Below are 72,089 nucleotides of genomic sequence, written 5' to 3'. Positions count from 1 at the left end.
ACTGTACACTTTTGGGGTAAAGGTTTCACCAAAAAAGGAGGCTTCATAGCTGCTTGTGTATGAATGAGTACCACAGCATTCAGGTAAATGATAAATATAAAAAAGTTTGCGGGGTATTTAATTTCGTGCAACCTTTAACAGCCGCAAATAGAGCGAAATTATATCCTCTGTGAATATTACCAACTACACTATATATCAAAACCTCTTCCATCTAAACACAACAAAATTGTAATAAGTCATCTGTCTCAATCCCTCTGGTCTTTATTTCTAGGGTGCTAAACATTAGATAACCAATCTGTTTACAATGTTCAGTAATTAATAATACTATTTTCCATGTACATGTAAAGCAATGAGACACAAAGAGAAAAACCAGAACTTACAAAGATCTTGTATCACTAGATTCTGGACATACTAATATCGTCTATCGACTTGGGGAAGTCAAAACATCTTATGGCTAGCGTAAAGTGCGCGGTTTTTCAGCTTCTTCCTCGCACAAACGCTTTAAAAGCTTCTGAGTGACCCGGTTTTTGCATCTTAAGCACTGTTCATTAAGCGGTCAGAACGATTCGTTCAAACATGCATCTATGTACTGAAAACATATGGCTTAACTAATCATGGTGACTATAGCAAATACAGATTTTGTATTTTATTGTAATTGTCCATTATATTCGACAACAAACCATTAGGCATGTCCACATTTCATAAACCCAGGTTTAACAGGCAAAATCAAATGGCATTCAACGTTAAGGCTACGTATACTGTACCCAAAAGGGAACGCTACCCAATATTTTATCTTGCGATAAGGAAGGCCACACCGTTGTCCGACGGAAATAGGCCTACATTAAAAGTTAACTGCAGTTTGCTCTTGGTGTGGGAATAACTAACATGTTTAAGTGAGGATTTGATTTTGTGTCCGAGTGTCCCTCACTGTGTTAAGTTACACCAGAGACATCTTTGCTTACGCTTTCATTGAATATGGTGTTAAGTAATCACTCCTTACGGTGTTAGGTAACACATCTAAATATGATTGGTTGTACAGGCTTAACATGTTAAGTAACACTTCTCAGAGAAGATTTGGTGAAAAGACAGTCCCGCGCGGCTGAAAGGTAACACCTCTCAGTGACGATTTGGTGTAACGTCGCCCCGTACGGTGTAAGATAACACCTCTCTGTGACGATTTGGTGTAACGTCGCCCAGTGCGGTGTTAGATAACACTTCTCGGTGACGATTTGGTGTAACGTCGACCAGTGCGGTGTAAGATAACACTTCTCGGTGACGATTTGGTGTAACGTCGCCCCGTACGGTGTAATATAACACCTCTCTGTGACGATTTGGTGTAACGTCGCCCAGTGCGGTGTTAGATAACACTTCTCGGTGACGATTTGGTGTAACGTCGCCCAGTGCTGTGTAAGATAACACTTCTCGGTGACGATTTGGTGTAACGTCGACCAGTGCTGTGTAAGACAACACTTCTCGGTGACGATTTGGTGTAACGTCGCCCCGTACGGTGTAAGATAACACCTCTCTATGACGATTTGGTGTAACGTCGCCCAGTGCGGTGTTAGATAACACTTCTCGGTGACGATTTGGTGTAACGTCGCCCAGTGCTGTGTAAGATAACACCTCTCGGTGACGATTTGGTGTAACGTCGCCCAGTGCTGTGTAAGATAACACTTCTCGGTGACGATTTGGTGTAACGTCGCCCCGTCCGGTGTAAGATAACACTTCTCGGTGACGATTTGGTGTAACGTCGCCCAGTGCTGTGTAAGATAACACTTCTCAGTGACGATTTGGTGTAACGTCGCCCAGTGCGGTGTAAAATAACACTTCTCGGTGACGATTTGGTGTAACGTCGACCAGTGCTGTGTAAGACAACACTTCTCGGTGACGATTTGGTGTAACGTCGCCCCGTACGGTGTAAGATAACACCTCTCTATGACGATTTGGTGTAACGTCGCCCAGTGCGGTGTTAGATAACACTTCTCGGTGACGATTTGGTGTAACGTCGCCCAGTGCTGTGTAAGATAACACCTCTCGGTGACGATTTGGTGTAACGTCGCCCAGTGCTGTGTAAGATAACACTTCTCGGTGACGATTTGATGTAACGTCGCCCAGTGCTGTGTAAGATAACACTTCTCGGTGACGATTTGGTGTAACGTCGCCCAGTGCGGTGTAAGATAACACCTCTCGGTGACGATTTGGTGTAACGTCGCCCAGTGCTGTGTAAGATAACACTTCTCAGTGACGATTTGGTGTAACGTCGCCCAGTGCGGTGTAAGATAACACCTCTCGGTGACGATTTGGTGTAACGTCTCCCAGTGCTGTGTAAGATAACACTTCTCAGTGACGATTTGGTGTAACGTCTCCCAGTGCTGTGTAAGATAACACTTCTCAGTGACGATTTGGTGTAACGTCGCCCAGTGCGGTGTAAGATAACACCTCTTGGTGACGATTTGGTGTAACGTCGCCCAGTGCTGTGTAAGATAACACTTCTCGGTGACGATTTGATGTAACGTCGCCCAGTGCTGTGTAAGATAACACTTCTCAGTGACGATTTGGTGTAACGTCGCCCAGTGCGGTGTAAAATAACACTTCTCGGTGACGATTTGGTGTAACGTCGACCAGTGCTGTGTAAGACAACACTTCTCGGTGACGATTTGGTGTAACGTCGCCCCGTACGGTGTAAGATAACACCTCTCTATGACGATTTGGTGTAACGTCGCCCAGTGCGGTGTTAGATAACACTTCTCGGTGACGATTTGGTGTAACGTCGCCCAGTGCGGTGTAAGATAACACCTCTCGGTGACGATTTGGTGTAACGTCGCCCAGTGCTGTGTAAGATAACACTTCTCGGTGACGATTTGATGTAACGTCGCCCAGTGCTGTGTAAGATAACACTTCTCGGTGACGATTTGGTGTAACGTCGCCCAGTGCGGTGTAAGATAACACCTCTCGGTGACGATTTGGTGTAACGTCGCCCAGTGCTGTGTAAGATAACACTTCTCAGTGACGATTTGGTGTAACGTCGCCCAGTGCGGTGTAAGATAACACCTCTCGGTGACGATTTGGTGTAACGTCTCCCAGTGCTGTGTAAGATAACACTTCTCAGTGACGATTTGGTGTAACGTCTCCCAGTGCTGTGTAAGATAACACTTCTCAGTGACGATTTGGTGTAACGTCGCCCAGTGCGGTGTAAGATAACACCTCTCGGTGACGATTTGGTGTAACGTCGCCCAGTGCTGTGTAAGATAACACTTCTCAGTGACGATTTGGTGTAACGTCGCCCAGTGCGGTGTAAGATAACACCTCTCGGTGACGATTTGGTGTAACGTCTCCCAGTGCTGTGTAAGATAACACTTCTCAGTGACGATTTGGTGTAACGTCGCTTCACACGATGTAAGGTGACAGGTTTCAGTACTGATTTTGTGTAAAGTTATTCCCTTACTGTGTAAAGTAACACTTTTAACTGAAAATTTGGTGTAATGCAGCACCCGTGCGGTTTAAGGTAACATTAAAGGTATCGATTTAGTGAAAAGTCATTCAATTACAATGTAAAGTAACACTCTTAGGTGAGATTCTGGGGTAAAGTCACCCCTTACGATGTAAAGTAACACTCTTAGGTGAGATTCTTGGGTAAAGTCACCCCTTACGGTGTAAAGTAACACTCTTAGGTGAGATTCTTGGGTAAAGTCACTCTCTTACGGTGTAAAATAACACTTTTAGGTGAGAATCTGGTGTAAAGTCACTCTCTTACGGTGTAAAGTAACACTTTTAGGTGAGAATCTGGTGTAAAGTCACTCTCTTACGATGTAAAGTAACACTTTTAGGTGAGAATCTGGTGTAAAGTCACTCTCTTACGGTGTAAAGTAACACTTTTAGGTGAGAATCTGGTGTAAAGTCACTCTCTTACGGTGTAAAGTAACACTTTTAGGTGAGATTCTGGTGTAAAGTCACCCCCTAATGGTGTAAGATTTAGGATTGAAGTAACACCAAATGTCGGTATACTATACACTTTTCTTTGTTGTGATTAACTTTACATCAGAAATGGTGTAAACAAAATAGGAGTGAATTTAAACGTTAAAAACACCATATATGGATGAACGTAACACTAAAGGTTTACAGTGTAGACGTCCTCTATCATAGCACATTTAGTATAAACAACAACAGTAACACTCTTTTCCATGAAATACATCCGAATGTATTCACTCGACCGACGATGAATTATTAATGAAGCGATACATTTGCAATGTTTCCAAATCAGTCGAAACTCGTTATGTCGAAGTTGGAGGAAAAGTCGAAAATATTTCGACTTATCCGAATTTCGACTCAAACAAAGTGTCCCAATTAGGTTGACGAGATTAGTTTCCTGGCTACTATAGGACGGTACACCATGATACAAACAGTGTAATTTAATCTGTTAATTGAAATGACAGTAAATAAACAGAAACAAACAATTTTCTGCTATCTTCTTTTATTGTTTATTCATCCACACCACAAACTATGTAATAACAGCATCAATTAAATACATTTGTATTCACGTCGTGCCAAGCTCATATAGATGATATATTTTACGGAATGGCAATCAAACGAAAATAAAATTTGCTTTCGCTACGCTACTAGAAACGATGTATAAAGCTACAGATCATATTAATATGTATTGACTATAAATGAACGAAGATATGAAAAATGTGGAACTAGAAAGTTTTTACCTGTTATAGAAAACACTATACAAGTACTAGACTAAACAAATGGAAAAAAAGGATTCATTGTCTAAACACTGAATCTAGCAAAGTTTCAGATCACAGTGCTAAACAAGAAAACAATTAGTAAACAAGAAAATTGCTCTACCACTTCCAAAATTGCAGGCCTTATCCAGTGTTTTGGTCTCTGACCTCGTTCCTTTTCTTTTCAAAATGCTGCCGATTTTGAACTTCACCTCGGAAGAAGGAAGATACTGTTTTGTGTCTTTTTTTCGGGGAAGGGGGGGAGGGGGGAGGCAGTCGACTTATCTACTTCAAATAACTTCTTAGGTATTTTTGTTCATTTGACTTGTGATCGTTTTCGTTCTAACTATTCATACGGTAATTTAATTCTTTAAATTTTAATATCTTATTTCAATCATCAATTCTTTATTTAGAGTTGACAAGAGGGTTTGATACTGCGATATTCTGCTGTACAGTCACACATACACGCTCAGGGACTATCGCTCACACGCATTGCTGAGACTCAAGGTTAGTTCACCATCATTCAAGAACCACCTAAACACTGCAAACATTAGTTATACTTCATATCATTAGACTGTGTTCCGTTTACTTGATCAATATTCAGACGTCTAGAAGTCATCGTCCCTCATCACCCACGGACAGGTTAACTCCACACGATACCAATAACCCGGAAAACCTTTGTAAAACTAACTAATGAATTTGAATGTAGGGATAGCAATATCCTGTCTGGTTACCGAGACAGACTTTTAAAAAGTTGCACGTGCCAAACGCGGAAAAAGTATTCAGGTTGCTGTCGTTGACGATGTCCACGAGACTTCGATTGTAACAAGGCGACTATGTCCAGTGTACCAATTATATACCACAAAAGTGTCAGCACGCCAGCGAGGGTAAGACAAGTGATGCTGTTATGTCATGCTTTCGTATACAGCAATCGTTGTCACCAAAGTGTGACGCGCGGCACCCCAGATGTTACCCGGATCTACAGGACTACAATATGGCGACTCCCGTGGATTTCCTCTAGAATACGCTTGCAATGCAACAACAAATGTTGCAAGTTATTGCAAATCTTTTGCCTTCGAGTAATCAGACTTCTAACACTACAGGACATACCGTGGCCACAGCCATGTCTTGTTTGAAAAACCACAACATAAACCAGCGCGACCATCACTGTAGCAACGCGAACAGCATTAGTCATTTTGAGACGGGCTTGTACCGAGTGCCACCGGATCTTGTTTCCGATTTAGACATCGTGTCCCCTTCCGTCCGGAAAGCTATTATGGAAGGCAAGAACGTGAGGTTGGTTATTATGTTAATCACGGGCTTTGAAATGAATGATTCAGACGCCTTACCAATAGTCAGGCTATATCAGAGTTTCTGAAAGCGGTTGGAAGGCACAAACGGATTATGATTGAAGTATATCCAGTATCGCGACTTATACGAGGGATAATGATAGGCATTCACAGTAGTCATGGTAACACAAGCTCTGCTGAGTGGTACTTAAACACACAGACCACAGAACGCTAAAGTTGACCAGTCAATGCTGGATATTTATGGGGTAGAATTTTTGGATTGGTTACAACAGGCACGAAAGTGTGAACTTTGTCAGGGTGTTTCTCGCGTGATAGCACAATGTGACGGGCAAAACACTCTTCCCAACAAAGACAAACTGAAAAATGCCAAAACGAACAAAAATTAACAAGCACGATCACATATGATAGCTGCAAGGACGGAAATTTGAAATAATTTCAAAAAGAAAAATAATGATCAAGGTCGCAATGTCCATTAGGTAATGTTTGTGTAAATCGCAAATCTATTAAGGCGGCATACATTGCCTACGCGTGTAAAACATGAAAGGACTAACTAGCTCCACCTTCTCCTGTCAACATTTCTAGGCTTCAACATTTGTGTAACGGTTTTACTGTCGTTTTTTTGACACATTAACAAGTACATACAATCTGCATCCCAACCTGAGAATGCCGTGGAAGTTTGATTGCTTCCAGAATGTGAGGAAGGTTTTAAGATGGGTCCGTCCTGCAGTCCACGTTTTGATGAGTGAGCCCTATTGGAAAAGCTGTTTGGAAATATTCTGGTAAAAGAAGACCGATTTAGAATTTCGGACTAGGGTTAGATTAAAGGATTAGGGTTCCACGTGGTACATGTTAGTTACTTGTCACTGACATAAATCTGTGCTCCCTGAGCCATGCCATTAATGTTATGTCTTGTGAAGACTTTAGGCTGTGTAAAGCTGATTTAAATGAGATTTATAAATGGGGATGATTGTATAGAATAGAATTGTGTGACTTTATTGTACGATTATCATCTCACACTATAGACATGGAACTGTGTGTGAATGTCATCTCACGCTATAGACATGGAACTGTGTGTCCGTGAATGTCATCTCACGCTATAGACATGGAAGTGTGTGTGAATGTCATCTCACGCTATAGACATGGAACTGTGTGTGAATGTCATCTCACGCTATAGACATGTACCTGTCTGTGAATGTCATCTCACACTATAGACATGGAACTGTGTGTCTGTGAATGTCATCTCACGCTATAGACATGGAACTGTGTGTCTGTGAATGTCATATCACGCTATAGATATGGAACTGTGTGTCTGTGAATGTCATCTCACGCTATAGACATGGAACTGTGTGTCTGTGAATGTCATCTCACGCTATAGACATGTACCTGTCTGTGAATGTCATCTCACACTATAGACATGGAACTGTGTGTCTGTGAATGTCATCTCACGCTATAGACATGGAACTGTGTGTCTGTGAATGTCATCTCACACTATAGACATGTAACTGTGTGTGAATATCATCTCACGCTATAGACATGAAACTTTGTGTCTGTAAATGTCTTCTGACGCTATAGACATGGAACTGGGTGTCTGTGAATGTCATATCACGCTATAGACATTGAACTGTGTGTCTGTGAATGTCATATCACGCTATAGACATTGAACTGTGTGTCTGTGAATGTCATCTCACGCTATAGACATTGAACTGTGTGTCTGTGAATGTCATCTCACGCTATAGACATGGAACTGTGTGTCTGTGAATGTCATATCACGCTATAGACATGGAACTGTGTGTCTGTGAATGTCATATTACGCTATAGACATGGAACTGTGTGTCTGTGAATGTCATATCACGCTATAGACATGGAACTGTGTGTCTGTGAATGTCTTCTGACGCTATAGACATGGAACTGTGTGTCTGTGAATGTCATATCACGCTATAGACATTGAACTGTGTGTCTGTGAATGTCATATCACGCTATAGACATGGAACTGTGTGTCTGTGAATGTCATATCACGCTATAGACATTGAACTATGTGTCTGTGAATGTCATCTCACGCTATAGACATGGAACTGTGTGTCTGTGAATGTCATATCACGCTATAGACATTGAACTGTGTGTCTGTGAATGTCTTCTGACGCTATAGACATGGAACTGTTTCTCTGTGAATGTCATATCACGCTATAGACATTGAACTGTGTGTCTGTGAATGTTATCTCACACTATAAACATTGAACTCTCCGTGAATGTCATCCCACGCTCTGGACATGTAACAGTGTTTCTGTGAATGTTATCTCACGCTATCAACATGAAACTGTCTGTGAATGTCATCTCACGCTATAGATATGGAACTGTGTGTCTGTGAATGTCTTCTGACGCTATAGACATGGAACTGTGTGTCTGTGAATGTCATATCCCGCTATAGACATAGAACTGTGTGTCCGTGAATGTCATCTCACACTATAGACATTGAACTCTCCGTGAATGTCATATCACGCTATAGACATGTAACAGTGTTTCTGTGAATGTCATCTCACGCTATAGACATGGAACTGTGTGTCTGTGAATGTCTTCTGACGCTATAGACATGGAACTGTGTGTCTGTGAATGTCATATCACGCTATAGACATGAAACTGTGTGTCTGTGAATTTCATCTCACGCTGTAGACATGGAACTGTGTGTCTGTGAATGTCATGTCACGCTATAGACATGGAACTGTGTGTCTGTGAATGTCATCCCACGCTATAGACATGTAACAGTGTTTCTGTGAATGTTATCTCACGCTATCAACATGAAACTGTCTGTGAATGTCATGTCACGCTATAGACATGGAACTGTGTGTCTGTGAATGTCTTCTGACGCTATAGACATAGAACTGTGTGTCTGTGAATGTCATATCACGCTATAGACATCTAACTGTGTGTCTGTGAATGTCATCTCACGCTGTAGACATGTAACTGTCTGTGAATGTCATATCACGCTATAGACATTGAACTCTCCGTGAATGTCATCTCACGCTATAGACATGGAAATTTGTGTCTGTGAATGTCATCTCACGCTATAGACATGGAACTGTGTGTCTGTGAATGTCATCTCACGCTATAGACATGGAACTGTGTGTCTGTGAATGTCATCCCACGCTATAGACATGTAACTGTGTTTCTGTGAATGTTATCTCACGCTATCAACATGAAACTGTCTGTGAATATCATCTCACGCTATAGACATGGAACTGTGTGTCTATGAATGTCTTCTGACGCTATAGACATGGAACTGTGTGTCTGTGAATGTCATCTCACGCTGTAGACATGGAACTGTGTGTCTGTGAATGTCACCTCACACTATAGACATGGAACTGTGTGTCTGTGAATGTCATATCACGCTATAGGCATTGAACTGTGTGTCTGTGAATGTCTTCTGACACTATAGACATGTAACAGTGTTTCTCTGTGAATGTCATATTACGCTATAGACATTGAACTGTGTGTCTGTGAATGTCATCTCACACTATAGACATTGAACTCTCCGTGAATGTCATCCCACGCTATGGACATGTAATAGTGTTTCTGTGAATGTTATCTCACGCTATCAACATGAAACTGTCTGTGAATGTCATCTCACGCTATAGATATGGAACTGTGTGTCTGTGAATGTCTTCTGACGCTATAGACATAGAACTGTGTGTCCGTGAATGTCATCTCACGCTATAGACATTGAACTCTCCGTGAATGTCATCTCACGCTATAGACATGGAACTGTGTGTCTGAATATCATCTCACGCTATAGACATGAAACTGTGTGTCTGTGAATTTCATCTCACGCTGTAAACATGGAACTGTGTGTCTGTGAATGTCATCTCACGCTATAGACATGGAACTGTGTGTCTGTGAATGTCATCCCACGCTATAGACATGTAACAGTGTTTCTGTGAATGTTATCTCACGCTATCAACATGAAACTGTCTGTGAATGTCATGTCACGCTATAGACATGGAACTGTGTGTCTGTGAATATCTTCTGACGCTATAGACATGGAACTGTGTGTCTGTGAATGTCTTCTGACGCTATAGACATCTAACTGTGTGTCTGTGAATGTCATATCACGCTATAGACATGAAACTGTGTGTCTGTGAATTTCATCTCACGCTGTAGACATGGAACTGTGTGTCTGTGAATGTCATCTCACGCTATAGACATGGAACTGTGTGTCTGTGAATGTCATCTCACGCTATAGACATGGAACTGTGTGTGAATGTTATCTCACGCTATAGACATGTAACTGTCTGTGAATGTTATCTCACACTATAGACAAGGAACTGTCTGTGAATGTCATCTTACGCTATAGACATGGCAGTGTGTGTCTGTGAATGTCATCCTTGCTATAGACATGTACCTGTCTATGAATATCATCTCACGCTATAGACATGGAACTGTGTGTCTGTGAATGCATCTCACACTATAGACATGTAACTGTGTTGTCCGTGAATGTCTAAAGCATGCTATAGACATGGAACTGTGTGTCTGTGAATGTCATCTCACGCGACAGACATGTAATTGTCTGTGAATGTCATCTCACGCTATAGACATATAACTGTGTGTCCGTGAATGTCTAACGCATGCTATAGACATGGAACTGTGTGTCTGTGAATGTCATCTCAGGCTATAGACATGTAACTTTGTGTCTGTGAATGTCTAACGGATGCTATAGATATTGAGCTAAATAAAAACATGTCATATACTATCGATTTGTGTTTCAATGCACGTTGTATACTGCCGTCTGAGATGTTTAACAACTTGGCTAGAAAACGTCTTGTTCCTTATGCCTTTATTGTACCCTGTCGTCGTCACAACCTTGTTGTTGTTTATGGATTAGAATAGAAAGTACTGTTCTACTGTGATAATCTGGGTACCGTTCTACTGTGATAATCTGGTTACTGTTCTACTGTGATAATCTGGGTACTGTTCTACTGTGATAATCTGGGTACTGTTCTACTGTGATAGTCTGGGTACTGTTCTACTGTGATAATCTGGGTACTGTTCTACTGTGATAGTCTGGGTACTGTTCTACTGTGATAATCTGGGTACTGTTGATTGTGATAGTCAGGGTACCGTTCTACTGTGATAATCTGGGTACTGTTGATTGTGATAGTCAGGGTACCGTTCTACTGTGATAATCTGGGTACTGTTCTACTGTGATAATCTGGTTACTGTTCTACTGTGATAATCTGGGTACTGTTCTACTGTGATAATCTGGTTACTGTTCTACTGTGATAGTCTGGGTACTGTTCTACTGTGATAATCTGGTTACTGTTCTACTGTGATAGTCTGGTTACTGTTCTACTGTGATAGTCTGGTTACTGTTCTACTGTGATAGTCTGGTTACTGTTCTACTGTGATAGTCTGGTTACTGTTCTACTGTGATAGTCTGGGTACTGTTCTACTGTGATAATCTGGGTACTGTTCTACTGTGATAGTCAGGGCACTGTTCTACTGTGATAATCTGGGTACTGTTCTACTGTGATAGTCAGGGTACTGTTCTACTGTGATAATCTGGGTACTGTTCTACTGTGATAGTCTGGGTACTGTTCTACTGTGATAGTCAGAGTACTGTTCTACTGTGATAATCTGGGTACTGTTCTACTGTGATAGTCTGGGTACTGTTCTACTGTGATAGTCAGAGTACTGTTCTACTGTGATAATCTGGGTACTGTTCTACTGTGATAATCTGGGTACTGTTCTACTGTGATAGTCAGAGTACTGTTCTGCTGTGATAATCTGGGTACTGTTCTACTGTGATAATCGGGGTACTGTTCTACTGTGATAATCTGGGAACTGTTCTACTGTGATAGTCAGGGTACCGTTCTACTGTGATAATCTGGGAACTGTTCTACTGTGATAATCTGGGTACTGTTCTACTGAGATAATCTGGGTACTGTTCTACTGTGATAATCTGGTTACTGTTCTACTGTGATAATCTGGGAACTGTTCTACTGTGATAGTCAGGGTACCGTTCTACTGTGATAATCTGGGTACTGTTCTACTGAGATAATCTGGGTACTGTTCTACTGTGATAATCTGGTTACTGTTCTACTGTGATAGTCTGGGTACTGTTCTACTGTGATAGTTTGGGAACTGTTCTACTGTGATAATCTGGTTACTTTTCTACTGTGATAATCTGGGAACTGTTCTACTGTGATAGTCTGGTTACTGTTCTACTGTGATAGTCTGGGTACTGTTCTACTGTGATAATCGGGGTACTGTTCTACTGTGATAATCTGGGTACTGTTCTACTGTGATAGTCTGGGTACTGTTCTACTGTGATAGTCAGGGTACTGTTCTAATGTGATAATCTGGGTACTGTTCTACTGTGATAATCTGGGTACTGTTCTACTGTGATAGTCTGGGTACTGTTCTACTGTGATAGTCAGAGTACTGTTCTACTGTGATAATCTGGGTACTGTTCTACTGTGATAATCTGGGTACTTTTCTACTGTGATAATCTGGGAACTGTTCTACTGTGATAGTCAGGGTACCGTTCTACTGTGATAATCTGGGAACTGTTCTACTGAGATAATCTGGGAACTGTTCTACTGTGATAATCTGGGTACTGTTCTACTGTGATAATCTGGTTACTGTTCTACTGTGATAGTCTGGGTACTGTTCTACTGTGATAGTCTGGGTACTGTTCTACTGTGATAGTTTGGGAACTGTTCTACTGTGATAATCTGGGTACTGTTCTACTGTGATAGTCTGGGTACTGTTCTACTGTGATAATCTGGGTACTGTTCTACTGTGATAGTCTGGGTACTGTTCTACTGTGATAGTCTGGGTACTGTTCTACTGTGATAGTTTGGGAACTGTTCTACTGTGATAATCTGGGTACTGTTCTACTGTGATAGTCTGGGTATTGTTGATACCATTCCCAAAGTCCGGTCGAAGTTCCCACTCACCATGCGCACTATGGGCACTTTTACGACTCCTACTAGCATGAAAATAACTTCCGTGTATACGCGAAATATGTTCCTAGTAGATCTAATGGACTTTTGTTTATCTCATTCACTGTGACAGAAGTTCGGGGAAACAGCTCCTTTAACAGAGGACTTGCCTCATTAGTGCACCGCCTTCACAAGTAATGATGGATTGATTTAAACTGTTTTTGGAAGCCTAAACACCTTAGCATTATACAATGAAAGTTTGAAATCGTTTTAGCGGTGCTGCTCAAAAATGTTCAGAGGAACCCAAATGTCTTCTATTTTAGAGGTTAATCCTGTCCAGATTATGTAGTTTCATCATGATATTGTCTCTGTGCTAGGGAACTTTTTTTCTAAATTTCTAAAACGGATCCATTCAGAAAGGGCGTGCAGATACATCTATTAGAAAAATTATTCCATCACCTGCCCATACACGGCTGTTGCGCAATACTGTCAGCCACTACCGGTGCTAATATCATCCCTGGAGATGATATATTGATCAGGTCACGTGACTCTTACCACTGGTACCTACATACCCCATACAAGCTGTTAAGGACACTCAGAGTGCAATGTCGAATGTTGCCATTTAAATTTGAACTGCTTTCTAATGGTAAATGTCGAGTCACTAGCAACATCTCTAGAATTTGACTTTTCCACGTATTATAAATTTTCTCAACTTTCTTTTACTTGTAACTTTGGGAATTTCAGTATTTAATTTGTCTATATATAACTACGTTTGGGTACTTTTTTATCACATTTACCTTAAAAGTCTTCATTATTATTTAAGGTACTGGTTATTTTGTACATGCTCTCGATATAAGGACTGAAGACTGTCAAGTCGAAGTCATTATTACACATCTGCAAGGTTTCCGGCAATATAGGTGTGCTGAGGTGCACCACAGGAAAATCCCGCCAATATATGTTTTACGAGGTGCACCACAGGAAGGTCCCACCAATATAGGTGTTCTGAGGTGTACCACAGGAAACTCCTGCCAATATATGTGTTCCGAGGTGCACCACAGGAAGGTCCCACCAATATAGGTGTTCTGAGGTGTACCACAGGAAACTCCCGCCAATATATGTGTTCCGAGGTGCACCACAGGAAGGTCCCACCAATATAGGTGTTCCGAGGTGCACCACAGGAAGGTCCCACCAATATAGGTATTCTGAGGTGTACCACAGGAAACTCCCGCCAATATATGTGTTCCGATGTGCACCACAGGAAGGTCCCACCAATATAGGTGTTCCGAGGTGTACCACAGGAAACTCCCGCCAATATATGTGTTCCGAGGTGCACCACAGGAAGGTCCCACCAATATAGGTGTTCAGAGGTGCACCACAGGAAGGTCCCACCAATATAGGTGTTCCGAGGAGCACCACAGGAAACTTCCGCCAATATATGTGTTCCGAGGTGCACCACAGGAAAATCCCGCCAATATAGGTGTTTCGAGGTGCACCAAAGGACAATCCCGCCAATATAGGTGTTCCGAGGTGCACCACAGGAAAATCCCGCCAATGTAGGTGTTCCGAAATGCACCACAGGAAGCTCCCGCCAATATAGGTGTTCCGAGGTGCACCACAGGAAGCTCCTGTCAATATAGGTGTTCCTAGGTGCACCACAGGAAGCTCCCGTCAATATAGGTGTTTCGAGGTGCACCAGAGGAAAATCCCGTCAATATAGGTGTTCCGAGGTGCACCACAGGAAAATTCCGCCAATATAGGTGTTCCTAGGTGTACCCCAGTAAAATCCCGCCAATATAGGTGTTCCTAGGTGTACCACAGGAAAATCCCGCCAATATAGGTGTTCCGAGATGCACCACAGGAAACTCCCGCCAATGTAGGTGTTCCGAGGTGTACCACAGGACAATCCCGCCAATATAGGTGTTCCGAGGTGCACCATAGGAAAATCCCGCCAATATAGGTGTTCCGAGGTGCACCACAGGAAATTCCCGCCAATATAGGTGTTCCGAGGTGCACCACAGGATGTTCCCCCATAACGCAAAACAGTAGAATAACCAAATAACAGGAACTGAGAGTAGTGTAATAGGTAATAGGGGTCCCTATTTAACCTATAGTGGATTTTGATAGGAGTCAAACTTTTGACTTTACAATCAAATAATAATCAAAATATTAAAAATATTAAAAGAATTCTGGCTTTGTCAAGATGCTGGGGATGTATTTCTATCTGTAAATACAAGGTCATTCTCTAGTACAATGATAGATTTGACAGATGTTGCTATACAACGGGACTTCAATACCCATAAATGCCAACTGATATGGATAGGTGTAAAAGACATTTACGACCATGGAATAATTTTAATTGTCAGATATCCTCGAATCAAATTACAAGGAAAAGTTATCACAGATTAAGAAGCGACTTGGAATGTTTTATGAAAGAAATCTTATTCTCATGTGAAAAATCACTGTTACACAAACACTTATTATGCCTCTGGTTAAACATGTGTTATATTCCCAGCCTATCATTAACACTGAAAATTTTGACACTTTTTTCTGAATTTAGACTGAAGCTACTTCTAACATGGAAAAGCCATCCGAAATTTGATGAAAGCACCATTCCCGTTTAATTATTTAAATTAATCCAGTTTTTAATACTCAACATTGAAATAAATCTTTAAATACAGATAATCCTCATACATTTCGGATATTTGGCATGGAGATGTATCATAATTATTCAGGTCATTATTGGTTATTTATGTCCAATATCGACAACGTTTCATCATTCTTTCTTTTCCTTGTCGCCTTCCTAAGACTGGATGTGGTGACAGTATATTCTTTATTTCGTTAATGGCGGATATGATTTTTATAGCACAATTCTTCTCACGTATCAATTAAGGAACCTACATCATTTTGTTCCGGGTTTCCATTGGAGCAGGGAGCTTCGCAAAGTCGCAAAATATTCCCATAGCTTCCGTAACGAGATTTGGCCATTTTCAGAGACAGTAGGTCAGTGTACAATGTAGCTGTGGTGCTGTGACACAATGAATAGATTTTGAAGAAATCCAAAGTTCTGTTTGTCACAAATAAATAACCGTCTCTCGAAAAGTCTGTTTGATACCATACCTGTTTCGTCGACACAGAGCCATGCTGAAAACACCCCCCAGTTGTACTTCGTTAGATTCTTAAAAGTATTAAGTATTTTTTGTATAGTAATTATTTAGCATTGTGACGTATCTCAACAGGGGCCAGCTGATAAACTGAGGAACCTGGTAGAGGTCATTGTCCAATGGACCTGACTAGAAAACTGACCAGTGCCATCAATGGGGTTATCAGTTTTACATGGCTACCATATTCCACTTTCGACGTTATGATGAAGTTGACTAAATAAAATCTTTGAAATACCAAAGATGTTGCAATAGCTATGCTATCAATATGAGGATTTAGACAAATCGAGCGGACTTTATACCTACTTCTTTATTTTGAATGTATTGCAAAGTAATAGTCCTTACTTATTATAATTATATTTGTAGTTGAGGAAAGTAGATAAGGTGTACACAGCATTTCAGATAGATAAAAGTGTAAGTAATTACATTAAATGTATTTACACGCCTATCTTCCTTGAAGTATCATGGTTAGACTTTTCTTCCAGTAATTAAGTCTATAAAGACGTAGTTCTACGAGATTAAACCAGACTTCCATATATATACAAAATTTACGATATTTTCACTATAGCTACTACTATTTCTGATCTCCAATGCATTAGATAATGTCACCATGACACGCTAAATGAATAAATATGTTATGGAAATATTTCGTTCTAGTTAATTGATAATTATAAACGTGAATATTTTGTTTTTTTTAATAAGCGCTTTGTTTGAAGGAATATTTTCATTTCAAGGAACTTTGATACACATTAACAAACCTTGAGAAATCAGCACAATCAACCTTCATCGAACAAAACTAAAAGACAAAAAATATAAGTTATACCAAAGTCAACATCATGATCAGTACAGTATTAAAAATATATCATTCATAAATCATGAGCACCAAATGAACCTTGCCTACGAAGCGCAAACTTTTTATCTTCAAAAACCTGAAAAAGTGTCATATCGGCGGGTGTGCGCGTGAGACGAACAGTCCAATTTTGTGACGTCTAATGAGGTAAAGTGATGTTATATATTAAGACGATCTTGCCACAACGACAATGATTAAAGCAAAATTGATGTTCTGTTTGTAATTTTTGTTTGTTTATAAGTGCTATTAGTTGATAATTCAAACCAAGCCCCCAGGCTAGCTTCTTATCATGGCGCCTTACGCTTACGTCATGACAAGAATTCCGTAAAATATATTGTTCAAAATTTATCAATAGTTCAACCACACTGTGCTTCTTTTTTTGAAATATATAGTAATCGTATTGTTATAAAAAAATAAACTAATTTTGGATGCTTTTAAAATAGCGATTTGAAAGATCGCGGCATTAAATTGCCGCTAGAGGGTTCTAACTCTTTTCGACATTTCAGCCAATGAGAAGGCCAGGATCGGTAAATTTTGTCTGAAAGGCCGTCGCAATAGGCTATGCGTACTGAGTACGTTTAGCTTAAAAAGACATTTTCCTGTACTGTGGCAATGCTTCTTTCCGTTTCAAATACATAGTACAGAGCAAATCTCAAATTCATTGGACTCGTGCATTTTCCCCCCGTGATTGAGATTTACTACTTACATTTATAGATAGCAGTCAAGTCAATTCGATAGTAGCACACCAATATAATTAAATCTTCTTTAAACAATATCTTGAATGTCAATGATGTCAAGTGAAATCAGAAACGTACAATAGAAGGATTTGAGGCTGTTTTTCTACCTTTTCATAGTTGTTTCAAATGTTAGAAAATGCGTGTTTAAATCTATTTTGATGTCTAATTATTACGATTGTCTCGAAACGTGCTGATCATAACGTATAAATTGATATTTTCTGTACGATGCTTGTGTTATGGAGTATATTGAATTAAGATACTGTATCAATTCGAGTTAATTAGCTTTGCTGTGTTTGATACTATTTTTCTCCAAAACTTCCTAATTCATTTTTTTCAAAACAAACGGTATAGCAGAAATCTCAATATTCGAACTGATGTCGCTTACATTTGTGACCAAAAATTTCTGTTTACTTTAGATTTTTAAAAACAAAAAGCGTGTTTGATCTATTTACAACTGAGATATACCATATGCCGAAGAAAGTAATTTGTAAATGTTCCGCCCGACCAATGTAATGTTTATGATCCGTTATTTTGATTTATTAGTATTGTCTTTGTTACGAAAATAAATTCCTTTTTCACTGTTCGACAAATTGGCTCTGGTCTGGACGGTCACTACAAAGACAGCATTTATTTTGTAGTGAACACAGGTAGCTAACAAATTGAAGGCTTTTACGGCTCAATGGACCAACATAACAGCTTACATAAAAAATGCCTGTTTATAATTTTGAATCTGAGACCTTAATGTCTCTGATCATGTTGTCCGGGTTGGGAAGGAAAAGGTAACGTTTGATAATTCGTGATTTACTTTAATGATTGAAACAATGTAGCAATAATGAAATTGGGAAATCACCACATGTAACACCCCATTTAATAGTAAATTTATAATTGGCCATTCATTATCATATATAAAAAAAAGGCCTGCCGCCGAAGTGTGAAAGTCAACTGCCCTGAGGCTTACATAGCATTAAGTATGTATGTCCAGGACACGGAGCCATTTTGGGGTGGTGTAGACAAACGTCTGAAATGTGAGCTGTGCACGCGTCGAGAATTACGTGCGTTTTCAGTGGTAACTATCGATATGCTCTTTTGTGTACCGGTGTTTTGACAAGTCGCCGTTCAGAGCTGTCACAGACCAACCTGTTGTGACCTGTTGCCGAGGTTACATTGTTTTGATTACAATTATGTGCTCTAATACAGTCGGATGATCGATTTATTTAGAGTAGACTTTATATGACTACTGTCCAGGTGTAAGTGTGTTGTCACATGTCAACATCATGGCCGTTATTCACGAACTTGGTCATACGGTTTTCATTTATCCTTGTTGTCAGACGTGGTCATTAGTACAGCATATCTTTCTGACTATTGGCGTATTTAAATTATCATTATCATGTCCGACTATAGCCATCTCTTTTTCTTAAACCATGATTTATCTTTAATGTCAAAATCGGACTTTCTTTCGTGGGACGACGACATAGATTTAGATACACTACCAGGTGAATACACAGAGAACGATCATGGTGTAACAGACAGTGAAAGTGACGATTTTTCTGCTAGTGTTGGGCACAAACCAAAGGTTAGAAAGCTAGGAAAGGACAGATACGTTTATATTTGCCCTATCTGTGATAAATCTTTAAAGACAATTTCAGGTTTTAGAGGTCACACTTCAAAACATCATCATAAAGACTTCAAAACTTCAGAGCATAATAATATTTACTCATCAAGTGACAGAGGAAAAAAGTTTTCGATTGCTTCACGAGAGCCGAACAGACGTTGTAATTATTGAAAAACTAGTTCAAACTTTCCCCAGAGTTTGATACTGTAGCAGTGCGTACTTTTATTCAGCTTATATTCGAAGACACCGAAAGTAAAGATAACTAATTGATAAATATCACTAAAAGTAAAGATAACTAATTGATATATATATCACTAAAAGTAAAGATAACTAATTGATATATGTCACTAAAAGTAAAGATAACTAATTGATATATATATCACTAAAAGTAAAGATAACTAATTGATATATGTCACTAAAAGTAAAGATAACTAATTGATATATATGTCACTAAAAGTAAAGATAACTAATTGATATATATATCACTAAAAGTAAAGATAACTAATTGATATATGTCACTAAAAGTAAAGATAACTAATTGATATATATGTCACTAAAAGTAAAGATAACTAATTGATATATATATCACTAACAGTAAAGATAACTAATTGATATATATATCACTAACAGTAAAGATAACTTATTGATATATATCACTAACAGTAAAGATAACTAATTGATATATGTCACTAAAAGTAAAGATAACTAATTGATATATATATCACTAAAAGTAAAGATAACTAATTGATATATATCACTAAAAGTAAAGATAACTAATTGATATATATGTCACTAAAAGTAAAGATAACTAATTGATATATATTTCACTAACAGTAAAGATAACTAATTGATATATATATCACTAACAGTAAAGATAACTAATTGATATATATCACTAAAAGTAAAGATAACTAATTGATATATATCACTAAAAGTAAAGATAACTAATTGATATATATCACTAACAGTAAAGATAACTAATTGATATATATCACTAACAGTAAAGATAACTAATTGATATATATATCACTAACAGTAAAGATAACTAATTGATATATATCACTAACAGTAAAGATAACTAATTGATATATGTCACTAAAAGTAAAGATAACTAATTGATATATATATCACTAAAAGTAAAGATAACTAATTGATATATGTCACTAAAAGTAAAGATAACTAATTGATATATATGTCACTAAAAGTAAAGATAACTAATTGATATATATATCACTAACAGTAAAGATAACTAATTGATATATATATCACTAACAGTAAAGATAACTAATTGATATATATATCACTAACAGTAAAGATAACTAATTGATATATATCACTAAAAGTAAAGATAACTAATTGATATATATCACTAACAGTAAAGATAACTAATTGATATATATCACTAACAGTAAAGATAACTAATTGATATATATCACTAACAGTAAAGATAACTAATTGATATATATATCACTAACAGTAAAGATAACTAATTGATATATATCACTAACAGTAAAGATAACTAATTGATATATATCACTAAAAGTAAAGATAACTAATTGATATATATCACTAACAGTAAAGATAACTAATTGATATATATATATATCACTAACAGTAAAGATAACTAATTGATATATATATCACTAACAGTAAAGATAACTAATTGATATATATCACTAACAGTAAAGATAACTAATTGATATATATCACTAACAGTAAAGATAACTAATTGATATATATATCACTAACAGTAAAGATAACTAATTGATATATATCACTAACAGTAAAGATAACTAATTGATATATATCACTAACAGTAAAGATAACTAATTGATATATATATCACTAACAGTAAAGATAACTAATTGATATATATATCACTAACAGTAAAGATAACTAATTGATATATATCACTAACAGTAAAGATAACTAATTGATATATATATCACTAACAGTAAAGATAACTAATTGATATATATCACTAACAGTAAAGATAACTAATTGATATATATCACTAACAGTAAAGATAACTAATTGATATATATATCACTAAAAGTAAAGATAACTAATTGATATATGTCACTAAAAGTAAAGATAACTAATTGATATATATCACTAAAAGTAAAGATAACTAATTGATATATGTCATGATATAACTCTCACTGTGAATAAAAATAGTTAAAACCCTTCGTGTAGTTTATTACTACCACTGTGAATCTAGTTTCTGGTTGACAACATCTCCGGTAGAGTTTGGTGGAAAGGTCTAACTACTAACATACCTATGTATCCCTCTTTTAGCTGACTTGTTTGTCTCTCATACCAGACTGAATTTTTCAAAGAGCTTATTAAACCAGGTCACAAACAATCTTGCAGGATTAACTTTCAGTTTCAGACCCACTGATGGCACCTTGAAAATTCAAACAACAGATGTATTGACCCTGTCAATCGTTCTTGTATGTACTCAGCAGAATTAGAAACCAAGGACACAACAGACTCTTCTACATCGTTATATACCCATCAGAATTGGAAACCAAGGACACGAGGCACTCTTCATCATTATATACCCATCAGAATTGGACACCAAGGACACGACAGAATGGTCTACATCATCATATACCCATCAGAATTGGACATCAAGGACACGACAGAATGGTCTACATCATTATATACCCACCAGAATTGGATACCAAGGACACGACAGAATGGTCTACATCATTATATACCCATCAGAATTGGACACCAAGGACACGACAGAATGGTCTACATAATTATATACCCATCAGAATTGGACACCAAGGACACGACAGAATGGTCTACATCATTATATACCCATCAGAATTGGACACCAAGGACACGACAGAATGGTCTACATCATTATATACCCATCAGAATTGGACACCAAGGACACGACAGAATGGTCTACATCATTATATACCCATCAGAATTGGAAACCAAGGACACGACAGAATGGTCTACATCAATATATACCCATCAGAATTAGAAACAAAGGACACGACAGAATGGTCTACATAATTATATACCCATCAGAATTGGACACCAAGGACACGACAGACTCGTCTACAGTAAGATTTCGTCAACTGACGGACAAACTCGTAACACAGTGTTTCAAAAGATACATGTTGATGAAAATTATGGGGAAGTTTTATGGTCGTCAGAGTGATCTCATTAAAATGATTATATTATATCTTCATGCGATATGAAGCTAGCCGTGATTGGTGCTCGTTAGTTTGTTCTCGTTTGAGAACCTGATATTACATACTTGGATTGACCAAGATTTACATGACGGGTGTCGACGATGAAGCAGAAGACATTTACTCTTCTGGAACACCTGGTCTTATTCTCCCGGTACTTTTTCAGGATTCCCTGTACAAATATTTCTTTTGTTTATATTTTGCCATAATTTTATTGAAAATTAATCTTGGTTATGACTATGTTGAGATGTTGGTATATTTTTTTACCTACACTGTCGTCTGCTCGCTGTATTTCACAGACGTCCTGTAACATATTTTACATGACCCCAAAATCAGAATAAAAAAATTACTTCGAGGCCCAATGATGTGATTCCAACAAGAATCATTTCGGACTAGTGTGATCCATGATTGTATTGGTGGTGACTACGGTTGCCAGATGCTTTTTATTTGATAGTAAATAATCAGTAAACATCACATATTTGCGTGTTCAGTGGTGATTGTTTTATGAACTGTTTCGTTTGTGATAATTTCCCTTCAATAACGTTATACAGTCTTGTTTGACATAAAATATCCCGACTGGTAGATTATTAGTCCAGACAGATGTAGTGAATTCTGGATCGTTTGTCCGACTCCAGCATTGTAATATACGGTTATACAAGTTAAAATATGGAACTCGTTACATCGGAAGAAGGTGATGGTGTGTTTCATACAGATATACCATAAACACAGGAAACGACAGCACAAGTCTCGCCGCGGCATGTTGCACATAATTTTATAAAAGATAAGTGTAACCCTGGTAAAGGACTAGCCGTAAGATACCGCTAGGTTAAATAGAACTTCTCTTTAGCTCGATCTGTTGAGCGTCAGTCTAGTACGCCAGAGATCCCGGGTTCGAATCCTAGCGGAGGCATTGAAATAAATAATGACCTCTGTTACACAAGTATACATAAACTTTCCAATAGCGATGATATCATTATTTACGTGACACATTTTACCCCAGAAGATGACGATGATGTTTTATAGTGCTACATTGTATTGATACGGAGGGTGTGGAGATCAACCAGTATCGATGGGAAGTACTTGTGTACAACATCGCGTCCAGAAAGATACGTCTTTTGGTTTGTATTTCTTTGTTCGAAAAGCTAGACTTAGCTGGGTTTGATGTTTTTTTAGTAGCTTGTCTGATACAGCTCTGCCATTGATAAAAATGGTTAACATCAGAATAGAAATGAAGGTCACTTGCCTCTGGTGGGGACCTGTTTGGATGATTGCCAGCGGACCAACCCTATCTGTAACTAGGAAATTACATCAGGTTAAGGCATGATGTACGACAGATGGGAACTACATACATCCTAAACTGACGGAGTTATATTGACAACGTACTCCTAATATTTTCCCGCTCAATTCTTCTATTCGTTCTAGTTATCGTTCTCTTCTTTAAACTTTGTTGTCGTGTGATCTTAAGTCTGATACATAGCAAAAAGGGAACATGATAATTATTTAGTAACACGGTCTCATGACATTGTCCTACTTAGTAATACGGTCACATGACATTGTCCTTCTTAGTAACACGGCCACCTATTAATGTACTAATTAGTAACCAGGCCACCTTATAATGTACTACTTAGTAACACGGTCACATGACATTGTCCTACTAAGTAACACGGCCACCTAATATTGTACTACTTAGTAACACGGCCACCTAATAATGTACTACTTAGTAACATGGTCACCTAATAATGTACTACTTAGTAACACGGTCACATGACATTGTCCTACTAAGTAACACGGCCATCCTAATAATATACTACTTAGTAACACGGCCACCTAATAATGTACTACTTAGTAACACGGTCACATGACATTGTCCTACTAAGTAACACAGACACCTAATATTGTACTACTTAGTAACACGGTCACATGACATTGTCCTACTAAGTAACACGGCCATCCTAATAATGTACTACTTAGTAACACGGTCACATGACATTGTCCTACTTAGTAACACGGCCATCCTAATAATGTCCTACTAAGTAACACGGCCATCCTAATAATGCACTACTTAGTAACACGGTCACATGATATTGTCCTACTAAGTAACACGGCCATCCTAATAATGTACCACTTAGTAACACGGCCACCTAATAATGTACTACTTAGTAACACGGTCACATGACATTGTCCTACTAAGTAACACGGCCATCCTAATAATGTCCTATTAAGTAACACGGCCATCCTAATAATGTACTACTTAGTAACACGGTCACCTAATAATCTACTACTTAGTAACACGGTCACATGACATTGTCCTACTAAGTAACACGGCCATCCTAATAATGTACTACTTAGTAACACGGCCACCTAATAATGTGCTACTTAGTAACACGGTCACATGACATTGTCCTACTTAGTAACACGGTCACCTAATATTGTACTACTAAGTAACATGGCCACCTAATAATGTACTACTTAGGAACACGGTCACCTAGTAATATGATAATGATAATATAACACTTAGTGACACGGTCACATGATAATGTAATACTTAGTGACACGGTCACATGATAATGTAATACTTAGTGACACGGTCACATGATAATGTAACACTTAGTGACACGGTCACATGATAATGTAACACTTAGTGACACGGTCACATGATAATGTAACACTTAGTGACACGGTCACATGATAATGTAACACTTAGTGACACGGTCACATGATAATGTAACACTTAGTGACACGGTCACATGATAATGTAACACTTAGTGACACGGTCACATGATAATGTAACACTTAGTGACACGGTCACATGATAATGTAATACTTAGTGACACGGTCACATGATAATGTAATACTTAATGACACGGTCACATGATAATGTAATACTTAGTAACCAGTATGATATCCAGTAACAGGCCAGTTAACATTATTATACCTTGTTACACGGATAACTGATACTTGTGTTAGCTAAAGACCTTGATCATTACGGGTGTCAGAGGCAACGTGACAGAAAGGGAGATAGATCATAGCGCCGAGGCAGCGACAACGTGACAGCAAGGGAGGTAGATCATATCGGCGAGGCAGCGACAATGTGACAGCAAGCGAGATAGATCAAAGCGGCGAGGCGCCGACAACGTGACAGAAAGGGAGGTAGATCATATCAGCGAGGCAGCGACAATGTGACAACAAGGGAGGGAGATCCTAGCGGCGAGGCAGCGATAATGTGACAGCAAGGGAGGTAGATCATAGCGGCGAGGCAGCGATAACATGACAACAAGGGAGGGAGATCATAGCGGCGAGGCAGCGACAACGTGACAGAAATTGAGGGAGATCATAGTGGCGAGGCAGCGATAATGTGACAGCAAGGGAGGAAGATCATAGTGGCGAGGCAGCGATAATGTGACAGCAAGGGAGGTAGATCATAGTGGCGAGGCATCGACAACGTGACAGCAAGGGAGTTAGATCATATCAGCGAGGCAGCGACAACGTGACAACAATGGAGATAGATCATAGCGGCGAGGCAGCGATAATGTGACAACAATGGTGATAGATCATAGCGGCGAGGCAGCGATAATGTGACAACAAGGGAGGTAGATCATAGTGGTGAGGTAGCGACAACGTGACAGCAAGAGAGGTAGATCATAGTGGCGAGGCAGCGACAAAATGACAGCAAGGGAGTTAGATCATATCAGCGAGGCAGCGACAACTTGAAAACAATGGAGATAGATCATAGCGGCGAGGCAGCGATAATGTGACAACAATGGTGATAGATCATAGCGGCGAGGCGGCGACAACGTGACAGCAAGGGAGGTAGATCATATCAGCGAGGCAGCGACAATGTGACAACAAGGGAGGGAGATCCTAGCGGCGAGGCAGCGACAACGTGACAGAAATTGAGGGAGATCGTAGTGGCGAGGCAGCGACAACGTGACAGAAATTGAGGGAGATCGTAGCGGCGAGGCAGCGAAAACGTGACAGCAAGGGAGGTAGATCATAGCGGCGAGGCGGCGACAATGTGACAGCAAGGGAGATAGATCATAGCGGCGAGGCAGCGATAATGTGACAGAAATTGAGGGAGATCGTAGTGGCGAGGCAGCGACAACGTGACAGAAATTGAGGGAGATCGTAGTGGCGAGGCAGCGACAAAGTGACAGCAAGGGAGGTAGATCATAGCGGCGAGGCGGCGACAATGTGACAGCAAGGGAGATAGATCATAGCGGCGAGGCAGCGATAATGTGACAGAAATTGAGGGAGATCATAGTGGCGAGGCAGCGACAACGTGACAACAAGGGAGGGAGATCCTAGCGGCGAGGCAGCGACAACGTGACAGAAATTGAGGGAGATCCTAGTGGCGAGACAGCGACAACGTGACAACAAGGGAGGGAGATCCTAGCGGCGAGGCAGCGACAACGTGACAGAAACTGAGGGGGATCATAGTGGCAAGGCAGCGACAACGTGACAACGAAAGACTGACGGTAGTCACTGTGATCTCGGTCTGTCAACGAGTATGACGTGGTAGGAAGATACCGAGATAGTGAACTTGCTCTAACCGGCCACCGTACAATTCTGACCATAAGGTGAGGAGATAACTTAAGTACTTTATTGGTGGTGGATAGATTTTCAGCAAATCAAACTAAATCACGAGCCAATAAGAGTTGCCTGTAATGTCGTCTTACACGCTTCATAGCACCCGACTATAAACCAATAGAATATCAGCATGCTAATTAAACATGATTATTCCTCAAGCCCACAAGAATCCATATAAATATTCTGTTATTGATGGCTAGGCTTTTTGCACAACTAATCCTCTTACTTTCGGGCTCTGCACTGTAAGATAAGGTTTACATTCTTGATACAAACCAATCTTTCGTAATAGTCTTTGTCGCTGAGTAACTTTGGCATGAAAATATATGCGATTGACCTTTCGGCACAATTTAAAAGCAATTTGCTTATGTTAAAAATTATGTGTGGAAGTCATTATAACACAGCCAGTAGAAGATTAGAGTGTGATGTTTCGATGGCTACACGGTCACCTTCATCAGACAAATGACCAGTGTGGAGCGTACTACCACTGACGTACGTAGTGTTCGAGATATACACGGTCATCTTCATCAGACAAATGACCAGTATGGAGCGTACTATTAATGACGTACGTAGTGTACGAGATCTGCACGGTCACCTTCATCAAACAAATGACCAGTGTGGAGCGTACTACCACTGACGTACGTAGTGTTCGAGATCTACACTGTCACCTTCATTAGACAAATGACCAGTGTGGAGCGTACTAGCACTGAAGTACGTAGTGTTCGAGATCTACACTGTCACCTTCATCAGACAAATGACCAGTGTGGAGCGTACTACCACTGACGTACGTAGTGTTCGAGATATACACGGTCATCTTCATCAGACAAATGACCAGTGTGGAGCGTACTATTACTGACGTACGTAGTGTACGAAATCTACAAAGTCACCTTCATCAGACAAATGACCAGTGTGGAGCGTTCTAGCACTGACGTACGTAGTGTACGAGATCTGCACGGTCACCTTCATCAAACAAATGCCCAGTGTGGAGCGTACTAACACTGACGTACGTAGTGTACGAGATATACACGGTCACCTTCATCAAACAAATGCCCAGTGTGGAGCGTACTAACACTGACAAGCATTGTGTTCTCCATAGACTCTCAACTATTCCATTCTCAATTTCTAATTCGACATCCGTAAGGGCATTTTCTGAAATATTTGATGCTGAAAAGTGGAAATCTAATATGGACAAATCAATGTTATTTCTAACAGAAAAATACTAATTCTAGCATCTCATATTGTAGGATTACACCTACTTTGCTTGGCAATGACGAAAGATATTTTTATTTTAGTTATCCTTATGATCTAACTGATATCTTCCATCAATAACATACATATGAGATCCTAACCATGCTTTACTTCGCATTGTGTCATCGATGTAAGAAAACCACTTATATCTGCCATTTTCCTGTAGGTATTGATTTCTTGATATCATATCCAACAAATCTGGCAAAAATACTGAACAATTTTTGTCTTTAGCGAATTTTCATTTGCAAAATATATTGTTTTTGTGAGTTTCAATTAAATGGCCGAGTTTTAAAACAGTTAGAATTGATGCTGTCTTGCACACCGTGTGTGTAAACAGCTGTACACTTAATATTCTGTCAAAAAGAATACATTTCAGTTCTGTCAGCACATACATACAGTTCTGTTTTAAACTACAGTTCTGTCATATTAACAAACTGTCTGTCACATAACCTGTTCTGTCAGCCTACATTACAGTTCTGTCACACTACACTATACTTCTGTCAGCCAACACTACAGTTCTAACAGATTACGCTACAGTTCTGTCAGCCTACACTATAGTTCTGTCAACCTACACTATAGTTCTGTCAGCCTACACCATAGTTCTGTCAGCCTACACAACAGTTCTGTCAGCCTACACTATAGTTCTGTCAGCCTACACTACAGTTCTGTCAGCCTACACTACAGTTCTGTCAGCCTACACTACAGTTCTGTCAAACTAAACTACAGTTCTGTCAGCCTACACTACAGTTCTGTCAGTCTACACTACAGTTCTGTTAAACTAAACTACAGTTCTGTCACAATACATAACAGTTCTGTCAGATTACACTACAGTTCTGTCAGCATACACTACAGTTCTGTCAGCCTACACTACAGTTTGAGCCTACACACAGTTCTGTCAGACTACACTACAGTTTATCAGACAACACTACAGTTATGTCACACTACACTACAGTTCTGTGAGCCTACACTACAGTTCTGTCAGCCTACACTACAGTTCTGTCAGCCTACACTACAGTTCTGTCAGCCTACACAACAGTTCTGTCAGCCTACACTATAGTTTGTCAGAACACAACAGTTCTGTCAGCATACACTATAGTTCTGTCAGGCTACACTACAGTTCTGTCAGCCTACACTACAGTTCTTTCAGCCTACACTATAGTTCTGTCAGCCTACACTATAGTTCTGTCAGCCTACTCTACAGTTCTGTCAGCCTACACTTTAGTTCTGTCAGCCTACACTATGGTTCTGTCAGCCTACACTACAGTTCTGTCAGCCTACACTGTAGTTCTGTCAGCCTACACTATGGTTCTGTCAGCCTGAACTACAGTTCTGTCAGCCTACACTATAGTTCTGTCAGCCTACACAACAATTCTGTCAGATTACACTACAGTTCTGTCATCCTACACTATAGTTCTGTTACACTACAGTTCTATCAGCCTACACTATAGTTCTGTCAGCCTACACTACAGTTCTGTCAGCCTACACTACAGTTCTGTCAGCCTACACTACAGTTCTGTCAGCCTACACTACAGTTCTGTCAGTCTACACTACAGTTCTGTCAGGCTACACTACAGTTCTGTCAGCCTACACTACAGTTCTGTCAGTTCTGTCAGGCTACACTACAGTTCTGTCAGCCTACACTACAGTTCTCTCAGCCTACACTACAGTTCTCTCAGACTACACTACATGTCTGTCTGCCTACACTACAGTTCTGTCACTACAGTTCTACACACTACAGTTCTCTCAGCCTACACTACAGTTCTCTCAGACTACACTACAGGTCTGTCTGCCTACACTACAGTTCTCTCAGACTACATTATAGTTCTCTCAGCCAACACTATAGTTCTGTCAGCCTACACTACAGTTCTGTCAGCCTACACTGTAGTATTGTCAGCCTACACTATGGTTCTGTCAACCTACACTACAGTTCTGTCACACTGCACTACAGTTCTGTCACACTACACTACAGTTCTGTCAGCCTACACTACAGTTCTGTCAGACTACACTACAGTTCTGTCAGCCTACACTACAGTTCTGTCAGCCTACACTATAGTTCTGTCAGCCTATACTACAGTTCTGTCAGCCTACACTACAATTCTGTCAACCTACACTATAGTTCTGTCAGACTACACTATAGATCTGTCAGACTACACTACAGGTCTGTCACACTACACTACAGTTCTGTCATCCTACACTACAGTTCTGTCAGCCTACACTACAGTTCTGTCACACTACACTACAGTTCTGTCAGCCTACACTACAGTTCTGTCAGCCTACACTACAGTTCTGTCAGCCTACACTACAGTTCTGTCAGCCTACACTACAGTTCTGTCAGCCTACACTACAGTTCTGTCAGCACTGTCACACACTACAGTTCTGTCACACTACACGACATTTCTGTCACACTACAGTTCTGTCATACACTACAGTTCTGTCAGACTACACTACAGTTCTGTCAGCCTACACTACAATTCTGTCAACTTACACTATAGTTCTGTCAGCCTACACTAAAATTCTGTCAACTTACACTATAGTTCTGTCAGACTACACTGTATTTCTCTCAGACTACACTACAGTTCTTTCACACTACACTACAGTTCTTTCAGCCTACACTATAGTTCTGTCAGCCTACACTATAGTTCTGTCAGCCTACACTACAGTTCTGTCAGCCTACACTATAGTTCTGTCTGCCTACACTACAGTTCTGTCAGCCTACACTACAGTTCTGTCAAACTAAACTACAGTTCTGTAAGCCTACACTATAGTTCTGTCAGCCTACACTATAGTTCTGTCAAGATACACTACAGTTCTGTCGGACTACACTTCAGTTCTGTCACACTACACTACAGTTCTGTCAGCCAACACTATAGTTCTGTCAGCCTACACTACAGTTCTGTCAGCCTACACAGTAGTTCTGTCAGCCTACACTATGGTTCTGTTAACCTACACTACAGTTCTGTCAGACTACACCACAGTTCTGTCAGCCTACACAACAATTCTGTCACACTACACTACAGTTTTGTCAGCCTAATCTACAGTTCTGTCACAATACACAACAGTTCTGTCAGATACACTACAGTTCTGTCAGCACTACACTACAGTTCTGTCAGCCTACACTACAGTTCTGTCAGCTTACACTACAGTTCTGTCAGCCTACACTACAGTTCTGTCAGCCTACACTACAGTTCTGTCAGCCTACACTACAGTTCTGTCAGCACTACAGTTCTGTCACAGTTCTGTCAGCCTACACTACAGTTCTGTCAGCCTACACTACAGTTCTGTCAGCACTACACTACAGTTCTGTCAGCACTACAGTTCTGTCACTACACTACAGTTCTGTCACAGTTCTGTCAGACTACACTACAGTTCTGTCAGCCTACACTACTGTTCTGTCAAACTACACTACAGTTCTGACAACTTAAGCTACAGTTCTGTCAGCCTACACTACAGTTCTGTCAGCCTACACTACAGTTTGTCAGACAATGCAACAGTTCTATCACACTACACCACAGTTCTGTCAGGCTACACTACAGTTCTGTCAGCCTACACTACAGTTCTGTCACACTACACTACATTACAGTACAATACTGTCAGCCTACACTACAGTTCTGTAAGCTTACACTACAGTTCTGTCAGACTAAAATACAGTTCTGTCAAACTAAACTACAGTTTTGTCAGCCTACACTACAGTTCTGTGAGCCCACTACAGTTCTGTCACAACACACTATAGTTCTGTCAGCCTATACTACAGTTCTGTCAGCCTACACTACAATTCTGTCAACCTACACTACAGTTCTGGCACAATACAATACAGTTCTGTCAGCCTACACTACAGTTCTGTCAGCTTACACTACAGTTCTGTCAGCCTGCACTACAGTTCTGTCAAACTAAACTACAGTTCTGTCACAATACACAACAGTTCTGTCAGATTACACTACAGTTCTGTCAGCCTACACTACAGTTCTGTCACACTACACTACAGTTTTGTCAGCCTACACTACAGTTCTGTCAGCCTACACTATAGTTCTGTCAAACTACAATACAGTTCTGTCAGCCTACACTATAGTTCTGTTAACATACACTATAGTTCTGTCACACTACACTACATTTCTCTCAGCATACACTACAGTTCTGTCAGACTACACTACAGTTCTGTCAGCCTACACTACAGTTCTGTCAAACTACACTACAGTTCTGTCACACTACACCACAGTTCTGTCAGCCTACACAACAATTCTGTCACACTACACTACAGTTTTGTCAGCCTACACTACAGTTCTGTGAGCCCACTACAGTTCTGTAAGCCTACACTATAGTTCTGTCAGCCTACACTATAGTTCTGTCAAACTACACTACAGTTCTGTCAGCCTACACTACAGTTCTGTTAACATACACTATAGTTCTGTCACACTACACTACATTTCTGTCAGCATACACTACAGTTCTGTCAGCCTACACTACAGTTCTGTCAGCCTACACTACAGTTCTGTCAGGCTACACTACAGTTCTGTCAGCCTACACTACAGTTCTGTCAAACTAAACTACAGTTCTGTCAAACTAAACTACAGTTCTGTCAGCCTACACTACAGTTCTGTCAGCCTACACAACAGTTCTGTCAGATTACACTACAGTTCTGTCAGACTAAAATACAGTTCTGTCAAACTAAACTACAGTTTTGTCAGCCTACACTACAGTTCTGTGAGCCCAGTACAGTTCTGTCACAATACACAACAGTTCTGTCAGATTACACCACAGTTCTGTCAGCCTACACAACAATTCTGTCACACTACACTACAGTTTTGTCAGCCTACACTACAGTTCTGTCAAACTAAACTACAGTTCTGTCACAATACACAACAGTTCTGTCAGACTAAAATACAGTTCTGTCAGCACTCTACAGTTCTGTCAGTCTACCTACACTACAGTTCTGTCAGCCTACACTACAGTTCTGTCACTACTTCTGTCACACTACAGTTCTTCTGTCAGTACACTACAGTTCTGTCACACGCTATAGTTCTGTCACACTGCACAACACTTCTGTCAGGCTACACTACAGTTCTGTCAGCCAACACTACAGTTCTCTCAGTCTACACTACAGTTCTGTCAGCCTACATTACAGTTCTCTCAGCCTACACTACAGTTCTCTCAGACTACTCTATAGGTCTGTCAGCCTACACTACAGTTCTGTCAGCCTACACTGTAGTTCTGTCAGCCTACACTATGGTTCTGTCAGCCTACACTATGGTTCTGTCAACCTACACTACAGTTCTGTCACACTGCACTACAGTTCTGTCAGGCTACACTACAGTTCTGTCAGCCTACACTACAGTTCTGTCAGTCTACACTACAGTTCTGTCAGCCTACACTACAGTTCTGTCAGCCTACACTACAGTTCTGTCATAGTTCTGTCACACTACACTACATTTCTCTCAGCATACAATACAGTTCTGTCAGCCTACACTACAGTTCTGTCAGCTTACACTACAGTTCTGTCAGCCTGCACTACAGTTCTGTCAAACTAAACTACAGTTCTGTCACAATACTAGTTCTGTCACACTACACTACAGTTCTGTCACCTACACTACAGTTCTGTCAGTTCTGTCAGCCTACACTACAGTTCTGTACACTACAGTTCTGTCAGGCTACACTACAGTTCTGTCAGCCAACACTACAGTTCTCTCAGTCTACACTACAGTTCTGTCAGCCTACATTACAGTTCTCTCAGCCTACACTACAGTTTTGTCACAGTACACAACATTTGTTCAGATTACACTACAGTTCTGTCAGCCTACACTACAATTCTGTCAACTTACACTATAGTTCTGTCAGCCTACACTATAGTTCGGTCAGACTACACTACAGTTCTGTCAGCCTACACTATAGTTCGGTCAGCCTACACCATAGTTCTGTCAGCCTACACTACAGTTCTGTCAGACGTCACTATAGTTCTGTCAGCCTACACAACAATTCTGTCACACTACACTACAGTTTGTCAGACAACACCACAGTTCTGTCAGCCAGCTACAGTTCTGTCATACACTACAGTTCTGTCAGCCTACACTACAGTTCTGTCAGCTGTCACTACACTACAGTTCTGTCAGCACTACACTACAGTTCTGTCAGCCTACACTACAGTTCTGTCAGCCTACACTACAGTTCTGTCAGCCTACACTACAGTTCTGTCAGCATACACTACAGTTCTGTCAGCCTACACTACAGTTCTGTCAGCCTACACTACAGTTCTGTCAGACTACACTACAGTTCTGTCAGCCTACACTACAGTTCTGTCAGCCTACACTACAGTTCTGTCAGTTCTGTCACACACTACAGTTCTGTCAGCCTACACTACAGTTCTGTCAGCCTACACTACAGTTCTGTCACTACAGTTCTGTCAGCCTACACTGTAGTTCTGTCACACTACACTACAGTTCTGTCAGCCTACACTACAGTTCACAGTTCTGTCAGGCTACACCACAGTTCTGTCAGCATACAATATACTTCAACAGTACTGTCAGCCTACACTACAGTTCTGTCAGCCTACACAACAGTTCTATTAGCCTACACTACAGTTCTCTCAGTCTACACTACAGTTTTGGCAGCCTACACTACAGTTCTGTCAGCCTAGTTCTGTCACACTACACTACATTTCTGTCAGCATACACTACAGTTCTGTCAGCCTAAACTACAGTTCTATCAGCCTACACTACTGTTCTGTCAACCTACACTACAATTCTGACAACCTACGCTACAGTTCTGTCAGACTACATTACAGGTCTGTCTGCTTACACTACTGTTCTCTCAGACTACATTATAGTTCTGTCAGCCAACACTATAGTTCTGTCAGCCTACACTACAGTTCTGTCAGCCTACACTATAGTTCTGTCAGCCTACACTATAGTTCTGTCAAACTACAATACAGTTCTGTCAGCCTACACTATAGTTCTGTTAACATACACTATAGTTCTGTCACACTACACTACATTTCTCTCAGCATACACTACAGTTCTGTCAGCCTACACTACAGTTCTGTCAGCCTACACTACAGGTCTGTCTGCCTACACTATAGTTCTCTCAGACTACATTATAGTTCTCTCAGCCAACACTATAGTTCTGTCAGCCTACACTATAGTTCTGTCAAACTACACTACAGTTCTGTCAGACTACACTACAGTTCTGTCACACTACACGACATTTCTGTCATCATACACTACAGTTCTGTCAGCCTACACTACAGTTTGTCAGACAATACTACAGTTCTATCACACTACACCATAGTTCTGTCAGGCTACACTACAGTTCTGTCAGACTACACTACAGTTCTGTCACACTACACTACAGTTCTGTCAGCCTACACTACAGTTCTGTCAAACTAAATTACAGTTCTGTCACCCTACACTACAGTTCTGTCAGACTACACTACAGTTCTCTCAGCCTACACTACAGTTCTGTCAGCCAACACTACAGTTCTCTCGGTCTACACTACAGTTCTGTCACACTGCACTACAGTTCTGTCACACTACACAACAATTCTTTCAGGCTACACTACAGTTCTGTCAGCCTACACTACAGTTATGTCAGCCTACACTACAGTCCTGTCAGCCTACACTACAGTTCTGTCACATTACACTACAGTTCTGTCACACTACACTACAGTTCTGTCAGCCTACACTACAGTTCTGTCAGTCTACACTACAGTTCTGTCAGCCTACACTACAGTTCTGTCAGCCTACACTACAGTTCTGTCAAACTAAACTACAGTTCCGTCAGCCTACACTACAGTTCTGTCAGTCTACACTACAATTCTGTCACACTACACTACAGTTTTGTCAGCCTAATCTACAGTTCTGTGAGCCCTTTACAGTTCTGTAAGCCTACACTATAGTTCTGTCAGCCTACACTATAGTTCTGTCAAGCTACACTACAGTTCTGTCGGCCTACACTTCAGTTCTGTCAGCCTACACTACAGTTCTGTCAGCCTACACTACAGTTCTGTCAGGCTACACCACAGTTCTGTCAGCATACACTATAGTTTGTCAGAACAGAGCAGTTCTGTTAGCCTACACTATAGTTTGTCAGCCTACACTAAGATCTGTCAGCCTACACTACAGTTCTGTCAGCCTACACAACAGTTCTGTCTACACTACAGTTCTGTCACACTACACTACAGTTCTGTCAGGCTACACTACAGTTCTGTCAGCCTACACTACAGTTCTGTCAAACTAAACTACAGTTCTGTCAGCCTACACTACAGTTCTGTCAGCCTACACTACAGTTCTGTCAAACTAAACTACAGTTCTGTCACAATACATAACAGTTCTGTCAGATTACACTACAGTTCTGTCAGCATACACTACAGTTCTGTCAGCCTACACTACAGTTTGTCAGACAATGCAACAGTTCTATCACACTACACCACAGTTCTGTCAGGCTACACTAACTGCTCAGTTCTGTCATACTACACTATAGTTCTGTCAGGCTATACTATAGTTCTGTCATGCTGCACTACAGTTCTGTCAGCCTACAATATAGTTCTGTCAGCCTACATTACAGTTCTGTCAGCCTACACTACAGTTCTGTCAGCCTGCACTACAGTTCTGTCACACTACACTACAGTTCTGTCACAGTACAGTACAGATCTGTCAGCCGACACTTCAGTTCTGTCACAATACACAACAGTTCTGTCAGATTACACTACAGTTCTGTCAGACTACACTACAGTTCTGTGAGCCTACAATACAGTTCTGTCAGCCTACAATACAGTTCTGTCAGACTACAATACAGTTTGTCAGACAACACTACAGTTCTGTCACACTACACCACATTTCTGTCAGCCTACACAACAATTCTGTCACATTACACTACAGTTTGTCAGACAACACTACAGTTCTGTCACACTACACTACAGTTCTGTGAGCCTACACTACAGTTTGTCAGACAACACTACAGTTCTGTCACACTACACTACAGTTTTGTCAGCCTACACTACAGTTCTGTGAGCCCACTACAGTTCTGTAAGCCTACACTATGGTTCTGTTAACAAACACTATAGTTCTGTCACACTACACTACAGTTCTGTCAGCCTACACTACAGTTCTGTCAAACTAAACTACAGTTCTGTCAAACTAAACTACAGTTCTGTCAGCCTACACTTCAGTTCTGTCAGCCTACACTACAGTTCTGTCAGCCTACAGTTCTGTCAGCCTACACTACAGTTCTGTAAGCTTACACTACAGTTCTGTCAGCCTACACTACAGTTCTGACTACAGTTCTGTCAAACTACACTACAGTTCTGTCACACTACACTACAGTTCTGTCAGCTTACACTACAGTTCTGTCAGCCTGCACTACAGTTCTGTCAAACTAAACTACAGTTCTGTCACAATACACAATAGTTCTGTCAGATTACACTACAGTTCTGTCAGCCTACACTACAGTTTGTCAGACAATACTACAGTTCTATCACACTACACCATAGTTCTGTCAGCCTACACAACAATTCTGTCACATTACACTACAGTTTTGTCAGCCTACACTACAGTTCTGTGAGCCCACTACAGTTCTGTAAGCCTACACTATGGTTCTGTTAACAAACACTATAGTTCTGTCACACTACACTTCTGTCACTACACTACAGTTCTGTCAGCCTACACTACAGTTCTGTCAGCCTACACAACAGTTCTGTCACACTACACTACAGTTCTGTCAGAATACACTACAGTTCTGTCACACTACACTACAGTTCTGTCAGCCTACACTACAGTTCTGTAAGCCTACACTATAGTTCTGTCAGCCTACACTATAGTTCTGTCAAGCTACACTACAGTTCTGTCGGCCTACACTTCAGTTCTGTTAACATACATTATAGTTCTGACACACTACACTACAGATCTGTCAGCCTACACTACAGTTCTGTCAGCCTACACTACAGTTCTGTCAACCTACGCTACAGTTCTGTCACACTGCACAACAATTCTGTCAGGCTACACTACAGTTCTCTCAGCCTAAACTACAGTTCTCTCAGACTACTCTACAGGTCTGTCTGTCTACACTACAGTTCTCTCAGACTACATTATAGTTTTGTCAGCCAACACTATAGTTCTGTCAGCCTACACTACAGTTCTGTCAGCCTACACTACAGTTCTGTCACACTACACTACAGTTCTGTCAGACTACAATATAGTTCTGTCACACTACACTACAGTTCTGTCACACTACACTACAGTTCTGTCAACCTACACTACTGATCTGTCAGCCTACACTTCAGTTCTGTCACAATACACAACAGTTCTGTCAGATTACACTACTGTTCTGTCAGACTACACTACAGTTTGTCAGACAACACTATAGTTCTGTCACACTACACCACAGTTCTGTCAGCCTACACAACAATTCTGTCACACTACACTACAGTTTTGTCAGCCTACACTACAGTTCTGTGAGCCCACTACCGTTCTGTAAGCCTACACTATAGTTCTGTCAGCCTACACTATAGTTCTGTCAAACTACAATACAGTTCTGTCAGCCTACACTATAGTTCTGTTAACATACACTATAGTTCTGTCACACTACACTACATTTCTCTCAGCATACACTACAGTTCTGTCAAACTAAACTACAATTCTGTCACACTACACTCCAGTTTTGTCAGCCTACACTACAGTTCTGTCAAACTAAACTACAGTTCTGTCACAATACACAACAGTTCTGTCAGAGTACACTACAGTTCTGTCAGACTAAAATACAGTTCTGTCAGCCTACACTACAGTTCTGTCAGCCTACACTGTAGTATTGTCAGCCTACACTATGGTTTTGTCAACCTACACTACAGTTCTGTCACACTGCACTACAGTTCTGTCAGCCTACACTACAGTTCTGTCAGGCTACACTACAGTTCTGTCAACCTACACTAGAGTTCTGACAACCTACGCTATAGTTCTGTCACACTGCACAACACTTCTGTCAGGCTACACTACAGTTCTGTCAGCCTACACTAGAGTTCTGTCAGTCTAAAGGACGGCCATCTTGGATCTGGATTAATACTCTGGTGGTTACCAATGTTTAGTATTAGTGTCACAATTCCGTTGTGAAATGTCAGTTTGCAAATTAACAACACAGCAACATGACACAAAAAAATCGCCTTCAGCAAAAACGTTCAAAATAAAACAGCAGTGCAACACGGTCCATGAACTATTGTTTCAATCGATAAAGCAGACGGAGAAAAATACAGATATCAAATAATTCTATTTATTGTTGTAATTCTGTTTGTTTTAATTGTGTATGGAGATTTTATTAGAGAATCAGAAAGCCACGACAGTTATGACAAAATGATTGTCCTGTATAACTTGTTTAGTTGTTAGCGAGATGTCCTTGTAGTACCAAACACAGAAAAACTCAATTTGTCGCAGGAAACCTAACAAATTACAAAACGACCTTGCCAAATCCTTTCAATTTTACTTTAAGATATATTGATTATATCTACCTAGTCTTTCAATAACAAGAAATGTATTGAAAATGTCCATCGTATACTCCCACCAGAATAAGAAACCAGCCGCTTACGTTGATCTTTTCCTACAACAAAACCGTTGCAGCTCTGCGTTGTCTTCTCGATAACAAGAAAATCACTGCTTCCTCATTCTGTAATGTTTACGTGTCCTGGTCATTCGATATCCGGGGACTTGTTCCCAATATCCGGATTTTCGTGCCGGATGTCCAGATTTAGGAAAATAAAAATTGATCGGAAGTTTTAAGGTCATTAAAATAATCTCATTGGACAAATTGTCTCTTTCCGTATGTGGTATGAAGTTGGACGTGTTTGATACTCATCAGTATACCTGGTGATACCGTTGTGTGATATGAAGTTGGACGTGTTTGATACTCGTCAGTATGCTTGGTGATACCGTTGTGTGATATGAAGTTGGACGTGTTTGATACTCGTCAGTATACCTGCTGATAGTGTTGTGTAGTATGAAGTTGGACGTGTTTGATACTCGTCAGTATGCCTGGTGATACCGTTGTGTGATATGAAGTTGGACGTGTTTGAAACTCGTCAGTATGCCTGGTGATAACGTTGTGTGATATGAAGTTGGACGTGTTTGATACTCGTCAGTATGCCTGGTGATACCGTTGTGTGATATGAAGTTGGACGTGTTTGATACTCGTTAGTATACCTGCTGATACCGTTGTGTGATATGAAGTTGGACGTGTTTGATACTCGTCAGTATACCTGCTGATAGTGTTGTGTAGTATGAAGTTGGACGTGTTTGATACTCGTAAGTATACCTGCTGATACCGTTGTGTGATATGAAGTTGGACGTGTTTGATACTCGTCAGTATGCCTGGTGATACCGTTGTGTGATATGAAGTTGGACGTGTTTGATACTCGTCAGTATGCCTGGTGATACCGTTGTGTGATATGAAGTTGGACGTGTTTGATACTCGTTAGTATACCTGCTGATACCGTTGTGTGATATGAAGTTGGACGTGTTTGATACTCGTCAGTATACCTGCTGATAGTGTTGTGTAGTATGAAGTTGGACGTGTTTGATACTCGTAAGTATACCTGCTGATACCGTTGTGTGATATGAAGTTGGACGTGTTTGATACTCGTCAGTATGCCTGGTGATACCGTTGTGTGATATGAAGTTGGACGTGTTTGATACTCGTCAGTATGCCTGGTGATACCGTTGTGTGATATGAAGTTGGACGTGTTTGATACTCGTCAGTATGCCTGGTGATACCGTTGTGTGATATGAAGTTGGACGTGTTTGATACTCGTCAGTATACCTGCTGATAGTGTTGTGTAGTATGAAGTTGGACGTGTTTGATACTCGTCAGTATGCCTGGTGATACCGTTGTGTGATATGAAGTTGGACGTGTTTGATACTCGTTAGTATACCTGGTGATCTGTTCTGTGATAAATCAAACAAATGAAAAGAAATTGTTGATATGAAATGAGGAATGTTAATGTCAAAGATTTTAATAAATGTATCTTTATCTAGAATAAAACAAATATTTAAGATAACAGGTTCCTGTTAAATGCACTTAGAATATAGCAAAACGACTTTCAATATGTTAAATAGACCGGAGATCAGTCAAGTCTAAATTGGAACGAAATTTTAGACTTAAGAACTACATCTGTCTAATGTAGTATGTATAGATCCTTTCTCCTCCATACCAAATGGGTACCAGTTTCGGAGCTGGTTCGGAGCTCTATGCCCAAGTCAGCCCTACCACGATTCTACAGGTTCCTACTTGCCTACCAAGAACCTTTTTTACTCCCGCAGTGAGTGTGGAACGAACTGGCCACTGCGCACAAGCGATCGGTCTCTAGTCTCAATATCTTATTCATCACCAGGAAACGAGACGGAAACAATACTTTAAAAATGTACCATTTTGAAAATAAGAGACACGGTTCCCTCCATTAAAGACCAAGTAAATGTTACCACGCAACAAACGAGGTCACCTCCTCCCCCGACCCCACCCCAACACACAAACAGAAATTAACCATGAAAATGTAAACAATAACATTGACCTTATCCTTAGTGTCAAAAGGAATTGACAGGGCATTCATAGGTAAAACAGGAAATATCCGAACATCACACCAAAACCTAAACCCAAAGAGAGCCGAAGGCGTGACAATTCTTGAAACAGAACACTAGTATTGTGATTAAACCAGCTGACAAAGGCTCCGCAGTGGTTGTCATGGACAGAGATGATTACATTAAGGAGGCCAATCGCCAGTTATCAAATGAGGCGTTCTATTGCAAAGTCGATCGTGATTTGACGTGAGAACATGCTGAAAAATGTCAATGTTGCCGTCAACTAGATACCTGACAAATGAGATATTGATAACGTAGAATTTCTATGCTATAATCCCGCAGGAGGAGGGAGTAGCAATCTCCACCCCAAAATCCACAAGGCTAGTAACCCTGGTAGACTTATCATCAAATCACCACCATACAGGATGAAATTCAGCGACTTCCACTTAAGACCACATGTAGAGAACCTACCATCTTACCACCACAGATATCACAGACTATCAAAAAGGACACCATATGGTAATCTACCTGACGGTATGCTAGTTGTAACCATGGGTAGATTACTACTTGATGTCCTTTTTCAAACAGATTTGGGGAGGGAGGGATGGGGGGGGGAAGAGATCGAAATTCCCAGGGAGACTTATTTTAACTGTTTACCAACATTTAATACGAGAACGGCATTTTAATCTGCCATACAGCATGGAACATCCTTTAACTGAAATTTTGGCAGAATCTCTAAAGTGATTGCTCACGTTAAACAACCTCCCGTTCAAAGCTGAGTCCTATCTACAGATCAGTGTTACGGTCAAAAGAACCCAGATTTTGCCCATCCTATCCATGGGCCACATTAAGTCTAAGCAAGTTGCAGCAGTACTTCACTCCAAACCACTCAGCTGGTTTATATTCATTGATGACTGTGATTATGTCGACATCTCTGATGAGAAAAAACATGGATATCTCTTCCATATTTATCAAGGGGGGATAAGCCATGGTTGATACGGTAACCATTAAAAAATCACCAGTACCACTGCTCGTCTGTTGTCATCCTTCTATACTACAAGGGATTCCTAGGAGAACCACACGTAGCGTTTCTGACAACGTCTTCAGACGCTGTTACTTAGACTTAAAGTCCCATCTACAGAACTAAACACAGCTAGTACACTGGAATACCGAGTCCGGCCATACACTGCGAGAGTACCACCTTGGATGGGGACCATTCATCCCGGGATCCCACCATCGTCCACGAACGTTCAGAAACTCACTGATTGTCTCAACACATGTCACAGTAAGGTCTACAAGCGCTGTCAGTACACTCGGACCAGTGGTTCATTCAAATGTGACGTCAATGAGCATATCTTACCTCCAGCCGAACACATCGACCAACAACGTAAATATACTTAATAACGTGTACCATTTGTAGTATATGGAGTGCCCCCCCCCCCCCCCCCCCCCCCCCCCCCCCCCCCCCTCATTTTTTGCTTTCATTTCTTATGATTTGTTTTGCCCTTGTCACTTCATAATTACTAGTTTCATGTAGTTCTCAAGTATTTTCTTTCAGTTCGATTCAAAATTGGCATCGATGTTGCAATTTACTTCAGAGACAGAAAATAACCGACCCCGGGACTAGTTTGTGTGGGCGTGTTGACTGATTAGTAGCTTAGTCGACCACACACAAAGTATTTCTTAATATATTTTGTGTGCATCGGAGTGCTGATTTTTATCAAAATATTTTTTGATTATTCAAACAATTCTTAAATTTATTAAAACCTTTACCAAATATTTTCGTTTTTTGATCAACAATTTCATACATGTATTTCCAGTGATACGGAGATCTACTGCCAACTCCTCGGAGTATAATTCTTTTTTTAAATATATGCTATTACAAATACACGTTTAGTTACTATCCGACACACATCACACCGAGTTTTACATCACAGTTGTTGTTTGATTCTCCATCTTTACAGTATCAACATATGGTGTGTTTTAAATTCTTAACAAATGGCCGTCGGCGTCCATCAATCGAAGAGATTATCGAGACACCTAAATTTACACAACCTTTTCCGATTTTAGTGTATAACTTTGTGTGTTATGTTCTAAATATATGATGTAAGTTTTGTTATATTTGGAGTCCTAATTAAGGGTCAGATTGCTTCGATAATTTGACAATTTACTTGTTCGTACTGTCGTTATTATTTCATAAAACATTTACTTCTATATATCTATTTCAGTAATACGCATCCAACGAACGTTTGTTTTTTACAGTAGGATCACATGCCAATATTAAACCATGTGATCTACATATATGTTGATCTGAAAAATCCGTTTAACGCTAATATTCTAACTCGTCCTCCGGATATCATTCTTAATATGATGAGTCTAGAATACTTCCTAATGTCAGTAAGACTTCTGTATAACATTGTTGATACAATGAGTACAGATAGTTTTCTAATGTTAATAAGATTCTGTCTAGATCCTTAGTGATTACTAGCAACGGAAGTGTTTGTGAGGCTATGTTAGTGAGGCTATGTTAGTGAGGCTATGTTGGTGAGGCTATGTTAGTGAGGCTATGTTAGTGAGGCTATGTTAGCGAGGCTTTGTTAGTGAGGTTATGTTAGTGAGGCTATGTTAGTGAGGTATGTTAGTGAGGCTATGTTAGCGAGGCTATGTTAGTGAGGTTATGTTATTTAGGCTATGCTATTGAGGCTATGTTTGTGAGGCTATGTTAGTGAGGCTATGTTATTGAGGCTATGTTAGTGAGGCTATGTTATTGAGGCTATGCTATTGAGGCTATGTTAGTGAGGCTATGTTATTGAGGCTATGTTATTGAGGCTATGTTAGTGAGGCTATGTTATTGAGGCTATGTTAGTGAGGCTATGTTATTGAGGCTATGTTATTGAGGCTATGTTATTGAGGCTATGCTATTGAGGCTATGCTATTGAGGCTATGTTATTGAGGCTATGCTATTGAGGCTATGTTAGTGAGGCTATGTTATTGAGGCTATGTTATTGAGGCTATGTTAGTGAGGCTATGTTATTGAGGCTATGTTATTGAGGCTATGCTATTGAGGCTATGTTAGTGAGGCTATGTTATTGAGGCTATGTCATTGAGGCTTTGTCAGTGAGGCTATGTTATTGAGGCTATGTTAGTGAGGCTATGTTATTGAGGCTATGTTATTGAGGCTATGTTAGTGAGGCTATGTTATTGAGGCTATGTTATTGAGGCTATGTTAGTGAGGCTATGTTATTGAGGCTATGTTATGTTAGTGAGGCTATGTTATTGAGGCTATGCTATTGAGGCTATGCTATTGAGGCTATGCTATGCTATTGAGGCTATGCTATTGAGGCTGTGCTATTGAGGCTATGCTATTGAGGCTATGCTATTGAGGCTATGCGATGCTATTGAGGCTATGCTATTGAGGCTATGCTATGCTATTGAGGTTATGTTAGTGAGGCTATGTTATTGAGGCTATGTTATTGAGGCTATGCTATTGAGGCTATGTTAGTGAGGCTATGTTATTGAGGCTATGTTATTGAGGCTATGTTAGTGAGGCTATGTTAGTGAGGCTATGTTATTGAGGCTATGTTAGTGAGGCTATGTTAGTGAGGCTATGTTATTGAGGCTATGCTATTGAGGCTATGTTAGTGAGGCTATGTTATTGAGGCTATGTCATTGAGGCTTTGTCAGTGAGGCTATGTTATTGAGGCTATGTTAGTGAGGCTATGTTATTGAGGCTATGTTATTGAGGCTATGTTATTGAGGCTATTTCATTGAGGCTATGTTAGTGAGGCTATGTCATTGAGGCTATGTTATTGAGGCTATGTTATTGAGGCTATGTTAGTGAGGCTATGTTAGTGAGGCTATGTTATTGAGGCTATGTTATGTTAGTGAGGCTATGTTATTGAGGCTATGCTATTGAGGCTATGCTATTGAGGCTATGCTATTGAGGCTATGCTATGCTATTGAGGCTATGCTATTGAGGCTGTGCTATTGAGGCTATGCTATTGAGGCTATGCTATTGAGGCTATGCTATGCTACTGAGGCTATGCTATTGAGGCTATGCTATGCTATTGAGGTTATGTTAGTGAGGCTATGTTATTGAGGCTATGTTATTGAGGCTATGTTATTGAGGCTATGTTAGTGAGGCTATGTTATTGAGGCTATGTTATTGAGGCTATGTTAGTGAGGCTATGTTAGTGAGGCTATGTTATTGAGGCTATGTTAGTGAGGCTATGTTATTGAGGCTATGTTATTGAGGCTATGCTATTGAGTCTATGTTAGTGAGGCTATGTTATTGAGGCTATGTCATTGAGGCTTTGTCAGTGAGGCTATGTTATTGAGGCTATGTTAGTGAGGCTATGTTATTGAGGCTATGTTATTGAGGCTATGTTAGTGAGGCTATGTCATTGAGGCTATGTTATTGAGGCTATGTTAGTGAGGCTATGTTAGTGAGGCTATGTTATTGAGGCTATGTTATTGAGGCTATGTTATGTTAGTGAGGCTATGTTATTGAGGCTATGCTATTGAGGCTATGCTATTGAGGCTATGCTATGCTATTGAGGCTATGCTATTGAGGCTGTGCTATTGAGGCTATGCTATTGAGGCTATGCTATTGAGTCTATGCTATGCTATTGAGGCTATGCTATTGAGGCTATGCTATGCTATTGAGGTTATGCTATTGAGGCTATGCTATTGAGGCTATGTTATTGAGGCTATGCTATGCTATTGAGGCTATGCTATTGAGGCTGTGCTATTGAGGCTATGCTATTGAGGCTATGCTATTGAGGCTATGCGATGCTATTGAGGCTATGCTATTGAGGCTATGCTATGCTATTGAGGTTATGTTAGTGAGGCTATGTTATTGAGGCTATGTTATTGAGGCTATGCTATTGAGGCTATGTTAGTGAGGCTATGTTATTGAGGCTATGTTATTGAGGCTATGTTAGTGAGGCTATGTTAGTGAGGCTATGTTATTGAGGCTATGTTAGTGAGGCTATGTTAGTGAGGCTATGTTATTGAGGCTATGCTATTGAGGCTATGTTAGTGAGGCTATGTTATTGAGGCTATGTCATTGAGGCTTTGTCAGTGAGGCTATGTTATTGAGGCTATGTTAGTGAGGCTATGTTATTGAGGCTATGTTATTGAGGCTATGTTATTGAGGCTATTTCATTGAGGCTATGTTAGTGAGGCTATGTCATTGAGGCTATGTTATTGAGGCTATGTTATTGAGGCTATGTTAGTGAGGCTATGTTAGTGAGGCTATGTTATTGAGGCTATGTTATGTTAGTGAGGCTATGTTATTGAGGCTATGCTATTGAGGCTATGCTATTGAGGCTATGCTATTGAGGCTATGCTATGCTATTGAGGCTATGCTATTGAGGCTGTGCTATTGAGGCTATGCTATTGAGGCTATGCTATTGAGGCTATGCTATGCTACTGAGGCTATGCTATTGAGGCTATGCTATGCTATTGAGGTTATGTTAGTGAGGCTATGTTATTGAGGCTATGTTATTGAGGCTATGTTATTGAGGCTATGTTAGTGAGGCTATGTTATTGAGGCTATGTTATTGAGGCTATGTTAGTGAGGCTATGTTAGTGAGGCTATGTTATTGAGGCTATGTTAGTGAGGCTATGTTATTGAGGCTATGTTATTGAGGCTATGCTATTGAGTCTATGTTAGTGAGGCTATGTTATTGAGGCTATGTCATTGAGGCTTTGTCAGTGAGGCTATGTTATTGAGGCTATGTTAGTGAGGCTATGTTATTGAGGCTATGTTATTGAGGCTATGTTAGTGAGGCTATGTCATTGAGGCTATGTTATTGAGGCTATGTTATTGAGGCTATGTTAGTGAGGCTATGTTAGTGAGGCTATGTTATTGAGGCTATGTTATTGAGGCTATGTTATGTTAGTGAGGCTATGTTATTGAGGCTATGCTATTGAGGCTATGCTATTGAGGCTATGCTATGCTATTGAGGCTATGCTATTGAGGCTGTGCTATTGAGGCTATGCTATTGAGGCTATGCTATTGAGTCTATGCTATGCTATTGAGGCTATGCTATTGAGGCTATGCTATGCTATTGAGGTTATGCTATTGAGGCTATGCTATTGAGGCTATGTTATTGAGGCTATGCCATGCTATGTTATTGAGGCTATGCTATGCTATGTTATTGAGGCTATGCTATGCTATGTTATTGAGGCTATGCTATGCTATGTTATTGAGGCTATGCTATGCTATTGAGGCTATGCTATTGAGGCTATGTTATTGAGGCTATGCTATGCTGTGTTATTAACAGGATCTTCATGGAGGCCTTGCTGATTTAAAAAGATTACAAAATGGTGTGTGTGTTTTTGTTTTGTTTATTCTTGTGCATTCGTCTCTCAATTCCATATTTTCTCTTTAATAGCGTTTTAAATATTCGAATATGTACCTAATAGATAAATAAGTACTGTTCTGTTTAAAAAGACTTCTTATACTTTCAACAAGGCGAGCAGACACAGGTAGCTTCAGAATCCATTTGATGTTTAATCAGTCAGTAAGTATGAAGTCCTCCAACACGCCCTTTGGGTAATCATCTTGACATTACTGGCTTTCAATATTCACCAGATCAACCGGTCTGTTATAAATGGACGCCGATAATTGCCAGACTGTCCGAGTAACCATGGCTACATAAATATGGTCAGCTTTGTAAAGGATGAAACATGGTACACTACTATTCCTGATAATTTTGGTATCTGTCTCGAGAATAAGTATTTCCCTTTGTGAAGTTGTAAGGATTTTTCTGATACCTATCTACTGTGATGTGTACATCACGCCTGAGACTTGCGTTATTGAAGAAAGAATAAACGTCAAGAGAGCGGTTCCATACACGCCGGTCTCGGCGTGTTACCCGATGAACGTTTTCCTATAATCTTTGAGAGGAGAGCAGAGCCTGTCGGGAACATTGTCTCGTGGAATAAATTACACGTTCTTTACTTGGTAATGAACACTGTCTGATCCCTCTAGCATGATAGATACACAGTTGTGTTCTACTTGGACAACGGGTTGGCGTCGGCTTCAGATGTTCGCTCATTGTTGTCACATTTCCTCGCCATTTATGGTGTGTAACAACTTAGTAATAACTAGGTTTGTTTGTAAATGCGGTCACAATATTCTTTTCAAAATGTCAGAACACTTTACAACATATTGATCAAAATTTATAGGCTTTACATTTATAATGACAGTTGTATATACAAAACATATTAAACAGGAGTCTTCTTATACTGAGAAATGCACACCAGTGATATCAAAATGATTGATCTGGCTATGTCTTAAGAGACCAAACACATCATTATATCTATACCAGAAACATCAACATATCGAGAAAAAATAGTATTGGAAGGCATATGTGTCTGATCCTGGTTTTTTGTTAAAATCAATTATAATTAATTGTACTTAATGTTCTCAAAGGTTATAGGAATAGTCAAAGATGTTTTTTCGTTATGACAAAAACACCGGCATCTTCCTTCAAACTTTATGATAAATGTACTTTCTATCATCAAAATTGTCGCCTCCACATCAACATCGTGATATTTGAGTCTTAAATTTATTTCTTTTATCAACCAAGTGTGTGCTTTAGGTAACAATTGTGAAAGAAGTTTTTACAACTTATACTAGTCACCCTTGTTGGCCCGGATGTTAGCGCGCGAGGGGTCTCATTGTGGGAGGAAACCCGGGGGAAAATCAATAATATAAGAGTATCTTATTGATACGATGAAAGAACGAAGCTTGAGGTTTTTTCATGTAATACCAATTTTCATGAGGTAATACCTTAACCCATCTTTGTATCCGAACAACAAAAGATTAAAAAAATCCCGCCCTCCCTACGATCCATGAGCCATCACGGCAGGAACATATAGTGATCTCCCTTCCTCTAATATCCTTTATGGAACACCCCACAGAGGGGCAGCCAGGCAGATAAGGAAGAGGGGAGGATAGGGTCGGACCCCATAAAGTTATGGTAAGTATAACCTCATGAAAATTGGTTTTACATTAACAAAACCTCAATTTCATTTTAGTAATAATTACCATAACTTTAGTATGCGAATTCGTCTTACCGTAGTGGTGACTAGAAGCCAGACACCCCATCCAGTACAGCCAAAGTAGTAGGGAGGGCGAACAGAGTGCCAAAGAGTAGCAAGGGACCTCTCCGTGTAAGAGCAGGTGTACCCACGTGCCGCCGTACGGAAAGACATGCCCCGGGGCTAACGAGGAGGCACAACCACTGACTGTGCCACTACCAGAGGTCCCAACGAAAACAGGCCTTCTGAGTGGGGAAGCGTGGGATCGCAGATAAAAATCTGAGAAGTTATCCCTGCCCCGCCAGACATAACCTCCCAAACGGAGGACCCATTGAGAAGGGCCCAGGACGCAGCGAGGGCCGTGACCTCATGAGCCTGATCATCAGAATGTTCGTAAGCGTACTTAATGACCTGGCAAACCCACACCAGGAAACCGACTGGGAGGAGATATCTCGATGTCCCTGTTTGATGTGCACCCTCAAAATTCACCTCCTCCTCGATAAGGGCCGAAGTCTCCGTGGGAGGAACAAGGGCTACCAGAGGAGCCAACTCCAGAGAGTGAGGCTCTTCCATATGGCGTTTAGACGCAGAGCGCCTAACAGGGGCGGGGGTAGGGGGGAGATTTCGAACTGCTTAACCGTCTCCTGGAAGGAGAGACCAGCCCCCAGGGATTCCACGAAGTAAATCCCATAAGGTTAATTCGAAACCCCTGAGGGAATGGTAGTGACCCCAGAACTGGCCAACATGGCCCGCCTGAGTCTGGGGCTGGCCACCCTGTCCGAAAGACAAGGATGAACCACCACTCCCACCAAGTGGACACCCAGACATGTTCGGGCTAGGCCCGTAACAGCTGGGATACTGTTGGTACCCAGAACCATCCGCGGGCTGGCCTAGGCAGCCCAGGGCTGAATGCCCGCAGGCACCCGTATACCCAGAGCCCGGGGGAAAAGGTGACCGGAAACTGGACGCCTGGCCTGTAATCCCAACACCTTCGGGGAAAACTCCTGGATATCCTTGCAAAGGGAACTCTGGACTGGACCGTAGAGGACCAGAACCAGCAACCTGTGGGGGCGGGAAGACGGGCCCCGCACTGACGCAAGGATTAGTGAACTGCGCGTCACTAATCCCGGTAGCCACAGACAACCCTGATAAGAAATCTGTGGCCCCAGAACCAGCACTCGAAAGTACAGGTCCGGAGTCAAAGCGGCCCCCAACCAACAACATCACCTGGCGCGCCTGGATCACTGAACGAATCAGTGACCGGCGGCCGGATACAAAGATGGGTGTAGGTACCGTATTTGCATACTAAAATTATGATAATTATTACTGAAATGAAATAAAGTAGTGAGATCGCAAAACATTACACGATGCGGAAAATATCAGCATGATGTGTGCACGATAGAGACCCTATTCAATTTTATCGTGCGTACAGGACGACAGAGAAGAACACAGTGCAATAGCAATGCTGGTTGATGTATATTTAAAAATTGTTTATCAACAACTTCAAATTATCACAGCGGCAAAATGATATATACCCGGACTTAAGTATATTATTTATACTACATATGTGTAAGTACGTGGAAAGCCAGGGTAGATACACGTACTTTTACATATGTACATCTGTATCTCAGAGCCGAAATTAGCTCTTCATATTTGTTAAATGTTATTGAATGTATTCATTTTGATTTACGACAAATTACACTAAAGTTACACTAAAAGCCGATAGACATGAAATACACGTACATTGTAGTATATTATTGCCTTTTAATGTATGTTAAATCCCGATTTTACATGTGAAAATATCTTATAAGCGTCTAACCTGCAAGTTACATGTACAGTAATTACTGTGTCATGTACAGTAATTATCCACACTCGCTTGGTACTGTGTCATGTACAGTAATTATCTACACTCTCTTGGTACTGTGTCATGTACAGTAATTATCTACACTCTCTTGGTACTGTGTCATGTACAGTAATTATCTACACTCTCTTGGTACTGTGTCATGTACAGTAATTATCCACACTCGCTTGGTACTGTGTCATATACAGTAATTATCTACACTATCTTGGTACTGTGTCATGCACAGTAATTATCTACACTATCTTGGTACTGTGTCATGTACAGTAATTATCCACACTCGCTTGGTACTGTGTCATGTACAGTAATTATCCACACTATCTTGGTGCTGTGTCATGTACATAATTATCCACACTATCTTGGTACTGTGTCATGTACAGTAATTATCCACACTCGCTTGGTACTGTGTCATGTACAGTAATTATCTACACTCTCTTGGTACTGTGTCATGTACAGTAATTATCTACACTATCTTGGTACTGTGTCATGTACAGTAATTATCTACACTCTCTTGGTACTGTGTCATGTACAGTAATTATCTACACTATCTTGGTGCTGTGTCATGTACAGTAATTATCTACACTATCTTGGTACTGTGTCATGTACAGTAATTATCCACACTCGCTTGGTACTGTGTCATGTACAGTAATTATCTACACTATCTTGGTACTGCGTCATGTACAGTAATTATCTACACTCTCTTGGTACTGTGTCATGTATAGTAATTATCTACACTATCTTGGTACTGTGTCATGTACAGTAATTATCCACACTCTCTTGGTACTGTGTCATGTACATAATTATCCACACTCTCTTGGTACTGCGTCATGCACAGTAATTATCTACACTATCTTGGTACTGTGTCATGTACAGTAATTATCTACACTCTCTTGGTACTGTGTCATGTACAGTAATTATCTACACTCTCTTGGTACTGTGTCATGTACAGTAATTATCTACACTCTCTTGGTACTGTGTCATGTACAGTAATTATCTACACTATCTTGGTACTGTGTCATGTACAGTAATTATCTACACTATCTTGGTACTGTGTCATGTACAGTAATTATCCACAGTCATTATCTACACTATCTTGGTACTGTGTCATGTACAGTAATTATCTATACTATCTTGGTACTGTGTCATGTACAGTAATTATCTACACTCTCTTGGTACTGTGTCATGTACAGTAATTATCTACACTATCTTGGTACTGTGTCATGTACAGTAATTATCTACACTCTCTTGGTACTGTGTCATGTACAGTAATTATCTACACTATCTTGGTGCTGTGTCATGTACAGTAATTATCTACACTATCTTGGTGCTGTGTCATGTACAGTAATTATCCACACTCGCTTGGTACTGTGTCATGTACAGTAATTATCTACACTCTCTTGGTACTGTGTCATGTACAGTAATTATCTACACTCTCTTGGTACTGTGTCATGTATAGTAATTATCTACACTATCTTGGTACTGTGTCATGTACAGTAATTATCCACACTCTCTTGGTACTGTGTCATGTACATAATTATCCACACTCTCTTGGTACTGCGTCATGCACAGTAATTATCTACACTATCTTGGTACTGTGTCATGTACAGTAATTATCTACACTCTCTTGGTACTGTGTCATGTACAGTAATTATCTACACTCTCTTGGTACTGTGTCATGTACAGTAATTATCTACACTATCTTGGTACTGTGTCATGTACAGTAATTATCTACACTCTCTTGGTACTGTGTCATGTACAGTAATTATCTACACTATCTTGGTACTGTGTCATGTACAGTAATTATCCACACTATCTTGGTACTGTGTCATGTACAGTAATTATCTACACTCTCTTGGTACTGTGTCATGTACAGTAATTATCTACACTCTCTTGGTACTGTGTCATGTACAGTAATTATCTACACTATCTTGGTACTGTGTCATAAATGGTAGCAGTGGGCATTAGATCTTAGTCAGTGCCTATACATATATGTACATACTTAATGAACCGCGCTCTCCTCGTTAGATCGAATCCCATATGTACAGAGTAATCAGACACCAGGGTAACTAGGGGTTCATGCCAAACAATGCACATAGTATGTCTGTATCTTTTTTTATATTAACATTTCATCTGATGTTTAAAAAGTGATTCAAGTGTAAGTAGATAATCTATTTCATGATCGTTGCAAGATAAATAAATTCTATGTTTGAATATACAAAACATTATTACCGAAGTCGGTATTGTGTAGAATTCTCCTTCAGACTATTTCCCTAACTCATCATCGCAATTTCCACTCTCTTGTTAGCAAGAATCAAAGTCATTGAGGAACAAAGCAACATTTTGAAGCCTAGTTTTTAAATTCGATACCTATGTTTGTTTTTTATTGCTGTAGTTTTATCACCCGTACAGGTGGACATAAAACTACTGAACAGAGGACAGTAGTATACTGACGTAGGTAAGGCTATAAAATAACCAAATGAGAACAGCTTAATGATTTCTTCTTAGATTATGAGTAACGAGTCGTAAAGAGAAAAACGACCTCATGATGGAGTTTCATTATTTATTATCAACTGAATCCGATACTAAATTGGTAGTGAATATGTATATTTTATCGAATAGTTTAAGGTAAACGCTTAGATGATGGATTTGGTCCCCAAGGTTTACAGTCCTTCAGCTGGTGGACTTTGGTCCCCAAGGTTCAGTAACTCTGTTGGTGGACTTTGGTCCCCAAGGTATACAGTCCTTCTGTTGGTGGACTTTGGTCCCCAAGGTATACAGTCCTTCTGTTTGTGGACTTTGGTCCCCAAGGTATACAGTCCTTCTGTTGGTGGACTTTGATCCCCAAGGTATACAGTCCTTCAGCTGGTGGACTTTGGTCCCCAAGGTTTAGTAACTCTGTTGGTGGACTTTGGTCCCCAAGGTATACAGTCCTTCTGTTGGTGGACTTTGATCCCCAAGGTATACAGTCCTTCTGTTGGTGGACTTTGGTCCCCAAGGTATACAGTCCTTCAGCTGGTGGACTTTGGTCCCCAAGGTTTAGTAACTCTGTTGGTGGACTTTGGTCCCCAAGGTATACAGTCCTTCTGTTGGTGGACTTTGGTCCCCAAGGTATACAGTCCTTCTGTTTGTGGACTTTGATCCCCAAGGTTTACCGTCCCTCTGTCGGTAAACTTTGGTCCTCAAGGTTTACAGTCCCTCTGTTGGTGGATTTTGGTCGCCAAGGTTTATCAACCAGTAAGAGACAACACATGTACCATCTAACATAAGGATATGTAGTTTTGATATTATAAATGAAGTCTGGATTGAGTCAATCATCCACTGTAACGGCGATAGTTTATGTTCGTTATCGATAATCTGACATTAAAGATTGGAGTATTCTGAACAACTCCGAATCCACGAGAACAACTCATCCATGTTCTATCCTGAGATCTTTGGTGTAACAAAGATATCCTAGTAAATAATGATACAATATCCTGGTTAATAATGATACAATATCCTGGTTAATAATAATATCCTGGTTAATAATGATACAATATCCTGGTTAATAATGATACAATATCCTGGTTAATAATAATATCCTGGTTAATAATTATACAATATCCTGGTTAATAATTATACAATATCCTGGTTAATAATTATACAATATCCTGGTTAATAATTATACAATATCCTGGTTAATAATAATATCCTGGTTAATAATTATACAATATCCTGGTTAATAATAATACAATATCCTGGTTAATAATAATATCCTGGTTAATAATAATACAATATCCTGGTTAATAATAATATAATATATATCCTGGTTAATAATACAATATCCTGGGTTAATAATATATGGTTAATATATCCTGGTTAATAATTATATCCTGGTTAATATAATATCCTGGTTAATAATTATACAATATCCTGGTTAATAATTATACAATATCCTGGTTAATAATAATATCCTGGTTAATAATAAATGATACAATATCCTGGTTAATAATAATACAATATCCTGGTTAATAATTATACAATATCCTGGTTAATAATTATACAATATCCTGGTTAATAATAATATCCTGGTTAATAATAATATCAATATCCTGGTTAATAATAATATCCTGGTTAATACAATATCCTGGTTAATAATAATACAATATCCTGGTTAATAATAAATATCCTGGTTAATAATAATATCAATATCCTGGTTAATAATAATATCCTGGTTAATAATAATATCCTGGTTAATAATAATATCCTGGTTAATATCCTGGTTAATAATAATATCCTGGTTAATAATAATACAATATCCTGGTTAATAATAATACAATATCCTGGTTAATAATAATACAATATCCTGGTTAATAATGATACAATATCCTGGTTAATAATAATATCCAGGTTAATAATAATATCCTGGTTAATAATAATATCCTGGTTAATAATAATATCCTGGTTAATAATTATACAATATCCTGGTTAATAATAATATCCTGGTTAATAATTATACAATATCCTGGTTAATAATAATATATCAATAATCCTGGTTAATAATAATATCCTGGTTAATAATAATATCCTGGTTAATAATAATATCCTGGTTAATATCCTGGTTAATAATAATACAATATCCTGGTTAATAATAATATAATAATTATACAATATCCTGGTTAATAATAATACAATATCCTGGTTAATAATAATATCCTGGTTAATAATAATACAATATCCTGGTTAATAATAATATCCTGGTTAATAATAATATCCTGGTTAATAATAATATCAATATCCTGGTTAATAATAATAATAATATCCTGGTTAATAATAATACCTGGTTAATATCCTGGTTAATAATAATATCCTGGTTAATAATTATATCCTGGTTAATATCCTGGTTAATAATAATAATATCCTGGTTAATAATAATATCCTGGTTAATAATAATATCCTGGTTAATAATAACAATATCCTGGTTAATAATAATATCCTGGTTAATAATCCTGGTTAATAATTATAATATCCTGGTTAATAATAATACAATATCCTGGTTAATAATAATACTATCCTGGTTAATAATAATATCCTGGTTAATAATAATATATCCTGGTTAATAATAATACAATATCCTGGTTAATAATAATATCCTGGTTAATAATAATACAATATCCTGGTTAATAATAATACCTGGTTAATAATCCTGGTTAATAATAATATCCTGGTTAATAATATACAATATCCTGGTTAATAATAATATCCTGGTTAATAATATATCCTGGTTAATAATAATACAATATCCTGGTTAATAATTATACAATATCCTGGTTAATAATAATATCCTGGTTAATAATATATCCTGGTTAATAATATCCTAATAATAATATCCTGGTTAATAATTATATCCTGGTTAATAATATCCTGGTTAATATATCCTGGTTAATAATTAATATCCTGGTTAATAATAATACCCTGGTTAATAATAATATCCTGGTTAATAATAATATCCTGGTTAATAATAATATCCTGGTTAATATCCTGGTTAATAATAATATCCTGGTTAATAATAATATATCCTGGTTAATAATTATACAATATCCTGGTTAATAATAAATAATAATACAATCCTGGTTAATAATTATAATAATTATACAATATCCTGGTTAATGATAATATCCTGGTTAATGATAATATCCTGGTTAATAATTATACAATATCCTGGTTAATAATAATATCCTGGTTAATAATAATATCCTGGTTAATAATTATACAATATCCTGGTTAATAATTATACAATATCCTGGTTAATAATTATACAATATCCTGGTTAATAATAATATAATAATATCCTGGTTAATATTATCCTGGTTAATAAATATCCTGGTTAATAATTATACAATATCCTGGTTAATAATAATATCCTGGTTAATAATTATACAATATCCTGGTTAATAATGATATCCTGGTTAATAATTATACAATACCCTGGTTAATAATAATATCCTGGTTAATAATTATACAATATCCTGGTTAATAATAATATCCTGGTTAATAATTATACAATATCCTGGTTAATAATAATATCCTGGTTAATAATAATATCCTGGTTAATAATAATACAATATCCTGGTTAATAATGATACAATATCCTGGTTAATAATAATATCCAGGTTAATAATAATACCCTTGTTAATAATGATTCAATATCCTGGTTAATAATGATACAATATCCAGGTTAATAATAAGACATTAGATGAAATTCTGCATCATTTCCAAATTAACACCAACTTTCTACATTGCTATGAGTTTGTGACAGCGGTGATTTTTTTAAAAGAAAATTGAGTTTCTTATAGAAAGACCTCCGCAACCTATTATACCGCTTATTTTCAAAATATGTTTTCAAGTATAGAAGAGGTTACAAAGACTTTTATAATTTGTTTGTTACTCCAGTCCCAACACCTACTGGAACAAGAAATTGGAACCAGGGTATTGGTGTGGAAAAGTGCTAAAAAATATAAACTACTTTATACAGTAACCAAAACTTCTAAGTGACAGTGTTAGAACCATACATCATATGTTGGATACCAACACATTTATTTATAAAGTAAAACTACATCCTAGCCCACTATGTACATTTTGTAATGTGGACAATGAAACCATTGTCCATTGTCTATGGGAATGTAGGGAGGTCCTAGCATTTTATCCAGATATTTGGACCTTTTTTTTAGATTTATTCTAATTCCATTTGCCCTATAACACGGATTCCTTTCTTTCTGGAATAGTCAAAGAATGCTGTAACTATGTGGATAATGAAATCTTAATCATTATCAAGCACTATACATTGATAAATCTAGAAGTTTTAACAAATTCTTGAAGATTATGTCCTTATGAATGCCATCAAAGATAATTGTTTGGTAGAAAATTGTCATTACTAATAAAACGTCAAAAGGCATTTTGGTTAAAATTGTAGGAAATGGAAACACATTGTGGATTTATAGGCTGGTTCTGTTATCATTATACTGTACGTTATGTTTTGTAATTCTGCTAACTGTATAGTCTTGGTGTCGTCGAGTCAACTAAATATATACTTCTTACCAGTCACAAGATGTCGACAACTGTTTTTAGTTGTAGAAAACATGATGGATACTGTGCCCTTCAACAGTGCTTCAATGTGATGTCATCATGTATATCATCTTCCGAAAATAAAGGAAATTAAAGAAAAAATAAGAACGATAAGTAGACCACTATTTGGCAGATTAAAATGGATTCACAATCAAAAACAGTTTGTTTTGTGAAATTCGGAAACAACACGACTTTCCAGATCTGTCTCTCTGTGGTCTACCCATTCCGGTGGTCGAGCAAACCAAATTCTTAGGTATAATATTAATATTAGATAGGAAATTGTCGTTCCTTCTACATATAAAATATCTTAAAACCATACGCCTTAAGGCACTGAATTTTCTAAACGTGGTGTCTCACACTGGCTGGGGTGCTGATAGAAAAGTTTTGCTAAGACTTTATATAGCTTTTATCAGATCAACATTAGACTACGGTTCCATTGTGTATGAATCTGCTAGAACTTCATATCTCATCAAAACAAGACAATTCCACCATTCGGTAGTCGGATTTCCGCTCTTTTACAAAACTCAAATGTAGATATTGACTAAATGCAGTCATTTGAAACGGTAGAAATCCATCCTGGCTCTTGAATTCACCTAAAGTCGACTTTTCACTTCATGAAATGGTAAAATCGGACACTGACAGTTGCACCTTTCGTTCATCCTTCTCGAAATTGCAGTTAAAAGATAGACTATTTCTACATTTACATACTGATGGTTCAAAAGATAATGATGAGGTTGCCGCGGCCATGGTTACACAAGATGAAGCCTATGGATGCCGAACAACGCCTTAATATTTTCGACGGAAGCGCGAGCTATCTACCTCGCCCTTGAATATTTTCAAACAAACAAGGTAATAATGCTGTTATCTATTCAGACTCTCTTTCTGTACTACAAAGTCTTAGCAATAGAAAACTCGAAAATATCCTTATTTGTAATGCATTAATACTATATCATGAACTTGCCTTCAACTTTCGTATTGTTTTTTGCTGGGTTCCTGGGCACATGGGAATACCAGGCAATGAAAAAGCGGATCGCTTTATCGCTACCACCTGTTGTTTGTAAAATTCATTTCACTGATTTTAAACCATTGGTCAAACACGTTTTAATAGCTCAGTGGCAGGAGGAATGGAATTAATATACTAACAATAAATTGCACTCCGTAAAACCTATTATCGGTGAATGGTCTCCATTCTATAGAGACAGCCACCGAGACGAAGTTGTCCTTGTCCGTCTCCGGATGGGCCATACATACCTTACACATTCATATATGTTGAAAGGCGAAAATAACCCTCGGTGCATAGAATTTGATGAGCCATTCACCGTTAAACATTCTTTATTGGACTGCATTGACCTTTTTTTTATCGTAACATTACAAGTGTGAAGACCTTTTTGAAACTGTTGGGATTAATAAAGTTCTCGGTTATCTGAAAGATGCTGGTCTATATTATAGACTATGACTTACAATTATAATCTTTTCTGATAATATAACCATTCAGAATTTTTAGCATTTGTTCGTGTAATACTCTAGAAACATTGACAAGAGGCGAGTTCGTGTGATACTCTAGAAACATTGACAAGAGGCGAGTTCGTGTGATACTCTAGAAACATTGACAAGAGGCGAGTTCGTGTGATACTCTAGAAACATTGACAAGAGGCGAGTTCGTGTGATACTCTAGAAACATTGACAAGAGGCGAGTTCGTGTGATACTCTAGAAACATTGACAAGAGGCGAGTTCGTGTGATACTCTAGAAACATTGACAAGAGGCGAGTTCGTGTGATACTCTAGAAACATTGACAAGAGGCGAGTTCGTGTGATACTCTAGAAACATTGACAAGAGGCGAGTTCGTGTGATACTCTAGAAACATTGACAAGAGGCGAGTTCGTGTGATACTCTAGAAACATTGACAAGAGGCGAGTTCGTGTGATACCCTAGAAACATTGACATGATGCGAGTTAGTGTGATACTCCAGAAACATTGACAAGAGGCGAGTTCGTGTGATACCCTAGAAACATTGACATGATGCGAGTTAGTGTGATACTCCAGAAACATTGACAAGATGCGAGTTCGTGTGATACTCTAGAAACATTGACAAAGCGAGTTCGTGTGATACCCTAGAAACATTGACAAGAAGCGAGTTCGTGTGATACCCTAGAAACATTGACATGATGCGAGTTAGTGTGATACTCCAGAAACATTGACAAGAGGCGAGTTCGTGTGATACTCCAGAAACATTGACAAAAGGCGAGTTCGTGTGGTACTCTAGAAACATTGACAAGAGGCGAGTTCGTGTGATACCCTTGAAACATTGACATGATACGAGTTCGTGTGATACTCTAGAAACATTGACAAGAGACGAGTAGTGTGATACTCTAGAAACATTGACAAGAGGCGAGTTCGTGTGATACTCTAGAAACATTGACATGATGCGAGTTAGTGTGATACTCCAGAAATATTGACAAGAGGCGAGTTCGTGTGGTACTCTAGAAACATTGACAAGAGGCGAGTTCGTGTGATACCCTTGAAACATTGACATGATGCGAGTTCGTGTGATACTCTAGAAACATTGACAAGTGGCGAGTTCGTGTGATACTCTAGAAACATTGACAAGAGGCGAGTTCGTGTGATACTCTAGAAACATTGACAAGAGTCGAGTTCGTGTGATACTCTAGAAACATTGACAAGAGACGAGTAGTGTGATACTATAGAAACATTGACAAGAGACGAGTAGTGTGATACTCTAGAAACATTGACAAGAGGCGAGTTCGTGTGATACTCTAGAAACATTGACAAGAGACGAGTAGTGTGATACTCTAGAAACATTGACAAGAGGCGAGTTCGTGTGATACTCTAGAAACATTGACAAGAGGCGAGTTCGTGTGATACTCTAGAAATATTTGCTTGATCACAATGATATAACTGGACGTGTTACATCAAAGTGATTCTAACAGATATAGCAACGGAAACACGTAGATTATCTATCAAACAGAAAGGAAGAAAACCTATCAAACAATCTTAACGATGATTATAATGGTATGATTAATTAAACAGAAATGATTCGACCTTCGTTTGAAATTGCCCATTGTTGTTACAGGAACAAGAGAATTCTGCTGACAAACCGGTAACCACGTTGTGAGAGACAACTGTTCATAAAAAATTCAAAATGTTCATGAAGGGTGTGGTGTGAAGATTGTAGCAAATGATGATACCATATAAGTAACTATATCAGTGATACTATGTTCAATACGACGAGTTATACTGACGGTAGATAACGGGAAATATTAACAACAAACGACGAGATATATTGACAACAGAAGACGGAAAATATTGACAACAGGCAACGGATTATAATGAGAACAGCGACAGTTTATACAGAAGAGGCGTCTAATATAAGACGTTCACAATATTCAGAATCAGAATTACAAACGGAGGTTAAGTTTGTAGCGCTTTAGTATTTGTCAATCCAATATAATATCCGGTATAATGCCGGATTATTTGTCATAATATACCCTCGGTATAATGCCAGATTATTTGTCATAACATACCCTCGGTATAATGCCGGATTATCTGTCATAATATACCCTCGGTATAATGCCGTATTATCTGTCATAATTTACGCTCGGTTTATTCCGTATTATCTGTCATACTATACCCTCGGTATAATGCCGGATTATCTGTCATAATATACCCTCGGTATAATGCCAGATTATTTGTCATAATATACCCTCGGTATAATGCCGGATTATTTGTCATAACATACCCTCGGTATAATGCCGGATTATCTGTCATAATATACCCTCGGTATAATGCCGGATTATCTGTCATAACATACCCTTGGTTTAATGCCGTATCATCTGTCATAATTTACCCTCGTTTAATGCCGTATTATCTGTCATACTATACCCTCGGTATAATGCCGGATTATTTGTCTGTGGCATTTTATGTTGATTATATAATATTGTGACGTTTACGTACCCTAGCGGGGCGGGGGGATGGGAAGGGGGTTGATGTGGTGATGGCGGTCTATTTTGGGTCGATTTTGAAGTTTGAAGTATTCTGTTTTTGCATGTCTTTGTTGTTGTTTAAATGATCGCTTCTGCCCATTCCTAGTAAACCAGCCTTCAGGTATAGAAACAAATGTCATGATACCCTCAAACAATGGGCGATGACAATAATGCTTAGCACCTCCTAATACACCCTCCCCCACCCATCCATCCTCATCCTCTCTTTTTGCTTCCCCCAGTCCTCGCGATAACTACAAAGTGACTCCGTATCTGAACAAACTAATCTATTTATCTGGTCATTACTCTGCTCCACATCATTTATAATTAACGTCAAACTTATAGAAAAAAGGATCGGAGATAAAGCACTGAACATTGATTAATTAAAGAGCATGTTTATACAGTATTACAGCGTAGGCGGGCCTACAATCGTTAGCTGACTGTTGTCGACAGAAAGAAATTACAGTAATACAACATATCAATGATATTGCGATGTCGATTAGACATAATTTGTCCTGATTTACGACAGATTTTACATCCTCCACCAATCAGATTATCGTTTAGTCCTTATTTTATTGGTATCATTTCATCGCATCTTTTGGGCAGTTGACCTTTATTCATCAATAAAATTTCAGTGAATAGAAATAAAAATGTCATCTAAATGTGAAGTATAATATGATTGTTCGTAATGGTAGAAATAAGAATTCTTAGGAACGCCAAAATGAACTGAAGATAAATAAACGTAATATTTGATCATCTGTAGCGTATATGATTCATACCAAAGCAATTACCATGTTCCAATATTGTATGTGATAATTGCGAAGTATTTTAACGTGATTGTCCTCACCTCCGATGGACAGACTGCTCTATCTAATGAACCATTAGTTTGCGGATAATTTGACGATAATGGACAGTGTAGTGATGAACACACGCACAATCTACATCAGACCTGTGTGTCGTTACACGTATTATAGGTGACAAACAATGGCGTCCTCAGACTCGGAAAACTAAGACCTGTCCATGGACTTTAACGCCTCTTCATTAAATATCTTATTTGAAGTGAAAAACTCATGTTGAATTTGTGTGACGGTAATGTTTAGTGTGTGATTGTAATGTTTAGTGTGTGACTGTAATGTTTAGTGTGTGACTGTAATGTTTAGTGTGTGATTGTAATGTTTAGTGTGTGACGGTAATGTTTAGTGTGTGACTGTAATGTTTAGTGTGTGATTGTAATGTTTAGTGTGTGATTGTAATGTTTAGTATGTGACGGTAATGTTTAGTGTGTGACGGTAATGTTTAGTGTGTGACTGTAATGTTTAGTATGTGATTGTAATGTTTAGTGTGTGACGGTAATGTTTAGTGTGTGACGGTAATGTTTAGTGTGTGATTGTAATGTTTAGTGTGTGACGGTAATGTTTAGTGTGTGACGGCAATGTTTAGTGTGTGACGGTAATGTTTAGTGTGTGACGGTAATGTTTAGTGTGTGACTGTAATGTTTAGTGTGTGATTGTAATGTTTAGTGTGTGACGGTAATGTTTAGTGTGTGACGGCAATGTTAAGTGTGTGACTGTAATGTTTACTGTGTGACTGTAATGTTTAGTGTGTGACGGTAATGTTTAGTGTGTGACGGTAATGTTTAATGTGTGACGGTAATGTTTAGTGTGTGACGGTAATGTTTACTGTGTGACGGCAATGTGACGGCAATGTGACGGCAATGTTTAGTGTGTGACGGCAATGTTTAGTGTGTGACGGTAATGTTTACTGTGTGACGGCAATGTTTAATGTGTGACGGTAATGTTTAGTGTGTGACGGTAATGTTTACTGTGTGACGGCAATGTGACGGCAATGTTTAGTGTGTGACGGCAATGTTTAGTGTGTGACGGTAATGTTTACTGTGTGACGGCAATGTGACGGCAATGTTTAGTGTGTGACGGCAATGTTTAGTGTGTGACTGTAATGTTTAGTGTGTGACTGTAATGTTTACTGTGTGACGGTAATGTTTACTGTGTGACGGCAATGTTTAGTGTGTGACAGTAAAGTTTAGTGTGTGACGGCAATGTTTAGTGTGTGACGGCAATGTTTAGTGTGTGACGGTAATGTTTAGTGTGTGATTGTTATTTTAGTGTGTGACGGTAATGTTTAGTGTGTGACTGTAATGTTTAGTGTGTGACTGTAATGTTTAGTGTGTGATAGTGATGTTTAGTGTGTGACTGTAATGTTTAGTGTGTGACTGTAATGTTTAGTGTGTGATGGTGATGTTTAGTGTGTAACGGTAATGTTTAGTGTGTGACAGTAATGTTTAGTGTGTGACAGTAATGTTTAGTGTGTGACGGTAATGTTTAGTGTGTGACTGTAATGTTTAGTGTGTGACTGTAATGTTTAGTGTGTGATAGTGATGTTTAGTGTGTGACTGTGATGTTTAGTGTGTGACTGTAATGTTTAGTGTGTGACTGTAATGTTTAGTGTGTGATGGTGATGTTTAGTGTGTAACGGTAATGTTTAGTGTGTGACGGTAATGTTTAGTGTGTTTCGGTAATGTTTAGTGTGTGACGGTGATGTTTAGTGTGTGATTGTTATTTTAGTGTGTGACGGTAATGTTTAGTGTGTGACTATAATGTTTAGTGTGTGACGGTAATGTTTACTGTTTGACGGCAATGTTTACTGTGTGACAGTAATGTTTAGTGTGTGACGGTAATGTTTAGTGTGTGACTGTAATGTTAAGTGTGTGACTATAATGTTTAGTGTGTGACGGTAATGTTTACTGTTTGACGGCAATGTTTACTGTGTGACAGTAATGTTTAGTGTGTGACGGTAATGTGTAGTGTGTTTCGGTAATGTTTAGTGTGTGACGGTAATGTTTAGTGTGTTACGGTAATGTTTAGTGTGTGACTGTAATGTTAAGTGTGTGACTGTAATGTTTAGTGTGTGACTATAATGTTTAGTGTGTGACGGTAATGTTTACTGTTTGACGGCAATGTTTACTGTGTGACAGTAATGTTTAGTGTGTGACGGTAATGTGTAGTGTGTTTCGGTAATGTTTAGTGTGTGACGGTAATGTTTAGTGTGTTACGGTAATGTTTAGTGTATGACGGTAATGTTAAGTGTGTGACTGTAATGTTTAGTGTGTGACTATAATGTTTAGTGTGTGACGGTAATGTTTACTGTTTGACGGCAATGTTTAGTGTGTGACGGTAATGTTTACTGTTTGACGGCAATGTTTAGTGTGTGACTGTAATGTTAAGTGTGTGACTGTAATGTTTAGAGTGTGATTGTAATGTTTAGTGTGTGACGGTAATGTTTACTGTTTGACGGTAATGTTTAGTGTATGACGGTAATGTTAAGTGTGTGACTGTAATGTTTAGTGTGTGACTATAATGTTTAGTGTGTGACGGTAATGTTTACTGTTTGACGGCAATGTTTAGTGTGTGACTGTAATGTTTACTGTGTGACTGTAATGTTTAGTGTGTGACTGTAATGTTTACTGTGTGATTGTAATGTTTAGTGTGTGACGGTAATGTTTAGTGTGTGACGGTAATGTTTAGTGTGTGACGGCAATGTTTAGTGTGTGACTGTAATGTTTAGTGTGTGACTATAATGTTTAGTGTGTGACTGTAATGTTTACTGTTTGACGGCAATGTTTACTGTGTGACTGTAATGTTTACTGTGTGACTGTAATGTTTAGTGTGTGACAGTAATTTTTAATCTCAAAATGTAACAAAACCAAAGAGTCTTCCTGGGTTTTGGTAGTAATTATCTATTTTGAACTACGCGAACGGTGTTTCCAAAGATTGTTTTCCTTTGTCCCTTTTTAAAGCGATATTCGACAGAAGAAAAAAGGTCACAAGTTAAAAAAAGACTTCTGATCTTCTTGTAGAAATTTCATTCCTCAATTTACTATATAAAGAAACATAAGAAATTTTATTGGTAAACATTCGATTTCTATGTAGTTATGTCGTTGTACAAGCATCACCTCAGCAATGATTTACCAAGAACAGAGCTTTTTATTTTTATTAGCTGATTATTGTGTGTGTATGTTTTAAAATCGACAAGAAACAAACAAAAAAAAATCAATGGCATTTCGATTTCAGCAGAAAGTATAAGTGAACATATATATATATATTCTGATGCAGCTCAGTGACTGAGATTCGAGATTCCCGGATGTGCTATATTAGACAGTCTAATTCTATATTAGGAGGGGGTATTTCAACTGAGGTCAGCTGTCCATACTAACTTTAGTAAAGACCATAGTTTCAAAAGGTATCAGCAAGAGGTCTAGAAAAGTATGAAAAAAAAACCCCAAAAAACAGACGGTATTTTGAAGTTTTACAATTTAAGTTTGTTATCGTTATTTCTTAAGAAATGCTTAATGGGGTTTTCTCTTATATTATATGTAGATACTTCTTGGTCCCGTTTTATGCACCTGTGGTTTTGTGACTGATCAGCAAAACAAAAGGACCGATAGGCGGCCATCTTGGATTTTGGCGATAGCATTATGTTCTCGCTATATCTTGAGAAGTAATGATCGAATCTCTCTTAAATTCATATTTAGGTTCCTCTTCGCCCCTCGTTGTATCTTTTGGATTTTGGGAATGATCAGAAAACAAAATGGCCGACAGGCGGTCATCTTGGATTTTTACAATGAAAGCTTGTTATCGCTGTATCTTGAGAAGTACTGGGTGAATCTTTCTCAAACAATTCGCATGTAGGTTTCAATTGTTCCTAAGCTATGCCCTTCTGATTCAGAAAAGCACGAAGGATTGGCCAATGAAATATCATCATACCATTACTTTGTGAGGAATTTTAAGTTATACAAAAGCAAGAGCAAAAACAGAGAAAGGATGAGGACAAAAGGAAAAAGATCATTAAAAGATCTCACGATGGTGGGGACAAAAGGAAAAAGATCATTAAAAGATCTCACGATGGTGGGGACAAAAGGAAAAAGATCCTTAAAATATCTCACGATGGTGTGGACAAAAGGAAAAAGATCATTAAAAGATCTCACGATGGTGGGGACAAAAGGAAAAAGATCCTTAAAATATCTCACGATGGTGGGGACAAAAGGAAAAAGATCATTAAAAGATCTCACGATGGTGGGGACAAAAGGAAAAAGATCCTTAAAATATCTCACGATGGTGGGGACAAAAGGAAAAAGATTCTTAAAAGATCTCACGATGGCGAGGACAGAAGGAAAAAGATCCTTAAAAGATCTCACGATGGTGGGGACAAAAGGAAAAAGATCCTTAAAATATCTCACGATGGTGGGGACAAAAGGAAAAAAGATCCTTAAAAGATCTCACGATGGTGGGGACAAAAGGAAAAAGATCCTTAAAATATCTCACGATGGTGGGGACAAAAGGAAAAAGATCCTTAAAAGATCTCACGATGGTGGGGACAAAAGGAAAAAGATCCTTAAAAGATCTCACGATGGTGGGGACAAAAGGAAAAAGATCATTAAAATATCTCACGATGGTGGGGACAAAAGGAAAAAGATCCTTTAAAGATCTCACGATGGTGGGGACAAAAGGAAAAAGATCCTTAAAAGATCTCACGATGGTGGGGACAAAAGGAAAAAGATCCTTAAAAGATCTCACGATGGTGGGGACAAAAGGAAAAAGATCCTTAAAAGATCTCACGATGGTGGGGACAAAAGGAAAAAGATCATTAAAATATCTCACGATGGTGGGGACAAAAGGAAAAAGATCATTAAAAGATCTCACGATGGTGGGGACAAAAGGAAAAAGATCATTAAAAGATCTCACGATGGTGGGGACAGAAGGAAAAAGATCCTTAGAATATCTCACGATGGTGGGGACAAAAGGAAAAAGATCATTAAAATATCTCACGATGGTGGGGACAAAAGGAAAAAGATCATTAAAAGATCTCACGATGGTGGGGACAGAAGGAAAAAGATCCTTTAAAGATCCTTAAAAGATCTCACGATGGTGGGGACAGAAGGAAAAAGATCTTTAAAAGATTCTTAAAAGATCTCACGATGGTGGGCACTAATATACATCTAGGGCATTATCGGTACCATTTGAAATGATACTGTATGAATGTACGGCGGTGAGTATTACTGTCTTAATTGACTATATGTATGTACTTGTGTCTAGTGCTTGTGCTTGTTCCTCTGAGTACACTGTGCAGTGATTTAAACAATATGCTTTATTTCATATTGAGTTTTTAATAATCAGTTAATTTTTTAATGGCAGTTCAATTAAGATCTGGATTAAACATATTTCGTTTGTGTACAGTAGTGTATAAAAAACACCACATTTAACCGCTTGTCCTTCCATCAAGACTTGTAGAGGACAAGGACTCCATGTGAAGCCACTCGAGTGTTATTCGATGAAGCTCAATAACGCCTTGTTTTAAAATAAAACCCATTAATTTTTCATTATGCCTCAACGGTGTGACAATGATATATCTAAAACTTGTGGGTCTTTCTAAGAGATCCAAATATATTTGAGATGAAATTCAAAAAAGGTTGAAAGGTCAAGATTTTCACAGCAATGTGGTGTAGGACGATGAAATGTTATGGTTTTCCGAAGAAGGCGATTTTTATAAACCAGTATTGTAAAGCTTCCGGCTTAGGAAATGAAGCGAAAGACAAGAATTAAGACCACCTACAAGTGACCAGGATACGCATTAACTGTCCATTTGGCTCATCATACCCAGCTTGTGAATCTCATTTCCGGATAAATATCTCGAAACGTCTGTTGAGTACTTCAATTACGTCACTGCGAATTCTATCCTGTAACCTAAATGACGTGATCGATCAGAAAATATCGAATCATCGACGTTTAGTTAGTGTGGAACCTGGTAAGTCTGGACACTAATCATCAGTCTTTAGTTAGCGTGGATCCTGGTAAGTCTGGTTACTAACCATCAGTCTTTTGTTAGTATGGATCCTGGTTAGTCTGGACATTTATCATCAGTCTTTAGTTAGCGTGGAACCTGGTTAGTCTGGACACTAATCATCAGTCTTTAGTTAGCGTGGTACCTGGTAAGTCTGGACACTAATCATCAGTCTTTAGTTAGCGTGGAACCTGGTAAGTCTGGTTACTAACCATCAGTCTTTAGTTAGCGTGGTACCTGGTAAGTCTGGACACTAATCATCAGTCTTTAGTTAGCGTGGAACCTGGTAAGTCTGGTTACTAACCATCAGTCTTTAGTTAGCGTGGTACCTGGTTAGTCTGGACACTAATCATCAGTCTTTAGTTAGCGTGGAACCTGGTTAGTCTGGACACTAATCATCAGTCTTTAGTTAGCGTGGAACCTGGTAAGTCTGGACACTAATCATCAGTCTTTAGTTAGCGTGGAACCTGGTTAGTCTGGACACTAATCATCAGTCTTTAGTTAGCGTGGATCATGGTAAGTCTGGACACTAACCATCAGTCTTTAGTTAGCGCGGAACCTGGTTAGTCTGGACACTAATCATCAGTCTTTAGTTAGCGCGGAACCTGGTTAGTCTGGACACTAATCATCAGTCTTTAGTTAGCGTGGAACCTGGTAAGTCTGGACACTAATCATCAGTCTTTAGTTAGCGCGGAACCTGGTTAGTCTGGACACTAACCATCAGTCTTTAGTTTGCGTGGATCCTGGTAAGTCTGGACACTAATCATCAGTCTTTAGTTAGCGTGATACCTGGTAAGTCTGGTTACTAACCATCAGTCTTTAGTTAGCGTGGTACCTGGTAAGTCTGGACACTAATCATCAGTCTTTAGTTAGCGTGGAACTTGGTAAGTCTGGACACTAATCATCAGTCTTTAGTTAGCGTGGAACCTGGTAAGTCTGGACACTAATCATCAGTCTTTAGTTAGCGTGGAACCTGGTAAGTCTGGACACTAATCATCAGTCTTTAGTTAGCGTGGTACCTGGTAAGTCTGGACACTAATCATCAGTCTTTAGTTAGCGTGATACCTGGTAAGTCTGGTTACTAACCATCAGTCTTTAGTTAGCGTGGAACCTGGTAAGTCTGGACACTAATCATCAGTCTTTAGTTAGCGTGGAACCTGGTTAGTCTGGACACTAATCATCAGTCTTTAGTTAGCGTGGTACCTGGTAAGTCTGGACACTAATCATCAGTCTTTAGTTAGCGTGGAACCTGGTAAGTCTGGTTACTAACCATCAGTCTTTAGTTAGCGTGGTACCTGGTAAGTCTGGACACTAATCATCAGTCTTTAGTTAGCGTGGAACCTGGTAAGTCTGGTTACTAACCATCAGTCTTTAGTTAGCGTGGTACCTGGTTAGTCTGGACACTAATCATCAGTCTTTAGTTAGCGTGGAACCTGGTTAGTCTGGACACTAATCATCAGTCTTTAGTTAGCGTGGAACCTGGTAAGTCTGGACACTAATCATCAGTCTTTAGTTAGCGTGGAACCTGGTTAGTCTGGACACTAATCATCAGTCTTTAGTTAGCGTGGATCATGGTAAGTCTGGACACTAACCATCAGTCTTTAGTTAGCGCGGAACCTGGTTAGTCTGGACACTAATCATCAGTCTTTAGTTAGCGCGGAACCTGGTTAGTCTGGACACTAATCATCAGTCTTTAGTTAGCGTGGAACCTGGTAAGTCTGGACACTAATCATCAGTCTTTAGTTAGCGCGGAACCTGGTTAGTCTGGACACTAACCATCAGTCTTTAGTTTGCGTGGATCCTGGTAAGTCTGGACACTAATCATCAGTCTTTAGTTAGCGTGATACCTGGTAAGTCTGGTTACTAACCATCAGTCTTTAGTTAGCGTGGTACCTGGTAAGTCTGGACACTAATCATCAGTCTTTAGTTAGCGTGGAACTTGGTAAGTCTGGACACTAATCATCAGTCTTTAGTTAGCGTGGAACCTGGTAAGTCTGGACACTAATCATCAGTCTTTAGTTAGCGTGGAACCTGGTAAGTCTGGACACTAATCATCAGTCTTTAGTTAGCGTGGTACCTGGTAAGTCTGGACACTAATCATCAGTCTTTAGTTAGCGTGGAACCTGGTTAGTCCGGATATTTATCATCAGTCTTTAGTTAGCGTGGAACCTGGTAAGTCTGGACACTAACCATCAGTCTTTAGTTAGCGTGGAACCTGGTGAGTCTGGACACTAATCATCAGTCTTTAGTTAGCGTGGAACCTGGTAAGTCTGGACACTAATCATCAGTCTTTAGTTAGCGTGGAACCTGGT

The sequence above is a fragment of the Ylistrum balloti genome, unplaced genomic scaffold, assembly GCF_031769215.1.
Source record: "Ylistrum balloti isolate Yb309-2 unplaced genomic scaffold, AGI_CSIRO_Ybal_v1 Utg370544, whole genome shotgun sequence".
Classification (NCBI taxonomy): Eukaryota; Metazoa; Mollusca; class Bivalvia; order Pectinida; family Pectinidae; genus Ylistrum; species Ylistrum balloti.
This window is presented reverse-complemented; position numbering follows the sequence as displayed.